The sequence below is a fragment of the Phascolarctos cinereus genome, unplaced genomic scaffold (genome assembly GCF_003287225.1).
Source record: "Phascolarctos cinereus isolate Bilbo 61053 unplaced genomic scaffold, phaCin_HiC Scaffold_9;HRSCAF=440, whole genome shotgun sequence".
In the NCBI taxonomy this organism is placed as follows: Eukaryota; Metazoa; Chordata; class Mammalia; order Diprotodontia; family Phascolarctidae; genus Phascolarctos; species Phascolarctos cinereus.
The window spans coordinates 95,430,247-95,502,335 of NW_027556402.1; positions in this window are offsets into that span (position 1 = coordinate 95,430,247).

The window sequence follows — 72,089 nt, forward strand, 5'->3', positions numbered from 1 at the left end:
AACCCATAGGCTTCACCAGACTCCTAAGGATCCAGTGACATAAACAAAAATGATTAAGAGCCTCTGATCTAAATATTCCTTACTGATCTATAAAGTAACATATGATGGGGGTGGAGGGAATGTATATCTCAATATTTCCTACAAACTATACATCAACCAATATGTCATGATATTATCTGACATTTACATCACACTACAAAATTCCAAAGCATTTCACGTATATTCATTCAAATTATCCTCACAACAACTCTGAGAAGTAACAACTAGAGGTATTATTATCATACCCATTTTAGAGATTAAATCTGGGCTCAAAGAGGTCTAATGATTCACCTCTAATCCCACATCTAGTAAGTGATGGGAAATAGAATGGAAAAACAATCTTTCTTACTTCTACTCTGGCGCTCTAACCAATACACTATACAGACTACAACACCCCTCTCCAAAAATTAAAAAGATGAAAATAATAACGTCAATTATACTTAAGGTTTGTAAAGCACTTTAACAAACATTATGTAATTTTATTCTCACAACAACCCTGGGAGGTAGGTGCTATTATTATCATCATTTTACAGATGAGGAAACTGAGGCAAAGAGAAGTTGTCAAATGTTTATATAGCAGCAAGGCAACCTAAGGGAGAGACAGGAGATGGTATGTACCAAGAAAATCAAACTTCCATCACCACCTTGACCTCTACCTTCCCTCAGATACCAGTGAAGATAGGCCAGGACCAAGAGTCCTGCAGATAGCAGGGCCTCCCAGACTAGCCTATGCATACAATGATCAGGGAAGAAACCTTTGTGGAGATTTGACCTGGCCACTGCTTCTGCAGGTGCCCCAGGCCTTGATTTCTTTATTAGTCATAACTACTGAATACATAAAGTCTGTGGCATTGTCAAATGGCTTGTCTTTGGAAACCATTAAGGGCAAACACAGTGTTTTGAATATAGTAAGCCCTCAATAAATGTTTCATTCATTCACGTGCCTTATTGAATTCATGTTGTATTTCTTTTGTTTGCTACATGTCACCCTTAGGCAGTATGCTATATTGTATAAAGCACTGTACTGGAAGTTGAGAAGACCTGGGTTTGAATCCTACCTCTGACATTTACTAGCTGTGTGACCCTACCCTTTTATCTCCAAGCCTCCTCATCTGTACAAATGTGGGTATTATAATAGCACCTACTCTACAGGGTTGTAAGAATAGGATGAGATAATAATTGTAAAGTGATTTGCAAATATCAGAGGACTAGATAAATGTGAGCTATAGTCTTTCCTTCCATACACAAAACTTTCAAAATTGGCATAAAAACTAGAATCATCTTGCTTTATCCAAATATGATAAGCATTTTCTAATACTGGACAAGTGAATACTTTGAACTGTTGTTACTTCCTAGACAGAAAATAAAATCCTTTTCCAAAGCACATACATAGGGGTTACACTTAAATGTTTCAAGATGGAAAGGAGAGAGGATTAAGTTTCAGTGGCAAAGGATATGAAGACTTAACTGAAGCAGTGAAATGGGTTGGGGGGGCACATTGCAGCAGAAGGAATGCTTTTGGGGGCATCCCAATCTTTTACAAATACAGCTAAATATAACACCAAAGGAACACTTTACATTATATAGGTAGGAAATCAAACTTGGATTGTTTCCTCTTTTAATTGCAATAGTCTTCTCTCTAAAATAAGTAAACCAAAGAATAAAATTAACACTTTCTAAAACACTCTGGCAACTAGATGACACAGTGGATATAGCACAGGGCTTAGAATCAGGGAAGACTTATCTTTCTGAGTTTAAATCTGGCCTCAGACACTTACTAGCTGTATGACCCTAGGCAAGTAACTTTACCTTGTTTGCCTCAGTTTCCTCATCTGTAAAATGAGCTAGAGAAGGAAATGGCAAACCACTCTAGCATCCTTGCCAAGAAAATCCCAAATTGGAACTCAAAGAGTCATATCATGACTGAAAAAGACTGAACAATAACAAACAAAAAAACAAACAAAAAAATAAATCTTGTCTCTTCCCCTCCATCCTCCCCAACTTCAAGGAAAGGTTGCTTAGCAAATGACAAGAGACATTAGGAAATGCACCAACTTAAAGTACATTAAGAAGAACATAGATTAGACATTAGGGTCTCCTAAATGTAAAGGTTTTTAGATAGAAAAATTAAGGGTTTAGTTGTTATTGCTGCTGCTGCTGTTGCTGTTTTTTTAAAGGGAGATGCTAGAATCTCCTGATACAAAGTCCTTCAAAACTGGTCCCGAATCCCTTGCCAATTGTTTAAATTTTGTCTTGATGCTAGGCTGGGAAATGGCAGTAGTTTAAGTATAAAGTCATGAGACAAGCTACATAAAATTCAATTTAATTTGTATTTATTGAATTCCTACTGGATACAAAGTACTGACCTTGAGAAGACATAAAATTTAGATACATTTCTGGTTCACTCAGAGGATAATACGCAAATATAGGTAAGTATAATATTCAATGATATATGATCAGTGCATTAGAGAGGTGCAAGGATATTATTCGACGAGGACCAGGATAAAAGTCAACATAGACAAGAAGATTCATGGGAGGCTTCGTGAAGGAAGCGAAATTTGAGTTGGGCTTTGTAGAAAATCAACACATAAAGAAGAAGAAGAAAGGAGGCATTCCAAGGGCAAGCATAAGAAAAGGCACAGAGACAGTCAAGTACAGACTCTGGGGTCTAAAGTCGGGGTGGGGATTCTATCATTACCTTATATTTACAATATGTACTAGCTGACTTTCCTGAGACCTTTCAAGCTACATGGTTCTATCTTAAAATAGAGGACAGGAAAATATAGATCTTCCCTAATAAACACATCGTAAGAATATTTATTTCCAAACACCTGTATCTCCTCCTATGATAAATAAATGAATGAAAAATCATTTAAGCCTTTACTACATGCAGAGCACTTTGCTAAGTACTAGGAAGACAAAGAGAAAGGCAACAAAATCCCTGCTCTTGAAGAGCTCCTATTCTCCTGGAAGAAACAACCCACAAACAAGTCTAATGGAAAGATCCCAGGATCCTTAGGGTGTAGTGGCAAAGAAGATGGTGATATATCTTCATTACTGTCATTTTCACTGGTAAAACCATATCTTTTTCAGATGTTGAACTGTTAGAAAGAGCCACTGTCTTTTGTGGAGAGAACTTTCTTTTCAAGTCTTCAGTAACTGGGGCTACAACACCCACAGAAGTAGTTGTCAGGCTGCAGTTTCACAGGGGTTGCTTCCTGGGATGATGGCTGCTGTGGCTGGGCTGGAAACATAGCCAGTGGTCTGGAAGTCACTACCATTCCCAAGGCTCTTGGGTTCTGGGTGCTAGGCTCTCTCCATGGGGATCTCAGGAGAGGTGAAGTTGGTATTCTGACTCTGCTGGCACATGCCTCTTTCTCTCACTCCTTCTGCATGGTTGGCTGCCCTAGCAAGGCTTGCTTACCTCCTGCCAGATGAGTTACTGAGCATATTTACTGGATGTCTGTCAAATTGAATTGAAGCCATTACCAGTATCTCTCTTAATAAAGACACTATTAGTGGTCAAAATATGTATGGTTGGATAGTATACTATAATGATATGGCCGACTCACATGTGGCATAAATATCTAAAAGAGGATCCAGATCATCTCCCAGGAGAGACTACAGAGCTCTCCCTCTCACTGCTAGCAACATAGTGGGGTAGTGGAGAACTTGTCTTGTCACTTAATTTGTTCTGCTGTTTCATTAAATGTAACTTTGGTTTTGAACTAACGTGTTGTCAATTTGGCTTAGTAAAAGTAAACAAAACAGTGAACTATAGGTTAGAGTCATTGATGACTCACAGAGTGCCTTGAACCTGAGCTACTTCCAGGGGCCCCTATTCAAGAAAGAGGCCTGAAAACTATCTGCATTTCTCCTCCATCCCTCAAACCAAAGATGAATTGATGTAGTGAAAAGAGCATGATACTTGCAACCAAAACACCTTGATTTAATTCCTGGCTTTCCACTTTGGGCAGGTCACGTGGTTTTGTGCCTTCATATCCTCACATGTGGGACCAACAACATAACACCTGCACTGCTTGGTTCATCAGGCTATTCTGCGAAATGCACTGGGTAAGCTTCTAAGTAACATGTCAATGTGAGCAACAAGCAAGAATCTGCCTGCTGAATTTCATTTCACCTTTATTTGATGGGAATTGCCTCTCCAATTAATTCCTATGAAAGTGATGCCCTTCATCACCACTACAAAGAGAAATTCAATAAAAGATTCAAAAATAAATATGGTATACATTCACAATAATGTTACTGCTGTGTATGTGTGTTTGTTTTTAACAGTTTGGAAAACAGCTGGAATAAGAATTGGGTTTTTCTTACCTGATTGTGTTTTGATGTGAATGAATAAAGCATCAGTCAGTAAAACACTAGCCAAAGGCTCAGGACACATGCTGGAGCCTGATAGAAGTTATCATTATCATCCCCCTCAGGGGAGGGAGGAGGGGGAGGAGAAAGAAAAAGAGACAGAAGCTAGTTTAAAGGAGTGCTTCATCTTGCTCTACCATAATATATTATACAAGTTCCAGATAGTATGTTAGTCTCTTTGAATCTACTTCACAAAAGATGAAATTGCCTATGAAATGCTTTGACACAAAGACAGGAGATCCAACCAACTTGGTAGTGCCTACCTCATGCCAGGCAAAATTTAGAAGTCAATGAAATATGCAGGTGTCTGTCTTACCACTACAGCAAAATAACCTTAGGTTTTTGACACACACATCATCTTTTGATGACTGTTTGGACATCATGCAAAGCCTCCTATCTTTTGAAAAGAAAAGAAAAAAGTAACTCTATTCTCCTGAAAGACCTGATAGTACATTGGAAAGTGGGCTAGATTGGCAGTCAGAAGCCCTGGGTTCAAATCCCAGCTGTGCCTATGTGAACAGTAGTATTAGCCCATATAAATTCAAACAAGTCACTTAACTGCCAACTCTTTCTTTCCTCATCTGTAAAATGAGAGGATTAGATGAGGTGACCTCTGAGATCCCTTCCAGGATTTAATCTGTGAGTCTCTGGACCTGCCATAGGCTTGGTAACAGTAAGAGAAAGACTTAGAAAGCTGCCCAAACCTAGAGTCCCCAGTTAGCCTGAAAGATTAGGCTTCCCTAAGTGCTCTCCTTACATGGAGAAGTAACTTGGAGTTGGCCAGTTCAGTTTCCTCCTCTGGGAAGCTCTTCCTGATTCCCTCAGTTGTTAGCAGCTATTTAGCCTTACTCTTCCCCTCCTGAACTGGGTGGTAAGATGAGCACTGGACTTGAAGTTGGAAAGACCTGAGTTCAAATCACCTCCTGTATGATCCAAGAAAAGCTACATAATAGCTCTGTTCCTCAGCTTCTTCATCTGCAAAATGGAGATATATAACAAAAATGCACTTACCTTATAGGGTTGTTGTGACGATCAAATGAGACTGATGAGGTCTAGAGGTTTAGAGGTGCTGGGACCCCGAGATCATGTCATGTGGGTCCTGCCTGAATGAATTCAACCCCAATCTTCTTTCAGCCAGAGAAAAAGTTTATTAGAGATAAACCATAAACCATAAACTTAAGGCCACACCCTTAAGGAATCTGAACATCAGTGACACCTGTAGGGCCTAGTGGGTATGAGAAAGTCTCAGTGTTTAAATGGGGGCCAGGGTGGATCTTATATACAGTAACGTAACTTTGGGTGACAAGAGAAGTGGCTGGGAAGAGAGTCTGAGTGACTTAGGGAGAATTCCAATTGGACTGAATAGACAATGGCAATATATAATGAAGGGAACTGGAAGGAAGAAGTTTGGAAGGCAAAAGGTGGGCCTAGAGCTTTCAAAGAGAGATAAGAAGAAAAGTTTAAGGGTTTTCTGGGGCCAGTAAACAAAAGGGAGCCAGATTCCCTTTGGGGCAAGGGGTGAAGGTCTGGCTTGAGCCCATACCCCATCAAGGCAACATATGTAAAATGCTTTGCAAATTTTAAAGTGCTATAGAAATGTTAACCCATTATCTCATATTATACTTTATTTGTATTTACTCTATTGTTCCACCCCACACACAAATACAAGGACTAAGTCATGTTTCTTTGTATCCCTAAAAAGAAGTAAGGTGCTTTGCACAAAGGAGGCACTCATATTTACTGAATGGACCTGGATAAAGATAGATCAACCAATATATGAATGAATGAATGAAAAATGAATAAAAAAAGGATACAAGTACTTAACAGTTTGCCTAACTGTTAGGGATGAAAATGCGAAACTAAAAATGAGTCCCTGCCCTCAAGAAATTCACATACTAACAGGAAGAGACAAACCATACTGGGGAGTGCTGGCCAGAGAGGGCTACTTTGATCTGTTAAATTATGGCCATGATGAGTAAAGATAGAAGGTTGTGAATAAGTATGAATACATCCTTTCCACTGGCAATGGCAACATAGATTTAATTGTGGTTCCTAAACAAGAAGGGGGTAGGAGAGGTGCAGGGAGTAAGCGGAAAGGATTATGTTCTCCAGGGCACAGCTTCTGATCTGGAGCTGTGCCAGGGTGGCTGCCAGGTCAAAACATAAAGCGTGGCTGGGGCAGATTAAGAAAATTGGGCCATGTGAGATAGCTCACTAATCAGCACCAATGCAGGGCTCAGTGCTGAGTCCCGCAGTGAGAGGCATGCTCTCAAGAACATGGCCAGGCAATAAAGTAAAGCACGATTGCGGCTATGAGACCAGGGACTGGTACATCTTGTCTTTGTATCCCTAATATGTAACATAGGGTCCAACAAGTATGTAATAGGTGATGGGGTATGGGCCCAAAGTGAGACCTTTGTCCCAATTTGGGCCTCATTTGTCTATGGGCCCTAGAAAACCCTTGGACTGTCCTTGAATTCTCCCTCTTCATCAAGGAGATCTCTGGCATTCCCCTGAGGCCATGATTCTGTCAATGGTCTCTCCTTTTGGCTATATTCAATCCTCCAATTCTATTCTCCTTGACCTAGCCTGGCCCTCCATTGTCTTGCCTAGCCTATGGCCCCAGGCCACTTCCCACCCTTGGTCCTACCTAGGCTCTATTTCCCTGGAATTCTATTACCTCATAGACTACTTGGCCACTCCTAGATCCCTCCACAGTCTTTCTGTATATAAGGTCCATCTTGTCAGCATTAAGATGCTCAGATTTTCACAATCTAGCCAATAGCCCACAGATGCTCAGATTCCCTAAGAGTCTAGCTAATATGGCGAATCTTCAATAAACCTTGTTTTTCACTGAAAGAAGGCTTGGGTTGAATTCTTTTGGACAGGACCCACGTGTCATGATTTTGGGATTCCAGGACCCCTAACCTCTAGACCTCATCAATAGGTTATTTTCTAAAAACATTTTTTTTATTTATTTTGTTAAATATTTCCCAATTGCAGTTTTTAAAATCTTTAATATTTTTTAATTTTAAATTTCCAAATTCTCTCTCTCCTTGTCCCTCCCTCAACCCCTGAGAAAGCAAACAACATGATAACACTTGTATTCGTAAAGTCGTTAACACATAAGGTTCTTAATGAGTATATGTCAAACTGAATTGCATTGACTGGAGAGACAAAACCTCATAAAAGCTCATTAGAACAATGTTTCTGTGCTTAACTAAAATGAAAAGGAATTTTTGTTTTACAATTAAGAATTAGCTTTTCCCTCAATTCACTAGGAGATTGCCTAGAGTAAAGTAGGTAAAGATTTGAGTAGATTTCCCCAAGTTACAAGTATACGTTGAAAAGTTGCCTTGAGGAGCGGAAAAAATCATGACTCTGGATTGGCTGGAAATATTAATATGCAGTAAGTAAGTTCCCATTGTTTTTCTCCCTAGGTGGTGAATAGAACAGAAACTCAGAGCCATTTCTTTTTCATATAGTATTTTAATGGCTTTCTAACTTGGGAAGATTATCTATCCAGAGGAATTCCATCTAAAAGATCCAATCCAACAATAATATTACCATTCAGAAGAAATAATAACTCCACCACAGAGGAAAGAAATGCTTCCTCAAAAGAGTAATTAAGATATCCTGCGGCTCCCTTGAATCCACAAGGAAAGGAGAAATAACCCAAAGGTCAAGTTAGGCTGATGTTAATGCTGAGTTCAAGCAGCAAATAACCTTCCCTTTGCATTCAGGTGTGTTTGCTTTTCTTCTCATCCTTGATGACTACATGGAATACAGGAGATACATTCTAGCCAGCTCCAGCTTTGTCCTCTGACAACCCCTGCTGACTTCTGAACAGGTAAAGTGGTAGCCAAATCTGCACTGCATGAGCTACACTTCTGAATAACTACAGTTATCCCTTCCACTGTGCAGCTCTGGAGAGGGAGGGAGTCAGAGGCATGGTGCTTTCCCCTCTTTTCTACCCTTCCTTTCGTTCCAGAGAAGTCTGAATTATTATGTTATTAAAGATAAAAACATGTTGATACCATACAATGCATGTATATGTTTTATGCATTTCTGAGCTTCTAAACTTCTTCTGTCTTCTGGCCTTTGCATATCATCTATAGCTTCTGTAAAACTCCCCCAAAATTCCCATGTAATTTTTATGCCAAACCACTATATACAGAAACTGTGATAGAGAAAATCATAAAGTGGAAGAGATAACTGTACTCGCTTTTAATAACTAGCATTTACATAGTGCTTTAAGGTTTGCAAAGTACTTTACAAATATTATCTCATACTATCTTCATAACCCTGGGAGGTAGGTGCCATTATGAACCCCACTTTATAGTCGAGGAAACTGAGGCAGGCAGGGGTTAAGTGGAATGTTAGTTCTGGAACAGACTCTGAATATTACCTATTCTTTTTTCAGGAGAGAAAAGTTAGTCCAGAGAATTGAAATTAAGCCTAAGGTGATCAAGAAAATTAATGGAAGAGCCAGGCTTTGAACTTAGGTCTCTAGTCTGATGCTCTTGCCCCTCCCCCATAGTTCCCTCTCATGAATCTCAAATAATGAGATGTCAAGCCTTATTCCCAAGCCATCTCATCTCAAGGAAAATATTGACTTCTCTGAGTTCACCTCATTAAACATCAATAACTGCTTAATATTACATGGGACAGCTGGGCTTTCAGCATTCAGAATCTTATCTAAAAAGTATAAAATTATCTTCCATTCAATTATTTATATTCTTCTTCCTCAGAGGAAAAAGTCTTCATGGGCCTCTCAGAGACTATTACTATTTTAGATATTGTAAGATTTTATTGGCTGATTTCAATTGCCCAAGTAAACACTATTTACCAATAGTGGTGCCCCATGGTTTGATAGTTTGATGTGGTTACCAAAGAATGACTCACATTTATGGAGGATTTTATGGTTTTCAAAGTAGTTTTCTCACATCTAATCCCAGAGACAGGTAGTATAAGTATTACTTTTCCACTTTATTGATGGGGAAAGTGAGGCTCACAGTGGTTAAGGGATTTTCTAGTCATCACATGGCTAGTAGGCAAGATAACTAGAACACAAACTCGCAGCTTTGGATTTCAAGGACTCTGTTATATCACACTCCCTCTTGGTTTCCTAAACTTTCGCGATAATTTGAATATATAAAATTTTCTTTTCACCTAATTATGTTATGAGAAACACTTTCTCCAGAGAGGGAGTTGTAGCATAATGATTAGAGTTATGGCTCTGGAGTCAGGAAGTCCTAAGCTCAAATATAGTCACTGTCATGTGACTTCTGAGAGCCCCAGGAAATTCTTTAATGACTAAAGAACAGGTGTCCACAGGCACTGGTAGAGGAAATTCCTCTGGAGTCAGGAAGTCCTAAGCTCAAATATAGTCACTGTCATGTGACTTCTGAGAGCCCCAGGAAATTCTTTAATGACTAAAGAACAGGTGTCCACAGGCACTGGTAGAGGAAATTCCTCAGTAGGAGCTCCTACACAGATAAAATTACAAGTCTGATCCCACTTTTAATAAAAAGAATAATTAACATTTATATAGTACCACTATGTGCCACACACTATGTTAAATGCTTTTTTACAAATATTATCTCATTTGATCTTCATCATGACCCTGCAAAACAGGTGCTATTTTTTTCCCATTTCACAGTTGAGGAAACAGAGGCAAACAGAGATTAAATGACTTGCTTAGGGTGACACAGCTAGGCTGTGTGTAAGGATCTTTCTGATTCCCAGCCAAGTGCTCTAACTAAACCACCAGCTCAGTGAATGCATGCTTTTGGAGTCAGAGGATCTAGGTCCAAATCTCAGCTCAGTTACTACCTTTGTAACCTTGGATAAACAAAGATCTTAACTTCTCAGAGCCTCAGTTCTTCATTTATAGAATGAAAAGGCTTGACTAGTTGGGTTCTAAGTTCCCTTCCAGGTCTAAATTCATGACTCAGTGAACAAATGATAATTAATTGCAGTGCTTTTTTTAAAAAATCAGTCTAAAGATTAATGAGCATCTCATAATGAAGTTATCACCATAACTACTAAATAATTTGTGCCCTAGAACATTAGTAGTAGGGGGTAGAACTGTAGTGTGAGGGGTAGGTTTATCTCAGATACATATTCTTGAATGATTATGTTTTTAGTTACTTGGCTGCATTTTGTTCCTGCAGGTCTTAAAATTAGGCTTCTGGTGTTCAATAATTCATAAAGTATTGATGTCATTCCCATTAAATTCTTTTCCATAGAGTTTTCTCCTAGAAAAGTATATACTATGGGGGACCATTAACGTTCAAGTGTAAACACATGTGTACAACATATTTAAATCAATAATTGAATCAGGGAAGAACCTCATAATGAGGTAAAAGGCTAAAGATCCTTTCTGGGGATCTTTCCATAACTCTTTCCATGACTCCATACCATTGACTGCTAGTTTACATTTTTTTCCCCTGCATTTACAGTAACACTAATTCATTCAGAACTATGGAGGAAGTCACTTAACTTTGTGACAAAGTCCTTTCATTAGGATTTGCCATGGAGTGGGGAAAGGGGAGGATTTAATGAGAAGTGAAATCAATGTTTCCTTAGAAGACTATCAATGTACCCTCTCAGGGGTAAACAGCGAAACCTGTGTACTATATAGTCTCTGGTCTGCCTAGGAACCATCTGAAGTTAAGAACTACCCCAAAACTTGTAGTAGCCTTCCACAAATCATTAAACATACATGCAATGCAAATAATGACATAAGCAATTGACAGAATAATTTGGGGACTGTTGGACCTGGAATGAGGAGAGATAGTGATTAGATCTTGCCAGTGATACTTCCTAGCTATGTAGCCATGGGAAATTCAAACTTTTTGAACCTCAGTTTTATAACCTGTAAAATAGGTATTATAATAATATCTTCAGGAGTTACCTTAAAGAATTAGTCAAGGATCTAATAAGATAATGTATGTAATATGCCTTACAAACCTTAAGATACCATATACATTTTAGCCAGGTGTGTGTTACAGCTAGACAAACCAGCACATGAGCTGGTTATTCAGTTTCCAGTATGAGAATTAACATCTCACAAATCCATAAATGCTACAGATTAAGACTTGAATTATTATTTTGTTGGTTGTCTATACTTAAGAAAGTGAGGGAGGATATGTTAGTGCAAATTAAATTTTAAATTATGCCATGGATACATTTTCTTTTTTTGGAAGTTGAATATTAAACTAACCAGCTATCTGTATTTTAAGGGAAAGAGTAGTATTAAAGAGAATCACAGATTGATTTACCCATTCTAACCCTAGAGTTATGACATCAGTTCTCCAAAAGCAATCATAGGCACGACTCTACCTCTCCCTACTATGAAACCTTCCACAATTGGGCCTAAGTCAGTCTTACTAAGCCCCTCCATCTAGGTGTCCCGAAGTCCACCATGATTTACTCTGGCAATCTTTCTACCACTCAAACCTGCTTTCCAACTCTTGTTCTAGGAATAATAATCAAGTCAATACACAATGTCAATCAGTTGCTCTATAACTCCACTCACACTTTATGTGATTCCCTAAATGAAAATGTATCTCCCCGACCACCATCCTTTCATTTGTGTTGTCTGCTCTTTTTAGAATGTAAGCTCCTAAAAAGAAGTAAGACCAATGCCAGAAAATTATGAAAACACAATTAACAATTTGGTAAAAAAAAAAAAGGCCCAAAAATATTGCAGAAAATAATACCCCCAAAACAGAATTGTCTAAATTGTAAAAGAATCATAAAATTACACTGAAGAAAAGAACTCCTTAAAGAGCAGAATTGGCCAAATTGAAAAAGTACAAAACCTCCCTGAAGAAAATAATTCCTTAAAAATTAGAATTGGAAAAGTGGAAGGTAATCACTACATAAGACACACAAAAAAAATAAAATAAAGTCAAAAGAAGAAAAAAAGAAGAAAATGTGAAATATCTCATTGGAAAAACAACTGACTTGGGAAATAGATTGAGGAAAGATAATTTAAGTATTATTGGATTTTTTAAAAAAAAGTCTTGACATCATATTTCAAGAAATTATTAGTGAAAACTTCTCTGATACTCTAGAGTCAGAGGGTAAAAGGGAAATTGAAAGAAATCACTGATCACCACCTGAAAGAGATCCCAAAATGAAAACTCCCAAGGAATATTATAACCAAATTGCAGAACTCCCAAAGAGAAAATATTTCAAGCAGCCAAAAAATGAAGCATTGAAATATTGCTGAGCCATAGTCAGATTTATACAAGACAGCTATCATGTTAAAGGAATGTAGGTTTTGGAATATGATATTCCAAAAGGCAAAAGAGCCAAAATCACAACCAAGAATAACCTATCCAGCAAAATTGAGTGTAATTTTACAGGAGGATAAAGTGAATTATTAATGAAATAGATGATTTTCAAGTCCCTGGTGAAAAGACCAGAACTTAATAGAAAATATAACATCCAAACACAAGACTAAAGAGAAGTACAAAAAGGCAGACATGAAAGAGAAATCTAAAGGGACTCAATAAGGTTAAACTGTTTACATTCCTATATGGAAACATGATACTTCTCAGAACTTTATTACAATAGTTAAAAGGACTCTATATAGACAGAGGGGATAGGAGTGGGTTGATTATATTGGGATTATCTCAAAAAAAAACTTGACAGGTGAAAAAGAGATTTACTGAGAGAGAGGGAAGGGAGAAGAATAAGGAAAATTATCTCAAATAAAGGAGGCATGCAAAGAAGAGTTTATACAGAGGAAGAGAAAATGATGGACTGGCAATGCTTGATTATTATTTTCATCAGAATTGGTTAAAAGAGGAAACAAAATGTATACACAATCAGTTGGGTACAGAAGTCTATCTTACCAAACAGGGAAGCATGAGAGAAAAGGAATAAAAGAAACGTTGAGGTGATAAAAAGAAGAGTGCAGTAAGTTGAGAGACAGTGGTCAGAAGCAAAACAGACTTTTGAGGAGAGACAGGGGGGAGAGAGAGAGAAGGATAAACAGAAGAAAATAGGATGGACAGAAACGCACAGTTAGTAATCATAACAATGAAAATGAATGGGATGAATTCACCCATAAAATGGAAGTAGATAGTAGAACAGATAAGAAACCAGAATCCAACCATATACGGTTTACAAGAAACATACTTGAAACAGAAAGATACACAGAAAGTTAAAATAAGGAGCTAGAAAAAATCTATTATGCTTCAGCTGAAGTTAAAAAAATAAAAATAAAAAGAAGGCAGTTAGGTGGCGCAGTAGATAGAGCTCCAGCCTTGGAGTCAGGAGGACCTGAGTTCAAATCCGGCCTCAGACACATAACATTCACTAGCTGTGTGACCCTGGGCAAGTCACTTAACCCCAATTGCCTCACCAAAAAGTAATAATAATAATAAATAAATAAAATAAAAAGCAGATGTGGCAATCATGATCTCAGGCAAAGCAAAAGCAAAAATAGACCTAATTAAAACAGACAAGGAGGGAAGGTACATTTTTCTACTAAAGGTACTATAGACAATGAAGTAATATCAATACTAAACATATATGCACTAAACATATATGTGCACACAACATATAGCATCTAAGTTCTTTTTTTTTTGTGGTTAAGCAATGGGGCTAAGTGACTTGCCCAGGGTCACACAGCTATTTAGTGTTATGTGTCTGAGGCAATATTTGAACACAGGTCCTCCTGAATCCAGGGTCAGTGCTCTATCCACTGTGCCACCTAGCTGCCCCCATCCAAATTCTTAAAGGAAAAGTTAAATGAATTGCAGGAGGAAATAGAGAGTTAATTTATATTAGTGGGGGACTTCAACTTTCCCCTCTCAGAACTAGTTAAAGCTAACCATAAAATAAACAAGAAAGAAATTAAGGAGATGAACAGAATTTTAGAAAAGCTAGATATGATAAAACTTTGGAGAAAGCTGAATGAGAATAGAAAGAAATATGCCTTTTTCTCAACTATATATGGAACCTTCACAAAAAATAACCATGCATAAGAACATTAAAAACCTCACAAACAAATGCAGAAAAGCAGAAATATTAAATGTACCTTTTTCAGACCATAATAAAATTTAAAACTACATTAAACAAACAGCTGTGAAAGTATAGACTAAAAATGAATAGGAAACTAAATATTCTAAACCTAAAAAAAATCAGTGAGTCAAAGAAAAAATCCCAGAAATGATAATTTCATTAAAGATAGTGACAATGCGACAACATTCCCAAATTTGTGGGAGGCAGCCAAAGCAGTACTTGGGGAAAAATTTATATATCTAAAACATATATCAATAAGAGAGACAGAGCAGACCAATGAATTGGACATGCAATTTTTTAAAAATCTAGAAAAAGAACAAATTAACCCCACCTGCAATTAATCACCAAAATGGAAATCCTAAAAATCAAAGGAGAGATTGATAAAATTGAAAGTAAAAGAAATGCATTGAACTAATAAATGAAACTAGTAACTGGTTTTACTTTTTAAAAAAATAAGGAAAACCAAATTACTAGTATAAAAAAAGGGAAAAAGGAGAATGCACCACCAATAAAGATGAAATCAAAGCAATAATTAGGTTTATTTATTTATTTATTTTGAATTATCAACAATCACTTCCATAAGCTTTTGAGTTTTAAATTTTTCTCTCTCTCCCTCACCATCACCCTCCCCAAGATGGTGCGCAATTTGATATAGGCTATATAGATACATTCCTATTAAACATGTTTTCACATTAGTGATGTTGTAAGGAAGAATTAGAACCAATAGGAGGAACCACCAGAAAGAGGAAACAAAACATTACAGAAGAAGAAAAAATAAATAGTATGCTTCGATCTGCATTCAAACTCCATAGTTCTTTCTTTGGATGTGGATAGCATTTTCCATCATGAGGCCTTTGGAGATGTCTTAGATCCTTGCATTGCTGAGAAGGGTTAAGTCTCTCAAAGTTACTCATCGCACAACATGGTTGTTACTGTGTACAGTGTTCTTTTGGTTCTGCTCACTTCACTCAGCATCAGTTCATCCAAGTCTTTCCAGGTTTTTCTGAAGTCAGCCCCTTCATCATTTCTTATACCACAATAGCATTCCATCAAAGCAATAATTAGGAGTTATTTTGCCTTATTATATGCCAGTAAAACTGACAATTTAAGTGAAACAAAAAAATTTTTACAAAAATATAAATTGCCCAGAGTAACAGAAGAGGAAATAGAATACTTAAATAACTCTATCTTAGAAAAAGAAATTGAACAAGCCATAAATAAGCTCCCTAAGAAAAGACCAAATGGATTCACAAGTAAATTTTACCAAACATCTAAGGAATAATTAATCCAATACTATACCATGAGTCCTTTGGAATTGTCAAGACAATGATACAAGACAATTCCAAAGGATTCATGATGAAAAATGCTTTCTACCTCCAGAGAGAACTGATAGGCTCTGAGTGCAAATTAAAGCCTACTTTTTCCATTTTCTTTCTCTTTTTTCTTTTTGTTGTTGCAACATGGCTAATATAAAAATATATTTTTCATGACTTTACATGTATAATTGATATTATATTCTTTGCCTTCTCGATGAGTGGAGGAGACACAAGAGGCAGAGAGAGAATTTGGAATTCAAATTTTAAAAAAAGAATATTAAAAATAAGACTGTAAGCTCCCTAAAGGCAAGGACTGGCTTCCTTTTTTTTTATTTGTAGCCTCTGTATTTAGCATATACTGAACATTTTAAAATGTTTTTAAATTAATTCAATCAGTCATTTGTTCCCTATTAATATTCTCTATTCTATCTGCCATCAGAGCTTTCTTCTGATCACGTTATCATGCTTTGCTCCTTGCCCTCTCAGTTGCTTCCTATTCTCTGAATTTCATTAATTTTTCAGGGTTTAGCTCAAGCCTTATCTCCCACATGAAGCCATTTTATACCATCCCAACAGTGATTTCCCTTTCTTCTGGATATGAGAGTTAGAGTGATAGGCTCCTTCCATTCGTTTGGCAGTAGCTATATATTATATTGTCAAGGGTTTTTTTTAATACAATTTGTCTCTCAGACTAGATTGTAGGTTCCTTGAGGGCAAGGACTCTATCTTATTGGTTTTATTTTTTGTTTTCTTTTTGTTTTAATGGCCACAGTTTCAAGCACATTGTTACCTTGATAATATCAATTAAGCAATAAAAATGTATTGTGTGGTACAAGATAGATTGTGTGGTCCTATGGAGGTACTAGGTAAAAATCTAGTGAGGTTGAAGGTAAAGCATTTTCAGAGGATGCGGAGAAAACCAGTTTCAATCAATCAATTAATTAATTAATTACAACAACAACTAACCCCTATATAGTACTTTAAGTTTTGCTAAATGGTTTAAATGTTAGTAGAATATAATATTAAAATACAACATAATGCAAACAACACTTATTAAATGTCTATAACATGCTAGTTTTCCTAGCATAATGTGTTTAAATCAAGAGATTCAGATAAGTTTCGATAAGACATAGTCCCTGCTCTGAAGGACCGTATAGTTTAATTAAGGGATAGGACACCAACAAAAATAATTGCAATGCACAGCATTATAGAAGTGCTATGTAGTATCTGAAGGGTGGGTTGTTATAAACAAGACAGACTTCTTGGAGAAGGTAGCATTTTGAGTTGGGTTTTATAAAACTGATTTAATAGGCAAACAAGGAGATGAGAGGTCACAGGGATATTGGATGGCAATTGTGGAAGGCCTTCAGTTTAGACTTTATCTTTTTAATAAATGGAATTCAATGAAGATTCTTGAACCAAGAGAGTGAGGTCATCATAGTAAAAATATTATGAATTAGCCTATTAGTGGTTTGCAAAATAGATTAGACAAAACATTCAATAAATATGTGTTCATTTAATTGGTGTGTTTTGTTTTTGTTTTTTTTACTTTTGTTTATATCTATAGTCTCTCTCTCTGTCTCTCTCTCTCTCTATCTATCTCTCTCTCTGTCTCTCACACACGCGTATGCACACAGAGAGAGAGAAAGAAAGAGAGAGAGAGAGAGAGAGAGAGAGAGAGAGAGAGAGAGAGAGAGAGAGATTTACCTGGATTCAAGTCTTGACTCTGATGACAAATCCACAAAACCGACGCATAATTAATAGTTGTGGTTTTGATGTGCATCTTGTTGTGGAGCAGAGAAAAAAAAAAAGCTGAACCACACAGAGAGAGAAATGTGTGGAGAACACTTTCACCTAGTTTATCTAGTTTTATTATATTCATAAATTAAAATAATCAAGATTATTGCATCAACACCCGCTGATGTAATGCTGATGTAGTAACGAAGAGCAAGGAAAAGTAGACAAATTGCTAAACAGAGTGGTCTTCACTCCTTGCCTTTTTTCACCTTCCACTCACTAGCAATCTGGCTTCCTGCCTGACCACTGAAACTGCTCACTCCAAGATTACCAGTGATCTCTTGACTTCTAAATCTCATGGTTTTTTCTTAATCCTCATACTCAATGATCTTTCTACAGCTTTTGATATGGCCCATGACTATCTTCTCCTGAATGTTCTCTTATCCCTTGGCTTCCATGACATGGCTTTGTCTAGGTTCTCTTGTTGATTGGCTAACTAATCTTGAGTTTCTTTTGCTGGATTGGTATTTGTCACTCACCTACTAAATGTGGGCATCCTGCAAGGTTCTACCCTAGGCACTCTTTTCTTCTAGGCAGCTAGGTGGAATAGTGCATAGGATGCTGGACCTAGAATCAGGAAGATCTGAGTTGAAATCTGGCCTCAGCTGAAATCTAGCTGTGTGACTCTAGACAAGTCACTACAGCTCTGTCTGCCTCTATTTCCCCAATTTAAAAAATAAGAATAATAACAGCACTTACCTGCCAGGATTGTTGTGAGGATAAAATATTTGCAAATCACTTAGCACATAGTAGGTACTTAGTAACTACTTGTCTCATTTCTTCTTTCCTTATGCTCCCTCTTGGTTATAGCCACAGCTTTCCAATATCATCCCTTAGCAGATGGTTCTCAATTCTATATATACAAATTTAAACATCTCCTGAATTTCAGAACTGCATTATATAACATTTGCTAAACATTTCTATGTGGTTGGCTGATAGCCCCCTCAAACTCAACATTTGTAAAATGGAAACCCCCCTCCCAAAACAAAATAAAACCTCTACAACTCTACAACTCCCTTTTTCTGTGCAGGGCACCATCATACTTTCAGACATCCAGGTTTGAAGTCTCAGTAAACCCTGACTTTTCCTTCTCCTGAACCCACAATATACAATCATTAGATGTGTCTTGACAATTTTACCTCTGCATCTGCTTCATCCGTTTCCTCTCCACATGTACAGCCTCTACCCTACTTAAGACCCTCTTAACTTCTCACCTGTACTATTACAATGGTCTTCTAATTGTTTTGCTGTGTGTTCCACACCACTGTTGAATTAATATTCCTAAATCATAGGTCTGACCATGTCACTCCTTTACTTGAAGTCACTACTTAAAAAAAAAAAACCTTACCTACTGCCTTCAGAATAAAATACAAAATTTGCAGCTTCACATTGACTACCCTGCATAATATGACTCCAGCTCACCTTTTCAGTTTTATTAAATATTCCTTCCCTTCATACACTCAACATTCTAGCCAAATCAGCTTACTTGCTATTGCCTGAAATGAACATCTCTCTCAACCTCAACCTGTTTTCACAGGCTGTTCCCATACCTGTGATGTACTCATCTCTAAATTTCTTTAAACTTGTCTGCTCATCTTTAAAAATCAGAGTAGCCCCTAAGCTTCCCTTCCAAATTCAGATCTATAATATTAGAATCCCTCCTCACCTTCCAGCTCTTAGAATCCCTCGTTTAGCTTATCTGTCATCTCTTAAGAGGAGCCTTTACAAATCCCCCTATTTAGTAATTCTCTTTATTCTCTCTCTCTAATAATCATTCATATATCAATAAATATTTATTAAGTGACTACTATGTGTCAGGAACTGTACTAAGCTCTGTGGATAGAAAAAAAGGCAAAACACAGTCCATTCCCTCAAAGAACTTATAATCTAATAGGGTAGACAACATGCAAACAAATATGTAAAAAGCAAACTAAATACAGATTCAAAAGGACATAATTAACAGGGGGAAGGCACTAGAATTAAGTGGGGTTATGAAAATCTTCTCGTAAAAGATGAGATTTTAATTGGGACTTAAGGCCAGAGAAGTAAGTAGACAGAGTTGAGGAAGAGCACTGCAGGTACAGGGGACAGTCACCTGGACCTGAGATGAAGTATCTTGTTTATGGAACAGCAAGGAGGCCAATGTCATTGGATCTAAGAGTACATGGCAATAAAGTGTAAGAAGACTGAAAAGGTTATAATGGAATACTATTATACTTTAAGAAATGATGAGCAGGGGCAGCTAGGAAGCATAGTGGATAGAGCTCCAGTCTTGGAGTTAGGAGGACCTGAGTTCAACTCCAGCCTCAGACACTTGACACTTCTAGCTGTGTGACCCTGGACAAGTCGCTTAACCCTGACTGCCTCACCAAAAAACAAAAAAATAAAATAAAAACAACAACAACAACAAAAACTGGCAAGACTTACATGGGCTGATGTAAAGTGAAATGTACCATGTACGATGTAACAACAATATTGTAAGATGATCAGCGGTCAATGACTTCACTATTCTCAGCAATACAAAGATCCAAGACAACTCTGAAGAACTTATGATGAAAAATGCTGTCCATCCACAGAAAAAGTAGCAGACTTAAAAGAAAAGAGTGAAAAGTTTGGAGGTAGGGCTAGGTTATGAAGGTCTTTGAATGTCAAACCTTTTGGATTTAATCCTGGAGACGACAGGGAGCCATTGGAGTTTATTATGTAGTGGGGGGACATGGTTGGATCTGAGCTTTAGGAAAAGGATTTTATGTGTTGTATCCTCTCTGTTGAATATAAACGCCTTAAAGATCCAACTGCTTTTTATTTTTATCTTTACATACTCAGCTCTATCACAGATTCTTGCATCCAGAATGCCCTTTATAAATGTATGTTGAATTGAATTATCCCCTTTGTGATTTATCTTTTAAAAAGCATCAAAAAAGGGAGCAGATGATCTTTCTTTCTTGAAAAGGGAGGGGCAGGGTGAGAGGACAAATTCTTTGGTATAAGGAAAATGATTTTGCCACTTGAGTGGAAGGCTGTGTTCCTATTTTTTTCAAGATTATCAGTAAATACAGTAATATCTATGAGATATATGGCAAACTATTTTGCTCTGATTTTAAATTAAATTTCATCATTTAGCATATGCTTTGGATTTAATTTTGTTTTTCTTAAGTACCATAAGCTGACAGTTTATATCTTTCCCAAGTGTTATAAAAATTTAATGTCAATGCTTTTCGGAGTGTGCAATATTTCTGCTCACTAATAGAATTTGTCTTCTGTGATTCCAAATGAAAATGTATCAACAATCTCTAATTAACAGTTTACTTTCTATAAACTGGCACTGGTCTGTAGTATTTACCTATTTTTGTGCTTCTTTTTTCCTATTGGCTATGTTATTGATTGTATTTTTCCCCTGAAGCCCATAATCACATATTCTGTTTTGTAATTGTTTGTTTCAAAGGGAGACTGATCTCATTGACAATAACTTCATCAGGAATACAGGAGTATAGCCAGAGCTGAATTTGATAGAAAGAGTCAATTAATAATTAATAAAACCTAATTCAACACAAGAAAAAATTCAGGTTAGAGAAAAGATCTTTTCATTTTTCTTCCCTCTTCCCTCCATAATTTCTTATCCATCTACTTTTTAAGGTACACAACAGACAATCCATTTTTCCAACTTTGTCTTTCTTCTCTCTTACTTTAAGAGAAAGAAAGGGAGAAGCAGTGTTGTGGATATAGGGCAAATAGCTTTCGCATGGTGAGAAGTCCAGGAGTGAAGTAACACATGGTGTGAGCCAGACTTAAATGTAGTAGGAGATAAAGGCAACCACCAATCAAAAAGAGGTTTTCAGGGTCAATTTTATAATAGATAATCACTTCTCCCAGAGCTCCCAAATTATGTCAACTCATTTACAACCTCTACCTACGTAACTTTGGCGTTTAGGAGGTACTTGTAACAAAGACCATTGTCTGTAACTATGGCCAGCACTGTGGGAGCCAGATGGAAAATATTTACATGAACCTACCCCATACCAGTAAGTGCACAGGGATCATCGTGAGGGAAGAGGAAGAGCAGAGCAGTCAAGCTCATCCTTAATAAACCTTTTCATAATACCAGCAAGGAAGAAGAATGAGGCTAAGAGGATTAGGAAAGGCTAACTGCCCATTACATGCAACAGATTAAAATAATGGTTAATTTTAAGAGTTCTGGTTGATTATTATTAGACTGAATTATGTAGCCCTATACACAGTCCATTGAAAGAGTGATTCTCTCCCACTGTTTCACATCATTAGTCTCAGTCTCTTTAATTTCCATTATCACCTTTTCCATTCTCTTTTCCCACTCCCTCTTCTCAGTAGTTTGTGATTCATCCTTTCTAATCCAACTGTTGCTCTTTCCCCCTACCACAATGACAATTTATATCAATCATTATGACATGAGAGATTAAAACCTCACCAAAAGTCTTGCTCTTTCTCCCTCCATCTTCCTAGATATATAATAGAAGTAACATTAATTCAAACTTGAAGAGTCTCTTGGAAGAGCTAGGTGTCCTTGCAAACTTTATGATGCTTCAAAAAACAAAATCTCCCACACTTAGTTTAAGGCTTTAATTTCTTGGTACTTGAACACTGATGACTAAATTCCTAAATCTTCATTGGGCTTATGCTACCAAAGCAAGAAAATATGTGATGATGGGATATTTTCATATTTATTTCCAGTCTCAAGCCATTAAACTTTGGTTAACATTATAGTCTTTCCAATTTCCTACCCCCCACACCTCAAATAGTACAAGGGAAAAGAATACATATACACTGGTGGCAGAAGCTCCCAAGCTGTGAATAGACCCTCCATCTTTGTATATACCATAGAACCTAGTCCTAATCTTAGATTCCCAGAGCTGAAGATGAAATCATCAAAGTTTAAACAGGGGATAAGTCAGGTGGATTAGTCTATCTGGCCCCTGCCACAGTAGTCTATTCTCTAGAATTCTCAGAGACTAAACCTACCAATTCAAATGATTTATATTTTGCCAATACATAAGTATTCATATTGATCTGTGATCTATGATTATATGGTCACTCTCTCCAATGGCACAGATCATAATTCATCCATGCCTACCTCATCCTCGAGCAATTCTTCTCCATGTCTTCCCATAAATTCTCCATAAGAAGGATCCATCCAAAATGCCTGGGGCCTTATTCATTCCCCTTAACATCTATAAGATATCAACAGAATATGAAGGCTGCCTGCTCTAAACTAGTCTTCCAGAAACCATGACCTCCTCTTTGAACTTCCTGGCAAAATTCATGCCAACAATCTGGTACCTCCTCTTCTACTTTTTGCTCTGAGGAAATTAATCAACTCAATACCACCATTTCCCCCTGGAAAGTGCATATCAATGGATTTCCCTGCTGCTCTGTTGTTCCATACTATCCCTATGACTTCTAAGACCAAAACAATCTTCCCTGGCCACCACTGCCCACTATGTTTTGTCTCCTCCTATTCTAATGTAAGTCACGTAAGGACAAGTCATGTCTTGTTTTTGTATTCAAATCCTTAGAACAGCACTTCACATACTAAGCACTTAATAAATGCTATTCATTCACTCATTCACCTTACTTTTGCTATATAACCAGCCTCTTTTTCATTTGTTTCTTTGATTTACCACATACATCCATTTATCAATTATAATAATAACTCATGATCAGATATAGAACTTTAAGACCTTCTAAGGGCTGTCCTCATGACAATATTCAAAGGTAGGTAGTACCCAAACCTCTAAAATCATGCTATAACATATATCTTAATAAATGCTTATTGAGTAATTTATCAATGCTATTGTAACCTTAATTACAGATATGGAAAATGAAGTAAAGTGATTCATCCACAGTCACACAGCTAAGAAGTAACAGAGCCTGGATTCATACCCATGTAATCCTGCCTCTCCATGATTAAGGGGAAGGGTACATGTAAACAGCTCATAAAAAGATCCTATAATTAAAAACTAGAAAATTTGGGGAAAATTGTATTAACAGTCTTCAGTTTGACTAAATCTCTGAGACATTTCCAACAGTTTATTAGTTACTCAGAAGCACCAACAGCTTGGGCAATATGCCTGTCATTGAAAAAGAACTAAACTTGAATTCACAAGTCTAGAGTATGTCTCAGAACCCCAGTTTCCTCAAATGTAAAAAAATGATAATAAAACCTGCCCTGATTAGTTCATAAGGTTGCATGTGAAAGTGCTTTGGACAACTGTATTTGTGTGTGTGTGTGTATATATATACATATATATGTATGTTTGTATGGATATATGTGTATATATATATGTATGTATATATATATATGTATATATATATATATATATATACACACACACACATATATATCACACATATAGCCATAGTACTAAATGTATAGTACTACATAATATATATATTCTATATATACTATACTACTATATATACTATATAGTGCATATATACTATATGTATATTATGTATATATGTATACTATATAGTATATTTACTATATGTACAATATAACACACATATATAGTACACACATATGCCTACATATATGTATGTGCATATATGCATATGTGTGTATTATTTATACTATTATTAGCATCCTTCCTCTGAGATAGGGATTAGAAAGGTTAATTTCTGAAAGGCCCCAGGCACAGTGCTATGGGATATACCAACCAACCACCATTATCCTTAGGATTTCTTTACTAGTTCAGTGACTTTCTCAAAGCACAAGCACAGATATACACACTTTAATTAACTGAACTGCACTCAGTCACTCTGAGGTTGGAAATAAATCTTCAAATGGTGCTTTGGACATCCTCTGGTATGTACTATCTTTTTAAAGTTGCTGAGTTAAGCTCTGCTTGAAGTTTCTAAGAGAAACAGTTAATATGAAAGTTGGGAGTTAGGTCTAACTGAAAGTTCTGAAGATAAACAGTTGCTGATTTGGGGAAGGTGTCAAATGGTTATATACACTGGAGAGATATGAGCATCAGAGCCATCATAAGAGTATATAGGACAAATGCAATTATTTGATTATACACTGAACTCAGATGGAGAAGTGAAGAGAAAGGTGAAAGGACACTTCTGATCTGTATCAGCCAATTAACTAGTTTGACTGAGATGTAGTGGTCAATGTTTGGCAAAACATGGTTTGGATCAACACAGCTTAGCAGTGGAAGCATCTGCTCAACATGGAAGCCATATGCATCAAGGAACTTTTATGGAAAAATTCCTAAACTAGAAAGAATACACAAAAGTTTACAGTTTCTATAAGAGCATCTAGGTGGCACATTGGATAGCACATCAGCCTTGGATTCAGGAGGACCTGAGTTCAAATCCAGCCTCAGACACATGGCAATTACTAGCTTTGTGATCCTGGGCAAGTCACTTAATCCCACTGCTAACAAAAAAAAAAAGTTTACAGTTTCTGCATTGTAAGTTGCTCTTAGTCCATGGGTTTTCTTCACTGTTTTACCTCCTTGTCAGGGTGCTCAAGTATGTGCCCACTTTCCCCCACAAATAGTGCATTGGTGGGAGAGGTTTATGTGTATATATTGCATTTATTATTTATGTATTTATTTTAATATATGAGCACCCATGGTATTGTTATTTCTTTTGCTTTTTCTTTGAGCAAATAGTTGTATTTAAGATTTTAAATATTTTGGGGTTTTTTGTTTTATTTTGTTTTGGTTTTTTGGTTTTTGGTTTGGTTTTTTTTGCTGAGGCAATTGGGGTTAAGTGACTTGCAATTTGAAATATTTTAAAAATATTTAAGATTTAAAAGCACGCCACATGGAATCAGTTCTGCAGATTTGCCACTTGAATGTCTTTCTTTGATGACACAAACAGAATTCAATTTAATCCAGTTCATCAAAGCACTCTGCTAGGTACTAGAGATAGAAAAAAAAATGAGGAATTTTCTTCTCTCATGGAGCTTACATTTTAACTTTGGGAGAGGTGGTTCATGAGGTCTGCATTCAAAACAGGGCCTTCTTTCTATTCACCACTAATTTTATATATACTCCATATATACTCAATAATTATTCTATATCCTGTTATATCTCACTCTTCAGTACTGCTATTCTACTTCATTTACCCAATAACTGTCCCATGCTGCATCGTGTTTAGGGGCTGGATCTCACCACCACACTAAAAACCATGTTCAATGACCATTATCCAATGAATTACTGATACTCTTTAAATAATCAAGAAAAATTAACAATTACAGACAGCCACATGATCACTGAGTTTTCCCTGCACATCTGTCTACTTTACCCTGGGGGTTCTCAATCTTAACATTACCTAAGATATCACTCTCTCTTGTTTGGCAGTTCGATGAATTGTAGTTTGGGAGGAGGAGGTTGTTAAAAGCTATTTAACATCACAAGACATAAACTGTGAATTTAAAAAAAAAAAACTTTCAAAAGTATAGATAAGAGGCAGCAAAGGGTAGTGGATAGAAAGCCGGCTTTGAAGCCAGAAGACCTAGGTTCAAGTCTCATTTCTGATACATACTGGTTGTGTGACTGGATAAATCACTAATCCTCTCAGCACCTCAGGCAATTCTCTAAGAACATAAGTTTTGAAACAAATGCCAATCTTCTCCACTAGAGGAAGTATCTTTACTGAAAATTCCCTATATCTCTGAAATCTGAAGTCCAATTCAGTACAAAGGAAAAAAATAAACAATTCAATTGAACAAGCATTTATTTAAGTGAGTGCTAGACACTAAGCACCATTCTAGGATCATAAATTTTGAATGGGAAAGTACCTTACAAGTCACTGAATCCAATCTCTTCATTTTTTAAAAGGAGGAAACGGAAAACCAGAGAGATGAATTGACTTGTCCACTGCCACACAAATAGTAGGTGACAAAATGTGATTTAAGATCAAGTCTTCTGACACAAGATTCATTGTTTTGTCCATTGCACCTCACTGACTTTAGATGCTAGGGTTACAAAAGTGAAATGTTTTTTGCCCCCAAAAAGCAGACATCCTAGCAAGGTGGATACAACACAGCAAAGAATTTAAGGAGAGGGCACCAGCAATTGGGACCTTCACAATGAACATAGCACATGAACTAAGCCTTAAAGAAAGAGGATTCTGAGTAACAAAGCTGAGAAAGGAGATTATTTCAAGCATAAGGGTTGACTTATTACAATTTCATGGAGGAAGAATCAAAGATAATTCAGAGATCATGGCCTAGGTGACTAAAAGGAAATATCATAAAGATAGGAAAATCTGTGAGAGGGGTAGGTTTGGGAAGAAAGGTGGTAAGTTCCATTTTAGACATGGTTAATTTGAGTAAAAATGCCTAAGATTGAATGGAAGTTGGCAATGGAAGCCTGGAGGTTAGGAGAGAGATTAGGGCTGTATATACCACCCCTGATGGCTTGAACATTGTCAGCATAGAGATGATTATTGAACCCATTAGAGCAATCGAGATCACCAAAAAATAGAGAGAAAGGCTATTGACAAATTCTAATAGAAAAAGCAAGCTTAGGAGGCAGGAAACAGGATGACCCAGCACAACAGAAAATGGAGGACTGGGTAGATACTCAGTTACAACAACAATAGAGCAGCTAACATTTATATGGAGCTTCAAGGTTTGCAAAGCTATTCACATGTTATTTCACAACAACCCTGTGATGTAGGTGCTATAATTATCCTCATTGTGCAGATGAAGTAACTGAGCAGTTAAGTGGCTTCCAGAAGCTCACACATCTAGTAAGAGTGTGAAAAAGGCTTTGAACTCAGATCTGTCTGACTCCGACTCCCCCAGTCTATCCACTGCACCACCCACTGAGCATGCTTTTAATTCAGAAGAGAGCAAGGGAGCCAAGGGAGGAGGGGAGATAGAAAAGGAGATGCACAAATGGAAAAATTGTGTGAATCAAATTAATTTTTTGCATATCATCTTTAAAAGCCCTCTAATTGCTTGTAGTGCTGTGGAGTTGACCCTGACTTCTTAAAAACTGTACCAATAGAGCACAAGCTCTCAAAGGTCCTGCACAAAGTAACTGCCTGTAAGTCTGCTATCAGAGAACTAGCCTAGCTAACAGAAACTCATCACCAAACAGTGCCCCTAGGTTATTTAGCCACATCAAGTCTCAACAGCCAATAATTAAGGCAGGAGTTCTTATCCTAGGGTCCATGGACCCTCAAGGGTTCACTGACAGATTTAAGGGGACCTTAGCTCAGATGAGGAAAATATGTGTGTGTGTGTGTGTGTGTTTATTTTTCTATCCCAGTTGAAAGTTAGCATTTCTTTCAATTAAACAAAAATTATCTGAGAAGAGGTCCACTGGCTCCCCTAGATTTCAAAATGTGTCCATCACACACACAAAATGGTGATGATGATGATGATATGACAACAACAATAATAATAATTACCTCTAAAGGAATGAAGGAGGTGTCTTCTCATATCCCTTCTCTGGGGCCAAGATTTTCTTTGTAATTTCATGATGGTCATTTTGGATTGTTTCATGGTAGTTTTTCTTTCCATTTACATTGTTTTCCTGACCACTTACCTTACTTTTCATCAGTTCATGTATGTCTTTTTATGATTCTCGGTATCCATCATATCACTTTTTTTACATCATTTGAAATCCATTATATTCCTATACCAAAAGCTGGTTAACCATTCTCCAATTACGGACATCAAATTTAACTGCAGTTCTTTGCTGCCATAACAAGTGCTGTTATAAACATTTTGGCATATATGGCGCTCTCTTTATATCAACAACCTCACTGGGATTTTGAGTATCAAAAAGATTGAATTTAATTTTGTTTAGATTATGTTCTCATAAAAGCTTTAGGTTTGTTATTCCATATCTCTTCATAAAATAGGTTCTATATTAAAGCAGTTTATAAAAGTTTCAGTTATTCTCAGGGGCACCCTGGCTTATTCATTTACATTTTGCCACAACCAGTTAGAGAAGTAAAAACTAAACTAAAAAAAAAAAATAACTTTTGAGAGGGAAAGAAAGACCACTCCCCTTTTTAAAGACAAGAGTAGAAAGTTACCCTCCCTAGTCATCCAATAGCAATCATGAAGCTTCATAGTGGAATGTATAGTCAACCATAACTTTAATTCCTCTTTTCCAGAATCTACCACACAAAGGAAGAATTGGTTTTCTTAGAAACATCCAGTTCTCTTTGACCAATAGCTGATTTCTCTTGAAACTTGTCTAGCAACTGAGCAAGGAAGAGTCAAAAAAATAGCAACTAAATCTTGTAGTTATGAAGAAAGATAAAGGAATAAACATTTTAACTCCAAGTGGAATTGGAGAGCTTCATCACCTAAAAACTGGTATATGTGGGGAAGGGAGTTGGTGTGCAGGAAAGAGAGATTTGACAACAAATAAGCAAGTGAAAGAGCTAAAAATGAAACAAAATGAAAGCAAAGAGGAAAGAAAAAAGGAACAAGCTAATAATACAATTTATTTTTAACATTTTATTTTCACTCAATTACATGTAAAAAAAATTTTTAACATTCATCATTTTTTTAAAAGTTTTGAGTTCCAAATGATCTGTCCCTCTTTCTCCTCTCTACTCCCTGAGACAGTAAGCAATCTGATAGAGGTTATACATATGCAATTATGTAAAACATTTCCATATTGGTCATTTTGTGCAAGAAGACTCAAACAAAAAGAAAAAAGAAAGTAAAGAACAGCATGCTTCAGTCTGTATTCAGACATCAGTTTTTTCTCTGGAGGCAGATAGCATTTTTCATCATGAGTTTTTTGTGATTGGATCAAACAATATAATTTAAATTTAGTAAGAATTTACCTAATTTTGCCTACTTGTTTCACTTGACTGAGTTTATATCTTGTTTATGTATCATATATTAAATATAGCGTAGGGAAATACTGATATTTAGTTTAGCCATTATATTTATGAAAGACTGTAATTTTTGTTAGAAAGAAAATCATTCTACTATCTCCCTGCGGATAGGGAGGAGTCAGCAGGGAAGCCTCACAAACTCAGTGTCTGCTGTTCAGCACACATAGCCAAGATGTAACTTAATGGCAGATTACCCAGAAGGAGAGGTAAGGATCAGTTTTGGAAGACGAAATAGTATCTCAAGTACTAAACTTGCAAACCTAAACTTAGTGATATTAATCTGCTCAGTTAATAATTTTTCCTATAATTGTCAAAATATCTGCGTGAAATACAAAGTAAAATCTTTGAATTTTTCTAATGTTGCCCATTTTGTAATTTAATAACAATGAGGAGCCAACAATTCCCACATCCTAGATATTGTCACTGAATTCAATCTTTCTGTACTTTCAGCAGATTCAGTTAGAAAGGCTGGGTTCAAATTCTGCCTCTGTCACTTCTTAGATATGTAAATTTTGACTTTTTTTTTTAAAGGCAATTGGGTTAAGTGACTTGCCCAGGGTCACACAGCTAGTAAGTGTCAAGTGTTTGGTCTGAGGCCACATTTGAACTCAGGTCCTCCTGAAATCAGGGACAGTGCTCTATCCACTGTACACCTAGCTGCCCCCTACCTATGTTAATTTTGGTAAGTTACATTGTTTCCCCGGACCTGAAGTTCCAGTAAATCATGGAGGCTGAAGTAGCCAATCACTAATATTCCCTCCAGGGTTAATATTTTGCAAGTCTAAGGCCATTTAGCTGATATCTTTCCCTACAATCCCTAGCTATTTACAAAAGGTAAATTTTCTTTTCTGTGGACCTTCTTAATAGTATAGTATAAAGAATAATCCAGAGTATATTCCCTATCTTGGCAGAAGAAATACCTCTCTCAAAGTTCCTCTCTTCTGTCATGGTCTCTCCAATGACTTCTGGCTGTTCAGAAATAAACATGGAGTCAGAATACACCCCAGTCCTCTCATCTTCTACTTAGTGTCTAGAACTAACAAAAGGTATATCATATCATCCTATTTTCCCCAGACATTGGGGTAGCTTAAATCCAGTATGAATGAGCACTTTCTACAGGTATAAAAATCAGACAAAACAGCCCAATTAGTAACCTGTGGTCTCTCAAGTACTCACAAGTCCTTCTTGGTACAACTGAGTTATCCAAATGACTTGGGCTTTTTCTGCCATATATATTGTAATGGAAATAACTAGAAATAATTCCCTTAGTATTATTGCCCTTAGAAAGTGGATAGAAGAGAATAAGAAATCAATAGTTCTCACTGCATTAATTATGAGTCACAGTATCAAAAATCTTCATCTTTTGGAGAACAACATGAGCTAAAAAACCATCCAATGACAATTACTAGCTGCATGACCATGACCAAACCTAACAATTCCAGAGCTAGTTTTCTCATCTGTTAAAAAGGAATAATAATTCTGGTAGTACCAATCTCATAGGGGTTATTATGACACAAAATAATTCAGACAAATCATTAGATACATGTGGCATTATTATCATTTAGGAGAAAAAAGGCTGTTACCAACTGGGGTTTATAAACCAAAAGCCATTTTCCAGACACTCTGTGGGTTTCTAATGAACCTTGGGTAGGAACCTTAAAGCCTTCATATCACCTTAAAATTTCAAGCATGTCCTTCTGCATAAAAATCAGCTCGTATTTTTGGTCACTGCCAGAAATCCTTCCACCTGACTATTAAAATCTGTTTCTTCTTACCTAGGATGAGGCTAGCCAACTAGATTTCATCAAGCAGCCAATTTCTCTCAGATGTAGAAACAGCTGGTGCCATCAGCTAACTTGGCATTGACAGAAAGGCAAAAATCAGCCTTGGCTACCATCTTTTCCAGTGGGTAGAATGATGGCAGGAGGTCTTACTGAAAGGATGGGAAGTCAATACTTAAAAACTCCAGTGGAGAAGAGAAGAAATAGATACCTAGCAACTGCCATGAATATGCCCTACAGGAAAGGTCTCAATAGAATCAAGTTTTAACACTCACTTAGTCAAAGGCACAAAATCAACACACCACAACTGCTGAATGGAATTAGAGATGCCCTGACCTTGGAGCAGACTGTCAATCCAGATGCAGACAAATAAGATGCTCCCAGGAAAACGCAAATAGGACATACCTTCCTGGTTACCTTAGAAGGGGAGGTTTCACCAGCAGGACATACTAACAGAAGAGAAATCACTGAGGGTTGCCTGGCTCAAATGCATCTATCTAATACCTTCCTAACACTTATCTAATATTATCTAATACCTATTTAATCTAATACCTATCTAATACTCCCACACATACTTACTTTGCTCACTTTTGTGTCACAAACACTATCTTTTTGGTTCTTTCTCATTAAATATGATTGCATAGCTCCTAGGGCATGCTTGTCTCACATACGGACACATGGAGCCCCTAGAAAAATACTCCAGGTTTAAAGAGTTCTCAGAAACTTTCTCCAGTGTGTTTACTTTTACCATCTAGCAGACATTTAATAAAATAGAATAGTAAGAAAAACAATAATAGAATTTTCCCTCCCTAAACCTGGACATACTCTTCTACAAATTTACAGGATAAAATATACAGTATAAAATAGCCAATGAGTATTTCCAGGGAACCTTGATACTTGGCTAACAGACCATGACAGGCAATTCAGGCAGGGGAACTTAGCTAAAATTAATTAATTAAGAGTGTCCTCAATGCTTACACTTGTTAAATATCCTCCTCTTACGGCTATCTCCTTTCTTTAACAGTTGAATGACCCATGGAGTGTCTAATTTTATTTCATCATTAAACACAACCTACCCGAGGACTAGCCTGAGTCAAGGACAGTCTAGAACACAAGCAACACACACACACTTGTGTACGTATAGATACATGTATATATTAAATATATATTGTATATAAATACATAGAATTCACTATCCTACCTATCGTACCAGTTATGATTGCCACAAAGATAAGTTTTGAAACTGAAGGGCTTATGGCTTAGGGGAATTTTTTTTTCATAAAGAGAAATAGGAGCCTATCTTTGTGTTCTCTCTCTCTCTCTCTCTCTCTCTCTCTCTCTCTCTCTCTCTCTCTCTCTCTCTCTCCCCATATCTATATTCATATATTTATTATAAATATATGAATATAGATAAATCTCCTTTTTTAACGTAACTGTTAACTGTTCCTAAGTAAATCTCCTTTTTGTTAACTGTCTAAATTTTGTCCCATATTTAACACAAAACTACCAGGGGGAGTGACCCTCCTGAGTCAGGTCCTGTCCAGAATACATTCATTATACGCATACATATATGTATATATAGAGAGAGAGAGAGATCTAGAAAGATACAGACTTAATTAGAGATGACATAAATATAGATACAGAGATATAGAGATATCATGATCAGTGGATGTAGATATATAGATAAAAATATAGATACAGATTTTTATACAGAGATCTATTTTTATTCATTGTATCTGTCATTTATTATATTTATTCACTCCCTTTAGCTCATTGCTTAGAAATAGGATTGCTATATATCTCTATATGAATATTATATATTACAGAGATGTATATAAATTTTATATATAAATATATGTGAAATAAATGGATATACAAAATATAAATTAATGTATGTTTATATGTATATGTGTATATATCTATATCTATCTTCCAACTACTTCACTGGCCACCCAAGTATGTATATGTGTGTATATATAGAACTTCTTCTGTATAAGTATGTATATATGTGTGTATGTGCGTATACATACATATATACATACACACACATGTGCATGCACACACACATATGTATATCTTCCAACTACTTCACTGGCCACCCAAGTATGTATATGCATGTATATACAGAACTCCTTCATATACATATACACACACATATATGTACATGTACATGCACACACGCATAATCATGTTTATATTATACATGAAGGTGTTCCGGGCTGGTTCTGAATTGGGTCTGTATCCTGGTCATTTGTGTCTAATATTGGAACAAAATTAGACACTCACAGATCATTTCAACAGTTAACAAGAGGAGATTTACTTAAGAACAGTTATTAGCTGTTAACACTAGTGAACAAAAAGGAGACAGACAGACATAGGCCACTATTTCTCTCTATGAAAAAAAAAATTCCCATAAGCCATGAGCCTTTCTATTTCAAAATTCAGCTTTGTGTAAGCAACATTAGCTGGGGTGGCAGGTGGAGAAGTAGAAAGCTAACTGAAGACATCTATCTCAGAAGAATTTATAACAAGAAAGAAAACAGGTGTTGCTTAACAAAATCTTTTTTTTTCCCACTGCCCTACTCATGTCCTTTTCAAGTATGTCATTTATACAGCCCAAGCAACAGACTCAAAGATATCTGTCCAATCTTCTCTTTTTAAAGATCTTAGAGGCAAACTTTTGCCACAACAGACAAATATTCAGACCTTAAAATTGGTACTTAACGCTCCCCTTCAATTTTCTAAGAGGGTTATTTGAAAAAAAAATATGGTAGGCTATAGATGCTGTTCTCAGTACAGTCCACCCTGTTTCCCATTGAGAGCAGAAGTTTATGGAGAGTTTGAACCATAAAAATAATCTTGGGGCTGGAAAGACTGAAGCAGCTACTGATTAAAACTTATTCTAATGAACTTTTAGAGGACTCTATAGAAAGAAGCATACAGAAATAATGACAGATGACAAAGGAATGGAAGGTGGTCATTAACCATGTCTCTCAGGGACCAAGGAACTCTTCTCTCACATAGGCATAGATCAGATTCTCCATCAACTTAGTTTTCTAATTTTACCCTTCAGTATACTTTTAACGCATTGCCCAAAACAAATTTTCTTGGAGCTGTCAATTTCTGGCATCAAGATGATTATACGTATTAGCAAATAAATATCAGAATTCCACCTGGATCTTTTGGTGGTATCCTTTCTTGATGAACTAGTATTTATTCCATTGGAGGAAAGTATTGGAGCATATTGATAGGAAACTAAGTCCCATGGTTCTTTTTAATCCTTGAAGATCAATAATGTGTAACAGTTATTTGTCAGAGTTACAGACAAGTTCATGCTAAAATATTATTTCCCAAGACTTTGTATCTAATATCCACTCTCCTCTATTCTGAAGTAAAGATTTCAGTGAAGTTGCATTAGGTTTCCATCTTATTATGCCAAACACAGCAAAGATATATAGGTCAGGTAATGGGACTATTTACCATATATTTTCTGAAGAGGTAAAATCTCTTAAGTGAATCTCACATTTAATCATTCCCAAATCCCAGGCTATATCTTCTGATTCCTGCTTTGTTTCAAGTCAAATTCATTTCCAGGATTGCCATGTGACTTTTACTTGAAACTTGACTTTGTGATTTATGGAAGGCATGCAGTTTTTCCTGGTTGACAGCCTCGGTTATCCTGGTGATTTCTACATGGTGACAAGCGAGAGAACAAGTTCAGAGCAGTAAAATAGAGGATGCTCAGGTCAGACATCAAGATACAAATTCCAAAGTTGCCATTCATTGGATTCAAGTCCTGTGACTGATTTGAGAAGAATCCTAGGAGTTTCTGTCTCTTCTGCTATTTCCAGAGCCCACAAGAAATACAACTTCTTTACTCACAGTTATAATATCCTTTCGAGGTGGTCCAACACAGGAAGCAAGTTCACTGTTTCCATTTTGCATCAATCAGAATTAAATTTGATTTGATCAATAATTAAATTTGTTTAGGATAATAGAATCATAGATTTAGAGATGGAGGGGCTATTTAGGATCACCTAGTCCAATCTTCTCATTTTAAATGTTAGAAAACTGAGACAGAAAGAAGTCAGAGGATCATAGAACTAGAGCAATTTCAGAAGTCATCTAATCCAATCCCCTCATATCCTCATAGGTGAGGAAGTGGAAGATAAGAAGGTTAAATGAATTACCCAAGGTCTCATAGGTTGTAAGTAGCACAGTTTGAATCTGAACATCATTTATGCGACTACAAATCCAGCATTTTTATTTCATGCTGCTACCTTGCTTTGTCATGGCCTAGAGCCCAGAACTAATTTGGAGAAGATGCTATCTTTACTCAGAATATCACCCACTAAACTGTGTGTACATTCAAGCATTCATGTGTGTGCATGTCTGCTGGAGAGGTAAAACAGGGGAAAGAACACTAGGAAAACCTAAGTATCTCCAACTTGAATGTCAACTGTCTATAGGACAAAGCAGGCATGGGCTTCCCTAGAATCCCTCCAGCTAAAAAATAAACAACAAAAACTTTTATGTACCATATATTTTGAAGACTAAATGAAAAGCTTGGAATGCCAAGGAGAAGCAGGCAGAAGCACAGACAGTGGGGTATGCATCACATAAGTATCTCAGGAATATTAAGGATGACATCTTTGTAATCAGCTGCCCTCATCAGTTCTTACAAAGAAAAGCCCTTTCATGTCCCATCGGTCCTGTAATTAATCTCAAGTAACTGCCTTCTATGAAAGTATGTTTCCAAAGGTCCAGTGCCTGCTTTCATGCATAATTTCCAAGGCATTTAGAATTGACATCAGCTGAATAACTGTGTGAATTGATGTCCAAGTTCACTAGACCATTTGGCATTCCGATAATCACTAAACCCCACCATTGAGCCTCAGACTCCTGCCAGCCTCCTTTTTATTCATCTCCTTTGGCTCATGTTTTAGGAATAAAGCCCTTATTTTCTGTACTCCACATTTCCCTGTCCCACAGAGACAAAAAACCCCAGAGAGAAGAGAAATGGGTACCTTTTCTTCAAAGGCCATGTCTTAGATGAGGCTTGTTCCCAGACTGTCTAACTAAAAGCCTTTTCTGAGCAAAAGAATTGACATGCAAAAGAGAAAACCAAGGGCTTGGCATGCTTTCAGAAGTCAGCTTCCCAAGGTTGTCCAGGGTATTATAACCTACTGAGGAGGGTTTTCAGATTCTAATGGTGGAGTGTTAAATATAATCTCCTATATTATCCCATCAGGGTAGTAAGGGTACATGTAGAACTGAACTAAAAGAAGAAACAAGCAGTGCCAGGATTTTTTTTGGCAACTTTTTTTGTTTATTTTTTTCATGTGCATCTGTTCTTGTAGGTTTTTACATGAAGAGATCTTATTCTGTTAATGAAACGTCGTCTCCTGTTTCCATTGTGAACATATGAACTTAACAGAACATTTGTGGATGTGCTTCTATAGCAGGTTCTCACCTACAGGTAAGAGTTTGCTATTAACTGTGGACACTTTCTCTTCCCTCTTCAAGAACCCCGCATGACCCCTTCCCTACTCTTTGAGAAGAGGGCTTCCCCTTATAATGTACTGAGAAAACTGAGGCCTTCCCTGTGAATGCCTTCATCTAAAAGCCATTTACATCCCCCTCGATTCTCTCCTCCTTTACTTTTTAATTAAGAGATGGTCAATCCCTCTACTTATATTCTTGATCCCATCCCTTTCCATTTTTCCAGCAGATTATCCCAAAGATCATTTCCATGTCCTACCTCCCCATCATCAGTTTTCAATCTTTTTTTATCTACTATTTCCCTACTGCCTATACACATGCCTAGAATTCCATCTTTAATGTTAAAATAAACAAATAAATGAATCAATAAATAGGTAAAGAAATATCTCACTTGATCCCATCTGCCTCCAGTCTATTATCCTATATTGTTCTTCCTTTTTAAAGGTAAGGGGAAAGGATGAGATACACAGTCTGGACCTATGATTTCGTTAGTGCAAGGAACTTTCAATTTAAGCAATTCCCTCTGCCAATGTAGGTCAGCACCTTCTTTGAGTTGCCCTGCACGGCTTCTTAAACTTTTTCCACCTGCGACCCCCTTCTTAAATTGTGGGTTGCAATCCCATATAGTGTCACGACCCACAGTTTAAGAAGCACTGGACTGAGATGTTAAGGGATTTGACTGGGGTAGGTCAGGTAATATGTATTAGAGCCAGGATTTTAATGGAGATCCTCTAAGCTCCAGTGCCAGTACTCTATTCACTATACCTCACTGATTCTGTACAACTAAAATCCTAGAGCAGCAGCAGTCCGTTTATTGTCACCATCTCTTCTTCTCTTCTCACTTTTCAACTACTTGTAATCTGACTTCCAATCTAATCATTCACCTGAGAGTGCCTTCTTTGGAGTTACAAGGGATCTCATTTGCCCAACATGATGGCCTTTTCTCAAGATTCATCTTTCTTGACCTCTCTGTAGCATCTGACACTAGTAACTACTCTCTCAAACATTCTCTTCTCTAGATTTTTGTGATATCTCTCTCTCTCTCTCTCTCTCTCTCTCTCTCTCTCTCTCTCTCTCTCTCTCTCTCTCTCTCTCCCTCTCTCTCTCTCTCTCTCTCCCTCCTCCACCTCAGCTCTCCCCCTACTTGTCTGGATTCTCCTACATGAAGTTTCAAACTCATACTCCAGGTTACCAGGGCTCTGTGCTAGTGCCTCTTCTTCATTCTCTTGCAAATCTCCCTTGATGGTGTCCAACAACTTACATGGGGGCTCAGCTATCACCACTTTACCATAAGGAAGGAAGGAAGAAGAGAAACAGCATTTATTAAGTTCTTGCTAAGTAATTTTTAAATATCTGATTTGATGCTCATAACAACCCTAGGTGATAGAGGCTGTCATTATTCTCATGCTAGAAAAACATTAAAAACATGTAGCACCTTCACAAAAATTGGTCATGCATTAGTGAATAGAGATCTCAGAAAGAAATACAGAAAAGCAGAAATATTAAATACATATTTTACCAACCATAATGCAATAAAAAATTACATTCCATAAAGAGCCTTTGAAGTAAAGATTAAAAGTTAATTGAAAACTAACTTAATCCTAAAGAATGGATGGGTCAAAGAACCACAAAGAATAAATCACAGAAAAAAATATTTTTCCAGCAGTAGTCCATGCTAATCACTAGAAAGGTGGATAGCAGTGATTTTACTTTCCAAAAATTGTAGAGTTTTCTGTTATATATGATTATAAAAGGAGGTGAATTATTCAGGGTGAGAATGAAAGTTGCCAAATGGGCAGCCTGAATATTATGTGGATATATTCAAACTATGAATAGGTCAAGAGGAAATCTTCCACCTGGTTGAATAGATGCAATGTGGAAGACATATATGTATCTGTGTCCCTTCAAGGAGGACTCCTGAAATCTACACCAAGGTTCAGGGCATACCCAAGGTCAGTAACACTTCAAAATCATAGTTTATAAACTCTTCATCTAATACATAGTATTACCTGACAAAACTAGAAGATTCATTACCAAACACACTAGTAAGACAAACAAAAGAGAAAATTTCCCTCAATACCCACAAGGCAAATTCTCTCACATATTCCCATAGAAACTGGTGGGAAAGGAAATGTATGGCATGGGAAACACATGTAATCTAAACAACTCACTCTCTTGAGGAATTAGAATTCCTTGCTGGAATATTGACAGTTTCTGCTTCTGTCCGGAGTTACTGATGCCACTGGCTAATTTGCTAGTATAACTTTTGTTTTTTTCTCTGCTAAGATGCTACATCCATTTGCCAATCCTCTTTGGAACTGTAACTACTAAGTAGCCCTTCCTCTATAGAAGAATGTTCACAGCTTTTTTGTGAGATACTTCATGGCCTCAATACTATTTCAACACTTTTGTGAGTCATACCCATAACTTCATCAAACCAGTATGGAGGAATTCCCTTGGGTAAAAATTTCACCTGTGAATACGATGTTTCTACTTCATCAATTCTCCCAGATCTACCTGCTCTTTTGGATTGAAATAAATAAATTTATTTCAATTTCTATCATGCCTCTGGAAGCTATCACTGGAACTATGTGAAGTATGGTAGGGTTTCATTTGCAAGACTGGACAGGATAGAGTAGAGCTAGTCTGTCTTTCCCCGTGGCCCATTTTCTCATGAACCAGTGCATTATTTTGATTCCTATGATCTACCTCATCATTATAGGTGCTACTGTTACAGGAACTTCTACTGTAAAAGGCAGATTAAGTGATTAAGACACCAGTATTTGTCTGTTCATATATTATTGTATATTGAAACTATAAGTGGAATGCCCATTTTGGTAAACTCCTTTACTCAGATATATTGTGTTGTTTATTGTAATCTTTTATGCTTACACGTTAAGAACTAATGGTTTCCTTTAAAGCTTAGCAAATTATAGCCTCACCATTTTGCATGCTAAAAGTTTGATAGTTTCATTTTTGTTTTTTTTCTTAAAGCTTTGCAAAAAGTTCCCCAAAATCACTGTTAGGATAATTATTAATATCTAGAATGGCCAGATATCTCAACAAAAGTCATTGTTAGGATAATTATTAGTACCTAGGCTGACCAGATATTTCAACCTCAGATGACCCCACCTTCTAATGTCATTTACTGTTCATTACCTTTTCAGTTATTTACAAGTACCAGTCTTAGTTCTGTCCTAAGATAACAAGCAGAAGCTTCTGAGAGTCAGAGACAAGCAAGGAAAAGGCTGTTTATGAACTAGGCCCTAGCTGATAAGTGTTTGGTGAAGACTGTCCACGGGCTCAGATACAATCCACCTGACCAAGTACACTTGAAGTATGAAGAGCCAAACCAATAAGGTCAGAAGCAGAGTTTTTTCATCACACAAGCAGGAATGATCCAATCCCAAACTCACTGCTGCCAAAGTCCCAGCTTTCACATAGATACTGATCATTGTATAGGCAAGTCTCCTTGCTGGTACAAAACCAGAAAAAAGTCCATAGTCCCTGAGGAGTGATGGGACAGCACTGGGGAAAGGTGTGGGGAGGAGACAGGTAGAGAAGCTAGGAGCAGAATTTGCAACATTTATTCTCCCTTGTCATCTGATGGAACTAATTTTCTCCATCTACAAAAAGGAGGTGAAGTTCTATGCTCCTATAATCAATGTAATAGCTCATATCCTTCAATAAACATACACGTTTTATGAAATTGGTTTTGTTTTTACCTTTCAATGGTTTGGGGAATGATGTTTAGTGTATAATTATTCATTTAGAAAACAATAACTACGAAATGTTGGGAAGTGAGTGGAAGACCCTAATCACTTCTCCACCATTTGGAATTAGACCAATGGATCTAGAACATTTCTGCCATGAATTCCTAAAGCTGCACCAAAATGACTACCCTCTCCATATAAAGGGTTGTTGGATGCTCAACTCTGATGCCAGCACTTTATTAGTTCAGGTTCAATGTTGGGATGAAATGAGGCACTCACAGGTCATTGAACATTTAACACAAGGAAGTTGACTTGACTCTATCAAAGCAAGTAGATGTGACAAGAATACAATGACACTGAGCTTCTCCAGACATGGGTCTTCTCATCTTCATACGGAAACATGTTTGACCAACAGGGCACAGTAAGGACTTCTGAAGTCCACCAAGTCAGTAACAGATTCCACGTGTCTATGACTTTTTAAAAAGCTTAGTTGACCAGGAAACTGTCAGGGAAGCTAGGGCCAATAGGGTGCTACAATCAGGTCCAAGGAGCAGCTTTGTCTTCTTTTAGGTAAAGCCTCCCCATGCTGTGTATAGGAGGAAAGAAGCTGCTTCTGGGAAACACTGGTCTTATCACAAAGGATCACAGATTATTTAATTATTTAACTCAACAAACATTTATTATGTTCATAATATAGACAAGGAACTGAGCTAAATGCTAGAGGTAGAAATCCGAAAGTGAGTCCTGGCTCTCGGGGGGGGGAAGTAGGGAAGGGGGTATAGAAGGGTATAGAAAGTTCACAGGTGCATGTAGGGTACATACAAACAAACATGTAGTGTAGCTATTGACCTCTCTTTCTCTGTGGCAACATCTTCTCAGTAAGCAACACATTATTTTGATTCCAGTGATCCACTTCATAGTTATAGGTGCTACTGATGTGGGAATTTCTACTGTAGAAGGAAGGCTAAGTGATTAAGACACAAGTATTTGTTCATTTGTATACAATAAAAACTGGGAGAATCAGGAAAGACCTCTTGAAGAAGGTATCATTGGAGACATGAAAGATGTTACAGGTTGCAAGATGCAGAGGTAAGGAGAAAGAGCATTTCAGGTATTCAGCATAGCTTTAGCAAAGGCAGAGATGGGGAACATGGAATGTTGCTCATGAGAAGCAGAAAGCAGGCCAGGGTGGTTAAAGTACTCTATGTAAAGCAGAATAATGTGTAATCAGCCTGAAAAGACAAGCTGGAGCCTAATAATGAAGGGTTTAGCATGCCAAACAGAGGAGCTTCTATTTTAACCAAAGCACACTGGGGAACCACTGGAGATTCTCGAGTAGAAGAATCGTATGGATTGACCCATGCTTTAGGAACATTCATTTGGAAGCTTGGAAAGAGGAGAGGTTGTAGATAAGTTATTAAAAGGGTTATTGAAATAGGCAAGGCCTGGTCTAGAGTGGCTGTGGTGTGAGTAAAGAGGACAGATATAAAACATGATTAGGAGAAAGATCAACAAACCCTGGCAAGTAATTGAATATAGGAAATGTGAGAGTGGGGAATTAAAGATGACTTCTACAATTATAAACCTCTGCAACTGGAAAAATGGCAGTTCCCTTAAAGGAGAAGCTAGGAAGGATGCGTTTAGGAGGAACGATAGATTCTCTTTTGTACATGTTTATTCTGAGGTGCTATGGGGCATTCAAGTATATATGTCAAGCAAGCATTTGGAGATAAAGACTGAAGCTCAGGAGTGAGATGAATGCATGTAGATTTGGGAATCATGTGCATAGAACTTATAGGTGAATATAAATAAGAGTAATGAAATCACCAAGAGAGAAAAGGAAAGAGTCCAGGACAGAGCTTTGTGAGAGCTGGAGCTGTATGGCTCCAGCTCTGGAGAGTCAATTGTTAAATTTTCAGAGTGAGCATTTATATCTCAAAAATTGATGAACGCCAGTTACCAGAGCTGTTCTGATGATTGTCTGGATTTAAGAAAGTGATGGAAAATGTTAATAATTCGAATGAAACTTAAAGTGTGTCATGTGTACATTTACCAGTACGCCCCAGGACAATTCACCTTTGGTTAGGGGTAGGATATGGATGTTTAATCTGCAAAGATGCCAAAAAAGAATGTTACTACAGATGGGAAGAAAACCATGATAGAGAATGATCACAAAAATCCACACATCAGAGAATATCCAGGGGAAAAAAGTGAGTGGTCAACAAAGTCAAATGCTGCAGAGATGTCAATAAGAATGAGAACTGAAAAACAAACCAAAAAAAACAAGCCAATGGGATTCAGCAATAAAAAAGTCTATTGGTGACCTTAGAGAGGTCATCTTCAGTGGAACAGGGAGGAGAAGGGGATTGAGTACAGGCTACAAAAGCGCTCTATAAATATCAGATATAAGTTGTTCTTTTTTCTTTATTGAAAGTTTTTTTTAAAAAGAATGTTGAAAGTGACATGGTCATAAAGAACAAAAGGCAAGGCAGGCCAGTGAAAGAATTGATCATACTGACCTCACGAGACTGTTAGCTATGCTATATAGATCTGTTCCTGACATAACTGGATCAGAGAAAAGGAAAAGGATTAAGGAAGAACATAGGTAAGGAAAATCCTGAATTTCTGTATCGCTGAGCAAGGTAAATCTATGAGAAATTGAAGTCGCATCTTAAGTAGCATTACCAAAAGCACATTGTGAATAGAAATAGGAAAAACCAAACACACACACACACACACACACACACACACACACACACACACACACAGGCATTTCCCTGGGGTATTTCGGAAGACACAGTGACAGCATTCCCTTCACTGACTATACTAGCCAATGTCATCAATGTCTCCAAAACATAAAAATCCTGTGAACAGAATCAGAGGCTTTAGAACTAAAAACGACCTTAGAGGTCCTCTGGTCCTAGGGTTCTCTACCTCTTGGTGTGTTGTAGGCCCCTTTGGCAGTCTGGGAAAGCCTCTGGACTCCTTCTCAGAATAATGTTTTAGTTAGTAAAACACTGAGGATTACAAAGGAAACCATTTATATTAAAAAGTCATCAAATTCCTTAAAAAGATAAATTCACAGAGCCCAGGTTGAGAGTGTCTGATTCTAGACTACAACCCTCCATTTACAGATAAGGAAACAAACAAACAAACAAACCAAAAGCTAAGATGACTGGCCCAAGGGCATAGAGCAGTGCATCCAGCTGTAAAGCCATTATTTACAGAGAAGACATTTTCTCACTGTTCACTCTGGTAGGCTTACAAAACTCTGCTCTTTAAGACTTGCAGGTATTGTACCTACTGAATAGTGCTTTTCCTATATCATCCCAGCAGGCTAGCAAATGCCCTTTGGTTTGGAGCTGGAACTTTGTTTGCACAGCCCATCACTATTTTTCTCTTTACTCTTCTCTTTCTGCAAGCCAAAAAATTCCTAATCAGACAGAATAGGCATAAGAAAGGTTTTTAAAGCTTTTTATGGTTTACCTAGAGCAGTGATGTCAAACTGAAATAGAAAAAGGGAGCCACTCAATCATATGTAAGAATCCCTGCTACCACATACTGACTTCGAAAGCCACATATTATTATTTGGTGTGTTTTATTGTATATTTATTTTGTTAAATATTTCCCAGTTATATTTTAATCTGATTTGGCCTCTTGAAAGTATTTGACATCTGTGACGTAGACCAACGTTTCTCATTACAAGTATATTTCACCTTGTGTAACTACAACGCTCCTTCCTCCGGCACAGATTTTTATCTGTACATATCTAGCAAGTGCTCTACCAGATTGGCAGTATGATGAAGTGAATAGAGCATTGGACTTAGAATGAGGAACACATCAGGGCAAGCCACTTTAATATTCTGACATTAAGTTTCCTTATCTGTAAAAGGAGAAGGTTGGCTCAATGACCTTAGAGGTCCTTTCCAGCTCTAAATCCATTATCCTATGATCCTAAGCTTTCTTTCAATATAATTACCAGATTCTTATTTAGTAAATCAGATACTGAAGTGTGAGAATCCATCCAAAAAAATAATCACCTTTCAAATTGCCTATAATCATCACCACAGCTACCTTGGAAGATAATAACCTCACTTAATCCTTCCAACTCAAGAAAAAAAAAATGACAAAGACCTGATGGTTTAAAAGTTGACTGGGGGGCAGCTAGGTGGCGCAGTTTATAGAGCACCGGCCCTGGATTCAGGAGGACCTGAGTTCAAATCTGGCCTCAGACACATAACACATAACATAGCTGTGTGACCCTGGGCAAGTCACTTAACCCCATTGCCTAACCAAAAAAAAAAAAAGACAAATAAAAGTTGAGTGGTCAAAAACCTGAGAAACAGAACTTAGAAAAATGGAAATGTTAAAAAAAATCTGCTTTCTTTTCAATTGCCACTGAAGCAATGAAAGAAGCTCATTTGCTAGAGCATATTCTGCCAGTCATTAATATGAAGCAATTACCACTATGGAAAGTAGATATAAATCTAGATGCAGATAGGATAATACAAAGGAGAAAATTGAGATGTAGAACATGAAAAAAATCATTTTAACATTTAATTCTTTCAAGTTTCACTTCCCTAACTCTAAGAAATATATAAGCATGCCCAAATGCTCATGGCAATAATGCGAAAAGAATTTTGGCATGCCTTTGATACTGAGATTTTTCTCAGTCAGTTCAGTGGGGGTCAACTTAGTTGTTTATTCCAAATGCAATCACTGTTGTTCTAGGTCACTGGCAATGCATCCCAGGATCTCTCCGGGTAACATTAACATCTGAAGATTCAGAATTCTAAAGGACATTTTTTCCCCCTTAGGTTGACAATTAAACAGGAAAAAATCTTTCTCATTTCCTTCTATTGAATTCTTTGTAACTAGGAAAAAACAAATAGTTTTGCCTTAGGCATGCTTAATTCAGTTTCAGTCTTTCACAGTCACCTCCAAATCCCCCCAAATGTGAGATGAATATCTAATAACCTGATCAGCAAATTATAATTATTTACTCAAAGGGTTATTTATAATAAGATTATTTATTTGATATGGATCTGGGACTTATAATAAAAATAACCAATAATCTTTTACAGATGAGTAAACTGAACCTCACAGTATTTAATAAACTAGATTTATAAAGCACTTTGCAAACACTCGTTTGATTCTCACAACCTTAGAGGGAAATGAGTGTGCTATTATCCCCATTTTACAAAAGAGAAAACTGAGATTTAGTGACTTCACCAGGATCATACAGCTAAGGGAATGTCAGAAGTCAGGTTTTCTTGACTCCAAGTACAGTGTTCCTACTCAATGTATCAACTAGCTGCCTAAAGTCAGTTCATAATAGCTTAAAATCAATAGCTATAATATACAAGCCCAATCCTTCTTTGGGTCTCTGTTTCCTCGTCTGTAAATTGATAGTGATGAATAAAGTGATCTCTAGGGTCCCATGCACTGCTTCATTCTATGATTCTCTAATTTTGCAACTGGATGTGTTAAATCCCAATATTTAATTCTTTTTGAAGTGCAAATGTTAAAGATTTGGAATACAGAATAGCAAACATTTTATGCCAAAAATGTCCATCTCACTTCTACTTATAACATGGAATCCATGCAGGTAGGCAAGAGAATAATCCCCAAGATGACTGTATGACAGGAATCTGCCACTAAGGACATTAAATAAAAATAAAGCTTATCCCCCTTTTTTGAAGTGAACCTCATACCGGAATTGTGGACTGACAGCTTCACAGAACTCTAGAATGGATAAACAAGGGACAGCACTGGCAATGGGCCATTCCACTGTTTTGCAATCAACCAAGCAATAGGATTCTACTGTGTTTGTTAATCAAGTGACAAACTGGAAATTTTAAAAATATGGGGGAAAGTTCAGTCTTTATATTACTACTATCTTGGTAAACTAAACCTCAGTTTTCTCTTTTGTAAAATGGGGATAATAGCACACTCATTTCCCTCTAAGGTTGTGAGAATCAAACGAGTGTTTGCAAAGTGCTTTATAAATCTAGTTTATCAAATACTGTGAGGTTCAGTTTACTCATCTGTAAAAGATTATTGGTTATTTTTATTATAAGTCTCAGATCCATATCAAATAAATAACCTTATTATAAATAACCCTTTGAGTAAATAATTATTTTTAGGGACCAATTAGCTAATATTTGTGAAAGATCTTTATAACTGTAAAGGGTTAGTCAAGTGTGAGCTATTTATAGAATTAGAGGACCATGGGATTTGAAGGGAATATCAAAAATCGCCTAGTCTAACCTGTATCTGAAAAAAATCCCCTCCACTCACCTTGTTCCTGTGAACAGTGACCAGATTTCAATAGGTTAATTTTTGTTTTGCTGATGCATAAAAAGCATGCTTTTCCCTAAGATTAATGATCTGGGCTGCTTTTCATAAAGTACAGAAAAGTTGCTAGGTCCAGCAGCCCCACCTGACCCTGTCACCTGAGTTTATTTTGCACACAAGTCAGAGGCTGCAGGTGGGACTGGGGGGAGGAAGTAAAAAGAATCTGCTGTCTTCACACAGCTCCTTTACGGTTTTGCTAAGCAGAATCACAGGAGTAATTTGAAGGGAACCCGGGCTAGTGACCCAAGAATACGATACATGTTCGAAGAACTTCAGACAACTTCAGAAAACTCAGGTAAGAGTTTTCACTGAGGGATGTCAAAAGGCAAGAGGAAGAAAAAAATTTCAAAAGACAGATTAAAAGAATGTTAAGGGTTTGTTTCGCTAACTAGCTGTTGTAAGAAAGAAAGAGGAGGATGAGGAGAGACAATTTTATGATTTAATCAGTATAAGGAACTTCTAGTGTGGAAACTCCCTCCAGCAATGCAGAAATTCCTCTGTAAGTCATCCTCTGTAAGCCTAGGGGCTCTGAAAGTTTGAGTGACTTGCCCAAGGTCACATGGGAAAGTATATGAGCTAGTGTATATATGTCACAGATAGGACTAGAAACTAGGTCTTCCTGACCCTTAGGCCAGGTTTTTGTATTCACAATACCAGTAGTGTCAGCTCAAATAGAAACAGGTCCCAGCAGGCTGCACGTTGACACACACACAAATTAATATCTGTTTTGTATTGTATTTTACTTATTTTGTTTGTATTGTTCAGTCATTTCAGTCATGTCTGACTCTTCATGACCCCATTCTCGGCAAAGATGCTAAAGTGATTTGCCATTTCCTTCTACAGCTCATTTTACAGATGAGGAAACTCAGGCAAACAAGATTAAGTGACTTACCTAGGGTCACACAGCTAGGAAGTGTCTGAGCCCATACATGAACTCAGGAAGATGAATCTTCCTGACTTCAGGCCCAACACTCTATTCACTGCGTCACCAGCAGCTTAATTTATTCTGTTAAACATATCCAAATCACATTTTGGGCATTGTAGAGTTTTAAATGCCTCTCTGAGAGGTGAGTTTGACACCTCTGCACCATACCATGCTGCCTCAAAAGATATACATTTCTATGACATATTCTACTACATAATTATTTTTCTATTACCAAACATATTTCCATTACTTTTATATTCCCATAGCAAGAGTTATATGCTAAAATAATTTTAAAACTAAATTTCTTGGTCAGAAGACATGCTGCTGGTATAACAACGTATTAGAAACTGTGGTGCCAACATAAGAATCCTACTTCATCTCTTCAAGGACTTCAAGAACCTTAAAATCTAGATAAGATACAGACAAATGAAAAACAATAGAAGGCCCAGAAAAACAGCAATATCAGGAAAGGGAAAGATTGTCTGGCATTGGTGGTTTCCGTTAGGATAGTATTGGGGAATAAAACTGGCAAAGTTAGATTGGCGTTAGATTAGGTTTAGACTGTGATAGGTCTTCAAAGTCCGAATAAAGAGTCTGGCTTTTATTCAGTATATCAGAGAAGTAAGGAATCAGAAGTAGGAGGAAAATTAAGGAAGTCTATCATCATGGAAACTGAGTTTCAATAAGGAGAGTTTGCTCAACAGAGCAAAATGTTACCTATTATAATAATATAGGGAAGGGTAATGATGCTTAAACTTGAGTGGCGATATGGTGAGTGGAGAGAAAGGGATGAATATGAAAGATAATACACATACAAGCAATAGAATTTGACAACTGTCTATAGTAGATGAAGAAGTAAAAATTAGCACTGATTTCATATATATGTATGTATGCATACATATATGTACATGCATGTATAGGGGCATTGTGGCTCTGTGGTTAGAGCACTGAGCCAGGAATCAGGAAGACTCATCTTTGTGATCTGTCCTGAGACACTAGCTGTGTGACCCTAGACAAGTCACTTATCCCTGTTTACCTCAGTTTCCTCATCTGCAAAATGAGTTAGAAAAGGAAATGACAAACCACTCCAGTGCCTTTGCCAAGAATACCCCAAATGAGGTCAGAAAGGGTTGGATGCAACTGAAAACAACTGAACTATATATGTATGTGTGTGTATATGTGTGTGTGTAAATGTACATTGTGCATTGTGTATGTATATACATGTACATATATAGACACATCCACATATGTGTGCTTGTTATTTTGTTAAATACATCAAAATTACATTTTTGGCACTCTGGAGATTTGAAAACCTCTCCAGGAGGTGAGTTTAATACCTCTGCACCATACCATGCTGTCTAAAAAAAATTTCTATGATATATTCAGTTATATAAATTTATTTCTATATAAAATGTCATTTCCTTCTCTAGCTCATTTATATATGAAGCATATATATTATATGTATATGCATACATATACAAATATATGCATATACATGTATATGATATACATACACACCAAGACACATACATCCCATCTCACCACATATCCATATTGTGTTCATACACATATATGTCATTGTTTCTATATCTATGTTTGTAAGTATATATTTATATACACATCTCTCTATATATATGAATACATATATATGTATGGTTTGAAACTTCAGATTTTATTTTACTTATTTATCTACCATAGTCTATTCATTATAAAAACCTGTTAATGTTATTTCTACAGCATCTTTTACATCCTTTTCCTTTGCTCTATTCACCCTGCCTCTACCCTAGTTTATATAGATATACATATAAGGTATAAGTTTTAAAAATTTATGTGGTAGAATATGCCAAAAAATATTCATATGTGGGAGGACATTTCAGTGTACGGTAAAAATATATAAAAATAGGAATGAAAAAGCATGGGACTGGCAAACAAGAAATGTGGATTTGAATATTGGTTCTGTCTCTGAATACTTGTGAGACAAGTCATTTGACCTCTCTAAACCTCAGTTTCTTAGTCTGTAAAGTAAGAAAGGAGATATTGTGGTTAAAAGGGAACATGGTCTGAAGTCAAAGGATCTTAGTACAAATCCCAAGTATAACCTTTTTAGAAGGACCTCTGCAGCAGGGATTTGCTGGCAAATATTTAACAAGCAGCTCTCAAAAAAAAAAAGGCACACATGTTTACATTTAATCTGCCTTATTTACATTTTTTCCACACTTTCTTAAGTCTATACAATCAATAACAACAAAATAATAATAATAATAAATCAAACTCTAATTTGTAGCATTTGCTGATTTACAAGGTATAAATATTCAAACTGAAAATTTAACAATTGGCTCTCACAAGCCAGTCTGTGCCGGCTCCAACACACTCCTGATGGAGACAAAGAGAAGTGCCCTGATCCTGCCACTGTGGGTTTCTGGGAGATGCAGTTTTCAAGAAGATAGCATTGCTTTTCTCCAGCCCAAGTTTAGGAAAGCCTCTGGCACTGCTGCAGAAAAATCAGTGGAGGAAGGAAAAGCAGGATCTGTGGCCACTGAAGACTAGAGACTGGGAAAGCTGATCCCTGAGGCACTGCAGCTATCTTTCCATCTGTAGGGAGCAATGAAGTCAAATCTGCTTTTAACAGACAGAATGGCTGACAATGCTGCCAGTGGTTGCTGGCTTAAGGAGAATAGATCCCAGACAAGAAAGTGGCTGTTCATTATCACCCCAGTGGCCTGAGATCGCAGACATTTATTCCATTTTTTTTTTAGTCCTTCAAAAGTATGTTGATTAGTACCAAAGCCAACTTTCTCTAAATAAAAATAAGATCAATTAAATTCTTCATTTTTATTTGTTTGATTTTTATTTTTAATTTTGTTCAATTTTGTTTTATTTTCAGTTTAATTTTCTCTCTGCCCTACACCTCTCCCAGCCTTTGTGATGGCAAAAAAAATACAAAAAACAATACAAATATCAAGTCATACAGAACAAAAGAATAGAAAAGGGAAGAAAAAGAAGAAGGGGGAGAAATTGTTTTGATCTACATTCTGAGTCTATCACTTATTAGTCTGGAGTTGGATGGCATGTTTTATCATGAGTCTTTTGTAATTGTGGTGGATCATTGTAATGATCACATCACTATGTCTTTCGGAGCTAATTGATTATCTATAACTTATTGCTGTTACTGTGTAAATTTTTCTCCTGGTTCTGCTCAATTCACTTTGCATCAATCAGTTCATTCAAGTCTTCCCAGGTTTTTCTGAAAACATCCTTTTCATCACTTTCCCCAGTTTCCAATTCTTTGCACCACAAAAATAAAGCTACTATAAATAATTTTGTACATATGGATCCTTTTCTTTTTTCTTTGATCTCGTTAGAGAATAGACCTGCCAAGAGTATTTCTGGGTCAGAGGGTATGTACAGTTTAATAGCTTTTTGGGCACAGTCCCAAATTGCTTTTCCAGAATGGTTGGAGGACTAGTTCACACCTCTACCAAAAGTGCATCAGTATACCTATTTCCTCACATCTCCTCCAACATATATCATTTTCCGTTTTTTGTCATCTTAGCCAGTCTGATAGATATAAGCTGGTACCTCAGAGTTGTCCTAATTTGCATTTCTCTAATTATTAGTAACTAAGGCATTTTCATATATAACTATTGAGGACTTTGATTTTTTCTCTGAAAATTGCCTGTTCATATCCCGTGATCATGAGGAATTGCTCATCTTATAAATTTGGCTTAGTTATTCTATATACTTCAGAGATGAGTACTTTATCAGAGAGACTTGCTGCAAAGATTTTTTCCCCAATTTTCTGCTTTTCTTCTAATTTTCTTCTAATTCTACATTGATATTGTTTGTGCAAAAATTTAATTTTATGTAATCAAAATTGCCCATTTTACCTTCTATGCACTTCTCTTTCTCTTGTGTGGTCATGAACTTTTACCCATTCATAGATTTCACAGGTAATTTCTTCTATGTTCCCCTAATTTGTTTATGTCACCTTTTATGTCTAAATCATGTTCTTATTTTGAGTTTACTGATGGTATATGGTATGAGATATTGGTCCCTGCCTAGTTTCTGTCAGATTACTTTCCAGTTTTCCTAGCAGTTTTTGTGAAAGAGTGAGTTCTTGCCTTAATCTGGGATTGTTGGGTTTATCAAACAGTAGTTGCTGGGCTCATTTGCTTCTGTATATTGTCTATTCCACTGATCAACCACTCTATTTTTCATCCAGTACCAAATTGTTGATGATTACCACTTGCAGCATAGCTTGAAATCTCGTACTGCTTGGCTACTTTATTTCGCCAAGTGAGGTAATGTAGAGGGAGACCCTGAGGAATACTTATGGTGAGAGGGCATAATCTGGATGAATATCCAATAAAGGTTATTGAGAAAGAGAGGTCAGGTAAATAGGAGACAATGGTGAAACAAACACTTAGAGAAAAGAGAGTACCAAGGAAGAGAAGGTGATCAACAGTGTCAAGGGTTATGGAGAGGTCGAGGAGAATGAGAACTGAGAAAAGGCCATTGGATTTGACAACTATGATTCTATGAGTAAATGACCTCTCAGACTGTTTCCAGACTGTGGAATTTTCATTGTGAATATTGATAACTCAAAAATTAGCAATTGCTACAAATCAGGACTCAATTTACCGTTCTGGTAATTGTCTAGTCTTAAGAAAGTGTTAATGCAGATTAAACTTAAAGGTGTTTACTTATTTTTTTTCCTTTTTCTGAAGAGTCTGATTGTTAAACATTTACCAGCACAGCTCCATGTTGCTCTATAAAATTTGCTTGAGTTCAGCAGGAGTTCAGTAGAAGGCTAAAGGAATTAAGTCATCACCATAATGAATGCCTGGTGACTGAAATTCAGTGGTCAGCAAACTGAGGCCAGCTGCCTGTTTTTTTATAGGGTTCAAAGAATGTGTGTATGTACATATATGTGTGTATGTGTCTATATCTATATCTATATAGATATAGATATAGACACATACACACACACACATATATAATAAAACTTTATTTTTAAAAGTAAAAACTCTTCCTAGATCATTGGATATACAAAAACAGGTGATAGGACTGCCTTTCAGATCGTTTGCCAACTCCTGTGTAAGATAATAATAATATCAAAAATAATAATAACAGTAACATTTATATACTACTTTAAGGTTTACAAAATGCTTTACATCCATTACTTTATTGAAGCCTCACAAACCTACTTCCAGCTTTAAAATTCAGCAATCTAACACAGCAGTATCACATTTTAAAGTGTAATAAATATATATGAATACAAATATACAAAAACCTCATTTTTTAAAGGGAGTATTAGCCAGTCTTTCAGTGAGTTCTAGTGTCTGGTCACAATTTCCATTATAATATGAACAGTTAGTGAAAAATGATGTTAGGGCTAGCAAACTGGGTTATGTTATTAAATCAGCCTGTATCTGAAATTGCCTTTCTTGTGGCACTCCAAGATACTTCTCTTTAAGTTCATATACTGGAGGTAATCATTACGTCTTCAACAGAATTCATTTTTAACATGACTGCTGCCTTTGCAAATGCTATTTTTAATCTATTTATTTCCTTATTATTGCTGTTGGATCACTTTTTGTATAAATGAACCATTTAAAGATAACACTCTTCACCAAGGAGAAAACTTTCCAACCACTTCAGAGATACATACTACATGAGCCCGCTATTATGCCGTATTTCACTGCATAATCATCGCAGACTTAATGCCAAATTTTTTTGGAAAAAAAAAATACTATTGTGCTATAAGAAATGATGAGCAGGCAGATTTCAAAAAAACCTGGAGAGACTCGTGTGGACTGATGCTGAGTGAAGTGAGCAGAACCAGAAGAACACTGTACACAGTAACAGCCACGTTGTGCTAAGACTAACGTTGACAGACTTAGCCCTTCTCAGCAATTCAAGGATCTAAGATATCTCCAAAGGTCTCATGATGGAAAATGCTATCCACATCCAAAGAAAGAACTATGGAGTTTGAATGCAGATCGAAGCATACTATTGGCTATTTTTTTTCTTCTGTTTTGTTTTTTTTTCTCTTTCTTGTGGTTCCTCCTATTGGTTCTAATTCTTCCTTACAACATCACCAATGTGAAAATACGTTTAATGGGAATGTACATGTGTAGCCTATATCAGATTACACACTGTCTTGGGGAGGGAAAGGAGGAGAGAGGGGGAGAAAAATTTAAAACTCAAAAGCTTATAGAAGTGATTGCTGATAAATCAAAAGAAATTAATAAAAAAAGAAAAAAGTGGGGTATGAAAATACGTAGCTTTTTTAAAAAAATTGTGCCAGTATTATTTAAAAATCATTTATTACTAAACTGTATTGCTGGCAGATGAACTGTATAGTTTATCAACTGCAGGAAGATGCAAGTCTTACCATATCATGTGACTTCCTCATGGCAGCTTCACCTGCCCACTCCTTCCTCTTGCACCTATGGCTCTTCATTGGGTTGAGTGACAGTACCTAGTACTGTAGCACTAACAACATGCTAAATACACCATACAAGTCGGCTTTCAGAAACATATGAACAATGCCTGTACAATGAGAATTCTACACTCATAGCTCACAATGCACAAGTGATAAATGTATGTCCATATGCCACTGTTGAATACATTGCTGCTCTGTTTACCTTTTAAGTGGTATGAGGAATAGAATTATACCATGCAATGATTATGCGATGAAATGTTACAAACCAATTTTTGGACTGAAAAGATGCAACAATTATGCAGTGGTGACGATTATGCTGTGAAATATGGTACTCTTAGACTTGCAGGAGGAGTTGGCTGGAGGGATTTATTCAGAAAAGCATTGAATCAGGGATTTATATTTGGAAAAAATCTCAGAAGGCCCTCACATGAGAGATGAGAAACTGAAATCTAGAGAACTTAGATGACCTATCTAAGGTCACTTAGGGAGTAGGTAACAGATACAGAATTTTAACTTAGGCTCTGTGACTCCAACTCACACTTTTATACCCTTGATAATCTTACAAAATTCTTAAGGAAAAAAATAAGACACTAGTCATTGAACACTCCTCCTGCCTCCCTACTTCTTTCTAATCCTCCCTCTCTATAATTGTATCTATATAAAGTTATTTGTTCAGTCATTTTTGCTTTTTAGTCATGTCCAACTCTTCGTAACATTATTTGCGGTTTTCTTGGCAAAGATACTGGAATACTTTGCCATTTCCTTCTCCAGCTCATTTTATAGATGAGGAAATTGAGACAAAGAAGGTTAAATGACTTGCCCAAGGTCACACAGCTAGTAAGAATCTGAGGCCAAATTTGAACTCAGGAAGATGAGTCTTCCTGATTACAAGCCCAGTGCTCTATCTATTGCGCCACCTAGTTGCATCACATATTAGGGCAGCTAGGTGGCACAGTGGATAGAGTACCAGCCCTGGAATCAGGAGGATCTGAGTTTAGATCCAGCCTCAGACACTTACTAGATGTGTGACCTTGGGCAAGTCACTTAACCCTGTCTGCCTCAGTTTCCTCATTTGTAAAATGAGCTAGAGAAGGAAATGGCAAACCACTCTATATCTTTACCAAGAAAATCCCAAATGGGATCACAAAGAATTGGTCGTGACCAAAACAACTGAACAAAAAAAAACATGGATAATCAAAATTCCAAATTATATAGTTAATGTATGGTTCAATTCATTCCTCACTAACTTGCTAGTTGTGATTTGGAGAAAGTAATTTTCTAGCTATCAAAACCAAAAAGAAAAAATGGCTGAACCATTCGAATTAGAATAAAATCATCAGGTGACCAAAGATAAGCATTTTAATATATCTTTAGAGATAGTATTATGTCGTAGAAAGAGAGCTGTAGTGAGGAGAGACCTGGGTTCAAATATTTTTCTGTGAAACTTTCCGGAGGTAGAATGATGGGCAGGTGACTTAATCTCTCCGAGCTTCTCAATGTTTTCATCTGTAAAAGGGAGATAACAATGCTCATGGAACATGTCATTGGATTATTGTGAAAAATGGGAAGATGATGTATGTAGAGTATTTTGCCAACTTCAAAGTAATATCTTACTATCAATGATTATTTTGATTCTTAATCGTAAATTAATACTCACACGTAAAGAGAGAGGGTTCTATCACTTATAGAGTCAGAGTCTCAGACATGGAGAAGCCTGGAGCCATCTATGCCAACATGTATCTCAACAGGAATAGTCTCTACAGCACACCCACAAAGTAATCACATACAGCCTTTGTTTGAAGGCCGGCTCTGCTGAGTGTGAATCCCACAGCCCTGAAGGCAAATAATTACACTTTTTTATAGCTGTAGTTGTTAGGAAGACTTGCCCCTCCTCTGTAAAGCCTGATTTCCCACTTTACAGCTTCCTAATTCTACCTTCTTTGCGTTAAACAGAATATCTACTTCCTACCCTACATGAAAATTCTTTTTCCTAACACCCTGCACTTAATTCAAAAGTGACCCTAGGCATATCATTTAACTTCTCTGGGCCTCAGTTTCCTGATTTGTAAAATGAGAGCATCAGAATTAGAGACCGTTAAGATTGATTCTGGCTCTAAATCTAAATCTCCTTCTGTGTTTAATAGGACTATTTTCTTTACCCTTAAACAGCAGGTTGCATTGGTAGGCACTAATTTGTCATCTACCACACTGGTTTTCAAACTTTTTGGTCTCAGGACCCCTCTACGCTCAAAAATTACAGAGGACTCCCACAGAGCTTATCAGATCATCAATATGTACTGTATTAGAAATCAAATGGTTCAGTTTGTTGTGAAAATAGTTTTGACTTTTCACATGGGATGTCAGACACCCTCAGAGTTCCTAGGACCATACTTTGAGACTGGGTGCTTTACTACATAAGAACCAGATTCTGGGAAAAACAAATTCTAGGAAGTCTCCATGCTTACCCTGGTGGTGATACGCTCCATTCAAACCAAGAGAATGCCAAGCTCTCACTGGTTTTTAAATAAGAGGTGGGTGATTCCCTCCTCCTATCCCTCACCAAGTGGCACCACTCATTCTTTAATGTAAAGGGATATACTTAGTGCAGATTTATCTGATCTGTATAGTTCTCAGTCTCACCACCACCACCACCACCACTGGAAATCTGATCTCCCTCCTCAGGTGGCTATTTCACCTAGTCCTAGTAATTTAACTATTTTACTTAGTCCTAGTAATGTAACTATAAGCAGAATGGAGTTGTTGACGCAAGCATTAACACAGGCACATTTAACTCTACACGATTTCAGTCAGGCATAGAATCAACAAAAGGAAATGAAATCAGAAATACACTTAAATAACTATTGTGTTGCCATATATCCCTGATTTCCTGGGCATTCAGATTGCCCTCAACTAATCTGTTTAGCAGAAGCTTTTCATATTACCAATATTCTTCCTGAAAAATGATGTGGACAACTGAACACACTACTCGACCCAATAGAGTTTCTTGACTAGGGCACAATTGCATAGTTTAAGATAGAATGGTCTGTATGCACTAGTGCATTATACAAACAATAGTGATTTTAGGATCATTATCTCATGCACTTTTTAAAATTAAGAAACCTTGTCAATGAGGGAAGGTGGAGGATTACAAAATAATAGACGAGCAAAGATAGATAGATAGATGGGTGGAGGGGGATGGATGGATGGAGATATAGATAGATAGATAGATAGATAGATAGATAGATAGATAGATAGATAGATAGATAGATGGATAGATAGATATGTAGATAGATATTGAAAGATATAGATAGACAGATATCTATCAATATGTAAAAACAGACAGATCTCCCACTGAGTTTTAATTTCCCTAAGTGAATTTGTATAATGGATAATTTTCATAAACCTACCTCACAAGATTATTATAAATGATAAATAATAAATAATAGCATAGAACTATAGGAGCTTAAATTACTACCTGGTAAATTACTGCATATCTGAATGTCTGTATTTATGTATATATACATTTCTGGTCTTCTTACATTTGCTCCCCTCCATGAACTGTACAGTTCAGCTAGCCTGGTCTACTTGCTGTTCTTTTTACATGACAGTCTCATCTTTGTGCCTTTGTAGCGGTTTCCCTCTATATCTGTAATACTCTTCCCCTCACCTCTGGCTCAACACTCAGCTTAAATCCTACCTTTTTCAGGTCCTTTCCTGATGATTCCCCTTCCCTGCTTCACTATATCTATCTTCTATGGACACACTTATTTAAATGTTGCCTCCTCCATTCATTGTGAGCCCTTGAGGTCAAGGACCATATTTCAGCCCTTCTTTGTGTCCCCAACACTTAGTACAGTGACTGGTACATAAGAAGTATTTAATAAATGCTTGTTCACTGTTCTTGACTGACTGCCACTCCCAGGTGCAGAAAGGCTTTTTGGGGACAAAAGATCCCTGGGTAGAAAGTTTATTCCAACAACAGATAATGACAAGATCTAAAAAGGACACTATCTCTGGGATTTATGACAAATGTACTTTGGGTAGGTGAAGCCAGACAACTAGTAAATTGAAAAGAGAATTATAGGCACAACCTCTAATTACAATAGATGAATATGCTGAATTTGACACATTCTTCTTCCCCATAACATTCTGAGGTGACTCTCATGGCCTTCCAGAAGGCATGGGAAAAAAAAAAAAAAGAATGCTGAAAATAGTCGGCTGAAAAGGTTTCCCTCAGAGCTAGCTTTTCCTCATCTTGAATCCAAGTAGAGACAGGGGGAGGTGGTAATTCTCTTGTGACCGCTGAATTCTTTCTACAAAGCTTCAGTGTGTGCAATTTTAAGTAGGAGTCAAATGGAGAAGGCCTGAACAGAGCAGGAAATCAGGCAGGAGGGTATGCAGAGGAAATGTTTTAGAAACAAATTTCTATCAACCCAAGGGAACCACATCAAACATTTACAAGGAGTTAATTATCAGGTACACATTTGGCAAGAGCACAAAATGTTGGGTAGAAGCTGTGTTTGCACACATCACGCAGTAAATCTACTGTAAATGGCTTTGTGTTCACTTGTAGAAATCAGCTTAACAATATGTAATGCTTGGGAAAAGCATCCCACCAAATGACTCTGAGGACAAGGGTCCGTTAAGCATTATGGGATGGACAGAAGCAGATGAGTGTCCACTTCTCAGTTCTTCTCAGAACTTCCCAAAGGGAACTATCCTCTTGGCTATCCTGCCCACCCTGCACTCATATCTTAAAGGCTTCCAAGAATTCCAAGGCAGATCTGTAACTAGCACCTATCTAAAGTGAATGCATCACAAAGGGTTTATCCCTCAGATTTTTTTTAAGAACAGTGGTTTGCTGTCTGCAACCTCCTCCTAGAAAAAAAATCTTGATATTCCAAATATTAGCCTGGAAGTTTTAATATTTCTCTGGAATCAATTTGACCTCTTAATTCTCCCTGGGAAATATAAGCTCATTGTCTCAAAATTCTTTTTCCTGTATCCTCATCTGCTCCCACCTCTTGCAATATCTAACTCCTTCAGTATGATCTCTCTCCACAATCTTCATTTTTTTTGCCTCTTCCCTGGTTCAACTCTTGTCTTCAAGAAAAACATCAATCAATGGCCAAAAATTTACTAATTGATTACTTTTTGCTGGGGCAACTAGGTGATATAGTGGATAGAGTATTGGGCATCAAATCATGAAGGCTCATCTCTCAGAATTCAAATCTGGCCTCAGATATTTACTTGCTGTGTGACTTTGGGCAAGTCACTTAACTTTTTTGTCTCAGTTTCCTCATCTGTAAAATGAGCTGGAAAAGGAAATGGCAAACTATTCCAGTATCTCTGCCAAGAAACAAGCGGGGTCACAAAGAGTCAGACATGACTGAAATGACTGAACAACAACATTTAGTGCTGAATACTTTGCTAAGTTCTAGTGATCAAAGACAAAAATGAAAGTCTTCATTTTCAAGGAGCTAGCTTTCTTATTGGGACACACAACATGTGTGTATTTTTACATACAAAATAAATACAAGATAAATGGGAGGGTGTATTAACAACTGAGGGGCTAGGAAAGGTTTCATGTAGAAAACATGAAACATTAAGGCAGCTAAATGGTACAGTAAGCCTGGCATCAAGAAGACCTGAGTTCAAATCTGCCTTCAGATACTTACTATCTGGATAAGACCCCAGGAAAGTTAATTAACCTGTTTGTTTTAGTTTTCTTGTCTGTAAAATAGAATAACAAAAATGCAGAGATCTTGTGAGGATCAAAAGAGGTAATAATTGTAAAGTGCTTAGCACAGTGCCTGCCATTTAGGACGAACTATATAAAGTTAGCAATTATTGTTAACATTAATATTGCAGGACTCAAGCTAAGCTTTGAAAGAAATTAGGGATTCTAAAGATGGACATGTAGACAAAATGTATCCCAGGGATAGGGGACAGCCTGTACAAAGGATGGGATATTAGAGATGGAATATTGTATGTAAAGAAGATGAAGACCACGATTTTAGTTGCGCCATGGAGTACATTAAGAGTATTAATGTACAAGAAAGCTAAATATAGCATAATACGGAACAGCTAGGTTACACAGTGAACAGAATACTGGTCCTGGAGTAGGAGGACCTGAGTTCAAATCCAGTTTCAAACACTTGACACTTACTAGCTGTGTGATCCTGGGCATGTCACTTAACCCCAATTGCCTCACCAAAAAACCAAAAAAAACCAAATGTATCATCATATAATATAGATATAATATAATAAATATAACATGATATAAATATAAATATAATATAAATAATAATAATGATAAATACAATAAAGCCAAAAGTAAGTTAGAACCAGGTTATGGACTTTAAATGACAAATTGAGAGTGAGCATAGATTTCCTCTATCTTAAAAACCATTTTCATCAACCTCTGCTGCCCTCTCTAAATACCATAATTTGCTCCTCCCTTTCACTATTTAGTTTAATGAGTGTTCTATACTTGACGCCCTGACTACAATCTTCTTTATTCATTCTTTCCTCTAAACCCTTGAATATGACTTCTATAATCACAATCACTATAGGCCCATGTTTACAATCACAGCCCATGTAATAACTTTCAACAGGCCTATAGTGCTCATTGACTTTCCCACAACTCTGCAGCACCATTGACAATCCTCACCTTCTTGGCTTCCATGGTTGTCTTCTTACCAACCTTACCATCCCTAATGGTACATTTGTCTTTAACTAGCTTTTCTTCAATGAGCATTCCCCAATATTCAATTCTCCCTACAAACATGTCAACTATCTAGCTCTTTTCTCTGAATACTTTTTTTTTTCTTGGTAGGAGAAAGGATGAAGGAGTCTACTCATATAGCTCCAATTAACTGCTCAAGTATTAATTAACTGGCAAATCTACATCTCAAATGCATTTCTAATACAATTCTAATTCTCCAAATGGCTGATGGAAATTTTCATGTGAATTTTTTCATATCACCTCCAAGTCAAGTCAGTTCCCTCTCCTGTCTTCAGTTTTTTTAAAAAGAAGACATTTGGGGCCTGAGCTATAAAGAAGAAATAGCTACATTGATCATAAGATAATTGTTCAACTCCTCAGGTTGCCTGTGAAGATAGCTGTCTTCTTCAAACAAGTTAAATTATACTAATGAAATTCACTCTTTTTGTAAAATTTGCACAACTAACAAAGAAAACTTCACCCTGGTGCTTCAGTGTTCTTTAGCATATCATAAGGAGTTACCATAAGATGAGACTGATTTTATAGGCTTAACCTCCTATTCCTAGGAAATTAATAAAGTCCTATTCCTACAGCTTCCTTGTGGTATAGAAGCAGCCCTGAATTCTAGAAGGTTATGTCAATGTAATTTAAGCCCTAGAATATCTTACCAAGTTGGAGATATTTTGAATATGGACCTTGCAACTTATGGTTGCCCAAGGATGAGCAGGATGAAAGATTTAAGATCTGCAAAAAATTTTAGAGGCCATCCAGTCCAGAGGAGAAAATGGAACCCCTGAGTGGTTGACTGACTTAGATCATATAGTTAGCAAGTGGTAGAGCTGGTCTTCTAACACAAGGATGAGTGCTTTTTCTACTACACTACTAACTTTCCAAAGATTCAACACCAAAAAGTTGCCTGCCAGGTAGCTGATTTTTGGCCACAGTAACTCATGAAACCATTCATCGAAAGGGTTGAAGGGTTGAAATTTGTCTTGGTGTAGGGGTTACCTATTTCAGTGAAATTACAAATCTTTTAAAATGTTGACCCTTTTGAACTGTGAAGTAACCTTTACATATGAAGAATGTTTGATATTTCATCCCAAGACTTCTCTCTAAATAAAAATATTGCTAAGGAGCTATGATGTGGTAGCCCTACTGTTTACTACCTATAACCTTGTAAATAAATAAATAAATAAATCCTAAAGGATTTGCCTTAGGTTAAATGACTTACCCAGGATCACATGACTATCAAGTATGACAAGCAGGAACTAAACCTTCTCCCAAGCCAGAAAGAAAGCCTCCGCCATCCTCTTTATCTTTGTCTCATGGAGTCCTTCTCTTTAAGGTACAGTTCAGGTACCATCTTCTACAAGAGGTCCTTGAATTCTAGTGCTCGCTTTCCTGAACTACCTTGTGCATGTGTATGTATACACACACACACACACACACACGTAAGAATGTATTACATATGTAAGTATATACATTACGTTGTGTGTGCATGTACATGCGTACATACATATATGTGTATGCTTACTAATGTTACATTTATACTGTATATATTTTATATATTTTTGTTGTCTCCTTGTGAGTGGTGATTTTTTCACTTTCTGTACTTAATTTCCATCCCCTCACACATGTTCTGTCTTTTTAAATATTTGTTGATTGACTAAATAACTGATCCAAGACTCCAAGCCCAGCATTCTATCCAACTTAGCACACCATTTTTCTCTTTCAAGTTAAATGCCAAAAATGTGTTTTTAAAACGTAAAGTGAGCAAAAAAAAAATTCTGACCTAAAAATATAAAATTAGTCACTGAGTTAACAGCCTCCAGGATAATTTTTCCATGAAATCAGTTTCTGGGACATCTTATTTATTAACTTTTATATTTTTACATAATATATATATATATAGATAGATAGATAGATAGATAGATATCTATATAAAACATCTTTTACATCCCAGTAAAAATGTAAGCTCCAGTTAATCTCACTAAACTTATATCTTCTGATTCTATGACAGAATTGTAATTTTAGTTACATTAGATTTTTTTTTTCCTTACTGGTAGGAAAAAGGTAAATCAGAAAATACTTTTACTCCATCCCCACCAAGGCAGATTTCATTTGTTTCTTACTTATAATTTCAATAATATAAAAAGGAAAACGTATATTTCTGAAATATTTGGAATTCTATGAAAATAAATATTACAGAGTAAATATTTTTCTACTTATAGTTTGTCTTCTCTGTTTCTAGAGACTTCCCTATCATTGTTCCATCAGAAAACACAAATGTACCATTTTGTCTTTCCAAGAGATAAATGAATTCCTTATTTTTCTACAATACATAATCAGTTTATAAATGTCACCACATTGAAGTGAAAATAGAGGGAAAATATGTGTGTATATGATGGAATGCGGGATTGTGTTTTGGGTTATAGCAGGGAACTGTTACCTCTTTTTTATGCTTCCTATTAGGATAAAAAAATGAAACCTTTCCTGGGGGTAAAAGCTACCTACATTTTCTAAAGGATTCAGTCAAATCAACAGTATAATCATAGGCAAAGTGCTAAGTAACAAGAGTTTCTTCTTTGCATGTGCCATCTGCTGCTTCCCATTCCCCAGAGATCCCACTGATCTTTCCCATTTCCCTGGGGAACTCCCTTTCCATGGCCTCCATCCCTCCCTGTTTTTTGCCTAAGGGAACAGAGAGATTGGCTGCACCAATCAATCTTATCTTCATTCAGCAAAAAAAGCCTGCTTGACAAAGCTTCTCTTCTGGATTTTACTTGTGCCCAGACAATGGGCCTGCTTTCTGATAAATTTCTTGTTTGCTAAGGCCTTTGTCATGCATTTTGTATTTATAGATTGGGAGGTCATCAATTCTAATCTAGGTTTTATGGCAAAAATAAAGGTAAGATCTGTCTGGAACTTAACTTAAATCCAGCCCTGTCCCAGATGGAAACTAATATAGTATACTTTGTGAGGGAAAACATAGGAAGGATTTGGGATATTTTTAGAGTTGAAAGTAACCTTATGTATCAGCTGGTCTGAACTCTTCATTTTACAGAAAACAAAACAAAACAAACCAAACCCTGAGGCCAAGAATATAAAATACTTGCCAAAAGTCAAATAGCTAATATGCACTGGGCCTCCTGCTACCTGGCAATGAAGAACACCCCTAGGTTTCTTAGTACAGGCGATGAAAGACAGGGCCTAGAATTTTGAAAACAATTGCAGTGAGAGAGGAAGAAGAATGCAATGAGATGTGAGCTAACCCTTCTCTTCCTTTCTAGTCATTGACCTTTGGAGTGATTTCAATGGCCAGGAAGGCAATGCTATCTTCCTTTAGGGAAACATAGAAGACTCAATTCCAGTACTAAAGGCAACATGGCATCTCATCTGACCTCCAAAAAGAGCACTAAGCCCTGAGACCAACAGCAGCTTCTGAGGGACTAAATAAGTAGTTGCCAGGTGCAAGATATGAGAGATTTAATCGGTAGATCCAAGCACACGCCTAGATACTGTGTGACACAATGATTACTGACTTTGGGGAAGATCTGGATTGATATCCTACCTCTTGGGCTTGCTGCCTGTGTGACCTTAGGCAATTATTTAACCTCCATGGGGTCTTAGGTTTTGGTTTTTGTTTTGCTTTGTTGTTTTGTTTTGTTTTTTCATCTAAATTGAGGAACTTGGACTAGATGGCCTCAAGGGTCCCTTCCACCTCTAGAGCCAATGATTCTGTATTACATCTCAACATGACCCAAGCAAGGAACCAAGTAAAGAGGTCACAGATATCCTGCCATGGCACAAAAGTCAGCTTAGCTAACATCCACACTACCCTCTGCTGAGTAACCATCATTACAAGTCACAAAACTAGGACCGATGCATTTATGCACTGCTAAAGCAGAAAATGAAACAGTCCCTGCTCTCAAGGAACCTAATGTCTGCTAGTGGATAAACATACATACATATGTGTGTATGCATGTATATATGTATATGCAGTATGAATACATGGAGAATAAATGTAAAATAAATACAAAGTGGTTAGGAAGGGTACTAGAAGCAGACAGGATCTAAAAGCAGTTACATCTATGGTTGGCTGATTCTTAAAGCACAGAATATTTCGCCCTTATTCTTCTTGTATCTCCAAAGCATTTTATTTTAAGAATATTAGAAAAAAACTAACAATTTAAAGTTATTAACCATCCCACCATCTCCTTGTTCCTACCCCTTTTGAAGAGTGGATCTGATGGTCCACAGCAATGATACAGGATCTTATGTAGGATATCTGAACATGATACCAATGTATATTGTAAAAGTCATATTTATTGATAAACTGATATTTGGCCTTATGAATTGTGCAAATGATATATCATTTGGGGGCACACAAGAAATAGTTATGTTCCACTGTTATTCTCACAAGAGCCAATCTATCTTATAATATAAAAGCAGTTTTTTAGCCACTTTGAACCTATTCCCATATGAGATATAAAATAGATTAATATAAGTCACCTGCCAGGACAGGGCATTGTGACATATTGTAAAAGAAGCAAGGCCTTTCTTGAAGCTCTAGATTTATTTTCCCTTGCTCCACTGACCATTTCATCTACCTTTTGCTTCATTTCACTTCCCAACAAGGAAATGTGTGAGCATCCCAATGAATCTAAGAATCCATAGACATTACACACACTGTAGTTTGAAGACGGGACGTGGGACCCGTGAGCCAAGTACTTTAATATTTCTTTTATAAAGCAATTCATTGGTTCCCCAAATCTATACATGGAAAATAAATCTGCTAAAATACGTATTTTTGAAGAGGCATAAAAAAAGAACAATATAAACCAGGGAACAAAGAGTTAATCTAATCTAATATGCATTTATTGGGTCCAGTGGAGTATAAGGTAATATGTTAAGGATAAAAGGTTAAGATGCAAAAGATTCCCTGCCCTCAAGGAGCTTGCCTTAAGCTCTGTAAAATAAGATTTCCTGGTTGTTTGTCATGACTAATATGTAAATATGTTTAATATGAATGTATATGTAGAGCCATATCAGATAGCTTGCTGTCTTGGGGAGGGGAGAAAGAAAGGAGGTGGAGAACATTTAAAACTCAAAATCTTATGGGAGTGAATGTTGAAAACTAAAAATAAATTAATTAATTTTTTTAAAAAGTAAGATTAAGCTCAATTTAACTGGGTAGTTCATTCTTGGTTGTAAATTAAAGCCCTTTTGCCTTCCAGAATATCATATTCTAAGCCCTCTGACACTCTAGTATCAAAGCTGCTAAATCCTGTGTTATTCTGACTTCATGATATTTGAATTATTTCTTTCTGGCTGCTTGCAGTATTTTTTTTCCTTAGTCTGGGAAATCTGGAATGTGGATATTCATATTAAACATATTTACACATTAGTCATGTTATAAAGAAGAATTAAAACCAATGGGAGGAACCATGAGAAAGAAGAAACAAAACAACAACAACAAAAAAAAGAGAGCAAATGGTATGCTTAAAGTTCTTTTTCTGGATGTGGATAGCATTTTCCATCATGAGTCTTTTGCAGTTGTCTTAGATCCTTGTATTACTGAGAAGAGCTAATACTATCAAAGTCAGTCATAGCACAATGTGGCTCTTACTGTGTACAATGGTTCTGCTCACTTCACTCAGTATCAGTTCACATAAGTCTTTAAAGGTTTTTCTGAAGTCTACCTTCTCTTCTTTTCTTACAACAAAACAGAATTCCATTACATTCATATAACATAACTTGTTCATCCATTCCCCGATTAATAAGCATCCCTTTAATTTCCAATTCTTTGCCACCAGAAAAAGAGTTGCTGTAAATATTTTTGTATATGTGGGTCTTTTTTCCACTTTTATGATCTCTTTGGGATACAGACTTAGAAGTGCTATTGCTGGGTCAAAGGGTATGCACATTTTTATAGTCCTTTGGGCATAGTTTGCTCTCCAAATTGGTTGGATCAGTTCATAACTCCACCAGCAATGCACTGATGTTTCAATTTTCCCACATCTTCTCCAACATTTATCATTTTCCTGTTTTGTCACGTTAGCCAATCTGATAGTTGTGAAGTGGTACGTCAAAGTTGTTTTGATTTGCATTTCTCTAATCAATAGTGATTTAGAGCATTTTTTCATATGGCTATAGATAGCTTGAATTTCTTCATCTGAAAACTGCTTATTCATATCCTTTGACCATGAACCAATTAGGGAATGACTTGTAATTTTACAAATTTGACTCAATTCTCTATATGTTTTAGAAATGAGGCCTTTATCAGAGACACTGGCTATAAAAAATTATTTCCCAGCTTTTTGCTTCCCTTCTAATCCTTGGTTGCACTGGCTTTGTTTGTGCAAAAATTTTGTAATATAATGTAATCAATCATCCATTTTGCATTTCATAATGCTTTCTATCTCTTCTTTTGGTAATAAATTCTTTGCTTCTCCATAAACCTGACAGGTAAACCATAACTTGCTCTCCTAGATTGCTTATAGTGTCAGCCTTTATATTTAAATAGTGTACCCATTTTGACTTTTTCTTGGTATACAGTGCAAAATGTTGGTCTATGCCTAGTTTCTGCCATACTGTTTTCCAGTTTTCCCAGCAGTTTTTGTGAAATAGTAAGTTCTTATCCCAGAAGCTGAGGTCTTTGGGTTTACCAAACAGTAGATTACTGTAGTCATTGACTACTGTGTCTTGTGTACCTAACCTATTCCACTGATTAACCACTCTATTTCTTAGTCAGTGCCAAGTACTTTTGATGATTGCTGCTTTATAATACAATTTAAGATCTGGTATGGCTAAGCCATCTTCCCTTGTGTTTCTTTGCATTAATCCCCTTGATATTCTGACCTTTTATTCTTCTAGATGAATTTTGTCATTATTTTTTCTAGCTTTGGAAAATAGTTTTGATACTTTGATTGGTACGGCATTGAATAAGTAAATTAATTTAGGTAGAATTGTCATTTTTATTATATTAGCTCAGCATATCCATGAGCAACTGATATATTCTAAATTATTTAGATCTGACTTTATTTGTGTGAAAAGTGTTTTGTAATTGTGTTCATAGAGTTCCTGGGTTTGTTTTTGGCGTGTAGACTCACAAATATTTTATAATGTCTACAGTAACTTTAAATGGAATTTCTCTTTCTATCTCTTGCTGTTGGACTTTGTTAGTGATATATAGTAATGCTGATGATTTATGCGGGTTTATTTTATATCCTACAACTTTGCTGAATTTGTTTATTATTCCAAGCAGCTTTTTACTTGATTCTCTAGGATTCTCAAAGTATTTCATCATATCATCTGCAAAGAGTGATTACAACATTGAATAACAGTGGTGACAATGGACATCCTGATCTTACTAGAAATGCTTCTTGCTTTCTGATGGTTTTCGATAGATGCCACTTATCATTTTAAGAAAGACGTCATTGATTCCTATGGTCTCTCGTGTTTTTAATAGAAATGAGTGTTGTATTTTGTCAAAAACTTTTTCTACATCTATTGAGACAATCGTATGATTTCTGTTAGTTTTGTTGTTAATATGGTCAATTATGCTGATAGTTTTCCTAATATTGAACCAGCCCTGAATTCCTGGTATAAATCCTACCTGGTCATAGTGTATTATTCTTATGATAAGTTGCTATAATTTCTTTGATAATATTTTAATTAAAATGTTTGTATCTCTATTCACTAGGGAAATTGGTCTATAATTTTCTTTCTCTGTTTTGGCTCTTCCCAGTTTAGGTATCAGAACCACATTTGTATCTTAAAAAGAATTTGGTAGGATTCCTTCTTTGTCTATTTTCCCAAATAGTTTATATAGTATTGGAATTAATTTTTCTTTATATGTCTGATAGAATTCACTTGTAAATCCATCTGGCCCTAAAGATTTTTTCTTAAGGAGTTCATTGATGACTTATTTTTTTGAAATGGAGTTATTTAAGTATTTTATTTCCTCTTCTGTTAATCTGGGCAATTTATATTTTTGTAAATATTCATCCTTTTCACTGAGATTGTCAAATTTATTGGCATACAGTTGGGCAAAATAGCACTTAATTGCTGTTTTAATTACCTTTTCATTGGTGGTGAATTCACTTTTCATTTCTGATACTGGTAATTTGGTTTTCTTCTTTCTTTTTTTTAGTCAAATTAACCAAAGGTTTATTTATTTTATTGTTCTTGTTGTTATTTTTCAAAAAGCCATCTCTTAGTTTTATTTATTACTTCAATGGTTTTCCTTAATTTCAATTTTATAAATCTCTCCTTTGGTTTTCAGAATTTCTAATTTAGCATTTAATTGGGGGTTTTTAATTTATTCTTCTGCTAGCTTTTTCAGTTGTACTCCCAATTTATTGATCTACTCTTTCTCTTCTTTACTCATGTAAACATTTAGAGATATACAACTTCCCCTAAAAATTGCTTTTGCTGCATCCCATAAGTTTTGGTATGTTGTCTCATTGTTGTCATTCTCTTGGATGAAGTTACTGATTGTTTCCATGATTTGTTGTTTGACCCACTCATTCTTTAGGATTAGATTATTTAGTTTCCAATTAATTTTTAATCTATCTTTCCATGGCCCTTTATTACATGTAATTTTTATTGTATTATGATCTGAAAAGAATGCATTTAATATTTCTGCCTTTCTACATTGGATTGTGAGGTTTTTATGCCTTAATACATGGTTAGTTTTTGTGTAGGTGCCATGTACCACAAAGAAAAAGGTATATTCCTTTCTATACCATTCAATTTTCTCCAGAGATCTACCATATCTAACTTTTCTAAATTTCTATTCACCTCCTTAACTTCTGTCTTGTTTATTCTGCGGTTAGATTTATCTAGTTCTGAGACGAGGAGGCTGAGATCCCCCACTAGTATAGTTTTGTTTTTTATTTCTCCCTGTAACTCTCTTAACTTCTCCTCTAAGAATTTGGATGCTATTTGGTACATACATGTTTAGTAATGATATTACTTCATGGTCTATGACACCTTTTAGCAGGATGTAGTTTCCTTCCTTATCTCTTTTAATTAGATCTATTTTTGCTTTTGCTTTGCCTGAGATCAGGATTGCTACCCCTGCTTTTTTTTTTAACTTCAGTTGAAGCATAATATATTTTACTACAGCCTTTAATCTTTATTCTGTGTGTATCCCTCTGATTCAAATGTGTTTCTTGTAAACAACGTATTGTATTGTGGAAAATGGTTATTAATCCACTCTGCTCCCCACTTCTGTTTTATGGGAGGGTTCATCCCATTCACATTCACAGTTATGATTACTATCTGTTTTTTTTTCCATCCTATTTTCCTGCCTGTTTATGTTTTTCCTCTCTCCTTTCTCCCTTTCCCTCCTCATTTGCTTTTGACCACTGCCTTCCTCAATCTGCCCTCCCTTCTATCCACCCCCTCCCCTTTTCTTTCCCACCCCTCCTACTTTCTGTAGGGTAAGTTAGATTTCTATATCTAAGTATGTTATTCTGTCTTTGAACCAAATTTGATGAGAGTAAGTTTCCAATAATGCTCATCTCTCTCCTTTCCCTCTAGGTCTTTGTGTCTCTTCATGTGATATGATTTACCCTTTTTTTGCCTCCTTCTTTCCTCTTCTCCCAGCACAATATGTTTTCACCACTTAATTAGATTTTTTATCACATCAAAGTCAACTTATACCCACACCCTCTGTCTATATATACCCCTTGTAAATGTCATAATAAAGATACAGTTCTCAAGAGTTACAAGTATCATTTTTCTTGTAGGGATGTAAACAGTTCACCCTTATTATTAATAACATGTTGTTGTTTTTTCTTTCCTATTTACCTTTTTATGCCTCTCTTGAGTCTTGATCAAATTTTCTGTTGAGCTCTGGTCTTTTCATCAGGAAAGTTTGGAAGTCACCAATTTTGTTGAACATCCATCTCGTCCCCTGAAAGATCATGCTCAATTTTGCTGGGTAGTTGATCCTTAGTTGTAATCCAAGCTCCTTTGGCTTACAGAATATCATATTCCAAGCCCTCCAGTCTTTTCATGTAGAAGTTGCAAGTTCCTACATAGATCTGACTGTGGTTCCACGATATTTAAATTGTTTCTTTCTGGCTGCTTACAGTATTTTCTCCCTGACATGATAATTCTGCAATTTGGCACAATATTCCTTAGTGTTTTCAGTTTGGGATCTCTTTCAGGAGGTGCTTGGTGGATTTTTCTACGACTATTTTATCCTCTAAGATCTAGGTTCTAGGACCTCAGGGCAGTTTTCCTTGCTGATTTCTTGGAAAATTCTGTTCAGGCTCTTTTTTTGATCATGGGTTTCAAGTAGTCCAATAATTCTTAAATTATCTCTCCTGGATCTATTTCTATGTTAGTTGTTTTTCCAATGAGATATTTTCTTCTATTTTTTCATTCTTTTCATTTTCTTTGCCTGATTCTTGATGTCTCATAGAGTCATTAGCTTCCACTTGCCCAGTTCTAATTTTTAACAAATTGTTCTCTTCTATTGGATTTTGTACCTCCTTTTCCATTTGGCCCATTTTACTTCTTAACGAGTTCTCTTCAGCGAGTTTTTGGGCCTCCTTTTCCATATGGCCAATTCTACTTTTTAAGGAGTTGTTTTCTTCAGTGTATTTTCTTTCCATATGGCCAATTGTATTTTTTAAGGATTTGTTTTCTACAGTCAATCTTCATCCTTCTTTTTCCAAGCTATTGACTCTCTCTTGCATTTCTTTTCCCCATTTTTCTTCTTCCTATCTTATTTGACTTTTAAAATTCCTCTTGAGCTCTTCCAAGAAGGCTTTTTGGGCTTGAGACCAGTTCATATTCCTCTTTGAGATTTCAGATGTGAATATATTGACAATGTTGTCCTCTTCTGAATTTGTGTTTTGATTTTCCCTGTCCCCATAGTAAGAGTTTATGGTCGTTGTCCATTTCTGCTTTTTGCCCATGATGTTTGCCTATTTCCTGGCTTTTAAAGCTGAGCTCTCCTGCTGGAGCATAGGGGGCACTGAACCAAGCTTCTTGTGCTGGGGGCCAGGGACCTAGTCACTGGCTTTGTGTGCAGGGGCCTCATGTGCTGGCAACTGGAGGCTGTAGGGGTCTGGTAGCTTATCTGGTGCTGAACTGGGGTCAGCAACACTGAAACTCTGGCCCTTGGAAGATGGCTGCTTTGAAGTACCAAGAGGTTTGGCAGCTGGAGGATGCCT